At 37.0% G+C, this 71,940-nt stretch overlaps 5 protein-coding genes and 1 pseudogene across 10 annotated transcripts; 2 read left to right on the top strand and 4 right to left on the bottom strand.

Moving 5' to 3' along the window:
- Positions 1-20,053: 20,053 nt before the first annotated feature.
- Positions 20,054-20,899, bottom strand: LOC130966784 (uncharacterized). Its single transcript, XM_057891608.1, has one exon. The coding sequence runs from the start codon at positions 20,897-20,899 to the stop codon at positions 20,054-20,056; it is 846 nt and encodes a 281-aa protein (XP_057747591.1).
- An 8,791-nt stretch (positions 20,900-29,690) lies between these two features.
- LOC130966785 (protein EARLY-RESPONSIVE TO DEHYDRATION 7, chloroplastic-like) lies at positions 29,691-30,893 on the bottom strand (annotated as a pseudogene).
- A 285-nt stretch (positions 30,894-31,178) lies between these two features.
- LOC130968361 (protein BONZAI 1-like) lies at positions 31,179-36,363 on the top strand. Of its 6 annotated transcripts, none has more exons than XR_009081641.1 (18): positions 31,179-31,575; positions 31,671-31,718; positions 32,122-32,270; positions 32,365-32,413; positions 32,790-32,846; positions 33,209-33,394; positions 33,485-33,619; positions 33,777-33,838; positions 33,916-34,018; positions 34,100-34,214; positions 34,357-34,433; positions 34,519-34,656; positions 34,740-34,904; positions 35,167-35,280; positions 35,383-35,479; positions 35,563-35,658; positions 35,767-35,851; positions 35,927-36,363. XR_009081641.1 is itself a non-coding variant. In XM_057893585.1 (18 exons), the coding sequence occupies exons 1-16, from the start codon at positions 31,426-31,428 to the stop codon at positions 35,655-35,657; spliced, it is 1,740 nt and encodes a 579-aa protein (XP_057749568.1). In that variant the 5' UTR covers positions 31,179-31,425; the 3' UTR covers position 35,658; positions 35,767-35,809; positions 35,927-36,363. The 6 variants fall into 6 exon arrangements, 4 of the variants coding, with proteins under 4 accessions (XP_057749568.1, XP_057749566.1, XP_057749567.1 ...); XM_057893585.1 differs by having other exon boundaries at positions 35,767-35,809; XM_057893583.1 differs by having other exon boundaries at positions 35,767-36,363.
- Positions 36,364-39,183: 2,820 nt separating this feature from the next.
- LOC130968101 (ethylene-responsive transcription factor ERF114-like) lies at positions 39,184-41,602 on the top strand. Its single transcript, XM_057893183.1, has 2 exons — positions 39,184-39,825; positions 40,933-41,602. Exons 1-2 carry the CDS (start codon positions 39,777-39,779, stop codon positions 41,400-41,402), a joined length of 519 nt encoding a protein of 172 aa, XP_057749166.1. The 5' UTR covers positions 39,184-39,776; the 3' UTR covers positions 41,403-41,602.
- Positions 41,603-57,477: 15,875 nt separating this feature from the next.
- LOC130970452 (protein UNIFOLIATA-like) lies at positions 57,478-58,620 on the bottom strand. The gene is made up of 3 exons (XM_057896538.1): positions 58,269-58,620; positions 57,915-58,201; positions 57,478-57,840 (listed from the first exon to the last, which is right to left on the bottom strand). The coding sequence occupies exons 1-3, from the start codon at positions 58,618-58,620 to the stop codon at positions 57,478-57,480; spliced, it is 1,002 nt and encodes a 333-aa protein (XP_057752521.1).
- Positions 58,621-64,504: 5,884 nt separating this feature from the next.
- LOC130970161 (uncharacterized) lies at positions 64,505-68,756 on the bottom strand. Its single transcript, XM_057896155.1, has 6 exons — positions 68,315-68,756; positions 65,454-65,718; positions 65,317-65,353; positions 65,125-65,230; positions 64,934-65,044; positions 64,505-64,852 (listed from the first exon to the last, which is right to left on the bottom strand). Exons 1-6 carry the CDS (start codon positions 68,627-68,629, stop codon positions 64,736-64,738), a joined length of 951 nt encoding a protein of 316 aa, XP_057752138.1. The 5' UTR covers positions 68,630-68,756; the 3' UTR covers positions 64,505-64,735.
- Between the last annotated feature and the right edge of the window lie 3,184 nt (positions 68,757-71,940).

Raw genomic sequence — 71,940 nt, forward strand, 5'->3', positions numbered from 1 at the left:
TTATAATTAATATTCATTGATATTCTGGAATTTATAGTATATTCTCTTCTTTTTATCCTATTTGATTTTCAGTTGCTTGGGGACAAGCAACAATTTAAGTTTGGTGTTGTGATGAGCGGATAATTTATACGCTTTTTGGCATTGTTTTTAGGTAGTTTTTAGTAAGATCAAGCTACTTTTAGGGATGTTTTCATTAGTTTTTGTGTTAAATTCACATTTCTAGACTTTACTATGAGTTTGTGTGTTTTTCTGTAATTTCACGTAATTTCTGGCTGAAATTGAGGGACTTGAGCAAAACTCTGAAAAAAGGCTGACAAAAGGACTGCTGATGCTGTTGGAATCTGACCTCCCTGCACTCGAAATGGATTTTCTGGAGCTACAGAACTCCAATTGGCGCGCTCTCAACGGCGTTGGAAAGTAGACATCCAGAGCTTTCCAGCAATATATAATAGTCCATACTTTATTCGGAAATTGATGACGTAACTTGGCGTTAAACGCCAAGTACATGCTGCTGTCTGGAGTTAAACGCCAGAAAAACGTCATGATCCGGAGTTGAACGCCCAAAACACGTCATAACTCGGAGTTCAACTCCAAGAGGAGCCCCAGCTCGTGGATTGATCAAGCTCAGCCCAAGCATACACCAAGTGGGCCCCGGAAGTGGATTTATGCATCAATTACTTACTCATGTAAACCCTAGGAGCTAGTTTATTATAAATAGAACATTTAACTATTGTATTAGACATCTTTGGTCTCAGTTTTGTTTTATTCTTCATCCTAAGAGGCTATTGATCACGTTTTGGGGGCTGGCCATTCGGCCATGCCTGAACCTTTTACTTATGAATTTTCAACGGTGGAGTTTCTGCACACCATAGATTAAGGGTGTGGAGCTCTGCTGTACCTCAAGTATTAATGCAATTCTATTTTCTTTTATTCAAATCTTTCTCATTCTTATTCCAAGATATTCATTCGCACCCAAGAACATGATGAATGTGATGATTATGTGACGCTCATCAACATTCTCACCTATGAACGCGCGTGATTGACAACCACCTCCGTTCTACATGCAACCGAGCTTGAATGTGTATCTCTTAGATTCCCCAACAGAATCTTCGTGGTATAAGCTAGATAGATTGCGGCATTTATGAGGATCCGGAAAGTCTCACCTTGTCTGTGGTATTCCGAGTAGGATCCTGGGAATCCGAAAAGTCTAACCTTGTCTGTGGTATTCCGAGTAGGATTCCGGTAATGAATGACTGTGACGTGCTTCAGACTCGCAAGTGCTGGGCGTTAGTGACAGACGCAAAAGAATCAAGGGATTCTATTCCAGTAGGAGCGGGAACCAACCAGTGATTAGCCGTGCTGTGACAGAGCGCGTGAGCGTAGTTTTCACTGCGAGGATGGGATGTAGCCTTCGGCCAGTGTGATGCCTCCAGACGATTAGCCATGCGAGTGACAGCCGCAGAGGACCATTTTCCAGAGAGGATACAAAGTAGCCATCGTCGAACGGTGAACCCCTATACACAGCTTGCCATGGAAAGGAGTAAGAAGGATTGGGTTGAAGCAGTGGGAAAGCAGGCGTTCTTGAGCCATACAGTATCTCCATTCGCTTATCTGAAATTCCCACCAATGAATCTGCATAAGTATCCCTTTTATTATTTCTTTTTATTTATTTTCGAAACCATAAACCAATTTAATCTGCCTAACTGAGATTTACAAGGTGACCATAGCTTTCTTCATACCAACAATCTCTGTGGGATCGACCCTTACTCACGTAAGGTTTATTACTTGGACGACCCAGTACACTTGCTGGTTAGTTGAACGGAGTTGTGTTCACTCGTGCCAATTTCAAATTCCATAAAAGTACAAGGAGTACAACTTAAAGAATATGGATCACAATTTCGTCCACCAGTAAACTAGTAACCTAGGTTTACAGAAAATGAGTAAACTATGATAGATGATGCAGAAATCCACTTCTGGGGCCCACTTCGTGTGTGCTGGGGCTGAGACTTAAGCTTCTCACGTGCCTGGGGCTGTTTTGGGCGTTCAACACCAGGTTGTAACCTGTTTCTGGCGTTGAACTCCAACTTGTAACCTGTTTCTGGCGCTGGACGCCAGACAGCAGCATGATACTGGCGTTGAACACCAGTTTACGTCGTCTATCTTCGTGCAAAGTATGGACTATTATATATTGCTGGAAAGCCCTAGATGTCTACTTTCCAAAACCGTTGAGAGCGCGCCAATTGGACTCCTTTAGCTCCAGAAAATCCATTTCGAGTGCAGGGAGGTCAGGATCCAACAGCATCAACAGTCATTTTTCAGCCTAACTCAGATTCTTGCTCAGCTCCCTCAATTTCTGCCAGAAAATACCTGAAATCACAGAAAAACACACAAACTCATGGTAAAGTCCAGAAATATGATTTTTGCCTAAAAACTAATAATATTCTACTAAAAACCAATTAAAACATACTAAAATCTACATGAAATTACCCCCAAAAAGCGTATAAAATATCCGCTCATCAATGGGCTTGTCCTCTTTAATGAGGATGTCTTCCTCTATGACAATTCCAGCTGAATTTCATAGGGATCACCTTTTTCTTGGCCACAACTTCATAGAAGTGGTCTTGATGGACCTTTGAGATGAATCTTTCCATCTCCCATGACTCGGAGGTGGAAGCTTTCGCCTTCCCTTTCCTCTTTCTAGAGGTTTCTCCGGCCTTAGGTGCCATAAATGGTTATGGAAAAACAAAAAGCAATGCTTTTATCACACCAAACTTAAAAGGTTTGCTCGTCCCCGAGCAAAAGAAAAAAGAAAGAAGGGGAAGAACAAGAGAATGGAGGAGATGGAGGGAGGGAGAATGAGTCAAAATTGGTGGGGATCTTGTGGGGTCCACATATCCTGAGGGGTCAAGGACTTCTTATCCCTGTTCCATTTAGGCGTGCAAAAATGCCCTTAATATGCAATCCTGGCGTTTAACGCCAGACTGCTGCTTGTTTCTGGTGTTAAACGCCAGCTTTTATTCCTTAACGCCAGGTTGCAACCTGTTTTTGGCATTTAACGCCAGATTGTAGCCTGTTTCTGGCGTTTAACACCCAAAATGGTGCTAGACTGGGCGTTAAACGCCCATTCTGCTATCCTTACTGACGTTTAAACGCCAGTAAGTTTCTCCTCCAGGGTGTGCTGTTTTTAATGCTGCTTTTTTATTTTCCTTTGATTTTTGCAGTTATTTTTGTGACTCCACATGATCATCAACCTAAAGAAAACATTAAATAACAATGGAAAATGAAATGAGAAAGTGATTAACATAGATAAATAAGATTGGGTTGCCTCCCAATAAGCGCTTCTTTACTATCTTTAGCTGGACTTTTACTAAGCTTTAATCTAGTCTCAGTTTTAAGTATTCTTGCTCGACATTTCTTTCAAGATAATGCTTAACTCTCTGTCCATTAACAATGAACTTTTTGTCAGAGTCAATATCCTGAAGCTCTACATATCCATATGGTGACACACCTATAATCACATATGGTCCTTTCTACCGGAATTTTAGTTTCCCAGGGAATAGCCTGAGCCTAGAGTTAAACAGCAGAACCTTTTGTCCTGGCTCAAAGACTCTGGATGATAGGTTCTTATCATGCCATCTATTTGCTTTCTCCTTGTAAATTTTGGTATTTTCAAAAGCATTGAGTCTGAATTCCTCTAGCTCATTCAGCTGGAGCAATCTTTTCTCTCCAGCTAATTTGGCATCAAGGTTTAGGAATCTGGTTGTCCAATAGGCTTTATGCTCCAGTTCCACTGGCAGGTGACAGGCCTTCCCATACACAAGCTGGTATGGAGAGGTTCCTATAGGAGTCTTGAATGCTGTTCTGTATGCCCATAGAGCATCATCCAAGCTCTTTGCCCAATCCTTTCTATGGGCAATTACAGTCCATTCCAGGATTCTTTTTAGTTCTCTATTAAAGACTTCAGCTTGCCCATTGGTCTGTGGATGATATGGAGTTGCCACGTTGTGGCTAATTCCATATCGAACCATGGCAGTATAAAGCTGTTTATTGCAGAAATGAGTGCCTCCATCACTGATCAGTGCTTTAGGGATACCAAATCTGCTAAAGATATATTTCTAGAGGAACTTCAGTACTGTCTTAGTATCGTTAGTGGGTGTTGCAATTGCCTCCACCCATTTAGATACATAGTCTACTGCCACCAGAATGTAAGTGTTTGAGTATGATAGTGGGAAAGGACCCATGAAGTCAATACCCCATACATCAAACAACTCAATCTCTAGGATCCCTTGTTGAGGCATGGCGTAACCATGAGGCAGATTACTAGCTCGCTGGCAACTGTCACAGTTATGTACAAACTCTCGGGAGTCTCTATAGATTGTAGGCCAGTAGAAGCCACATTGGAGGACTTTGGTGGCTGTTCGCTCACCTCTGAAATGTCCTCCATATTGTGATCCATGGCAATGCCATAGGATCTTCTGCGCCTCTTCTCTAGGCACGCACCTACGGATTAGTCTGTTTGCATATCTCTTGAAGAGATATGGTTCATCCCACAAGTAGTACTTCGCATCAGAAAGTAGTTTTTTCTTTTGCTGCCTGCTGAACTCTTTGGGAATGAATCTTGCAGCTTTATAGTTTACGATGTCTGCAAACCATGGCACCTCCTGAATGGCAAAAAGTTGCTCATCTGGAAAGGTTTCAGAGATCTCAGTGAGGGGTAGAGACATCTCTTCTACTGGTTCTATCTAGGACAGGTGATCTGCTACTTGATTCTCTGTCCCTTTTGTGTCTCTTATTTCTATATCAAACTCTTGCAGAAGCAACACCCATCTTATGAGCCTGAGTTTTGAATCCTGCTTTGTAAGTAGATATTTAAGAGCAGCATGGTCAGTGTATACAATCACTTTTGATCCTACCAAATAAGATCTGAACTTGTCAATGGCATAAACCACTGCAAGCAATTCCTTTTCTGTGGTTGTGTAATTTTTTTGCGCGTCATTTAAAACACGGCTGGCGTAGTAAATGACGTGCAGAAGCTTGTCATGCCTCTGTCCCAATACTGCACCAATAGCATGGTCACTGGCATCACACATTAGTTCAAATGGTAATGTCCAGTCCGGTGCAGAAATGACAGGCGCTGTGACCAGCTTAGCCTTCAGAGTCTCAAAGGCCTGTAAACACTCTGTGTCAAAGATAAATGGTATATCAGCAGCTAGCAGGTTACTCAGAGGTTTTACAATTTTTGAAAATCCTTTATAAACCTCCTGTAGAATCTTGCATGTCCCAGAAAACTTTTGATTGCCTTAACATTGGTGGGTGGTGGTAATTTTTCGATTACCTCCACCTTAGCTTGATTCACCTCTATGCCTTTGTTTGAAATTTTATGCCCAAGGACAATTCCTTCAGTCACCATAAAGTGACATTTTTCCAGTTTAAAACCAGGTTAGTCTCCTGGCATCTTTTCATAACAAGTGCTAGATGGTCAAGATAGAAGCTGAATGAGTCTCCAAATACTGAGAAGTTATCCATGAAGACTTCCAGAAATTTTTCCACCATATCAGAGAAAATAGAGAGCATGCATCTCTGAAAGGTTGCTGGTGCATTACACAGACCAAATGGCATCCTTCTGTAGGCAAATACTCTAGATGGACATGTGAATGCTGTTTTCTCTTGATCCTGGGGATCTACTCCAATCTGGTTGTAGCCTGAGTAGCCATCCAAAAAGCAGTAATAGTCATGACCTGCTAGCCTTTCTAGCATTTGGTCTATGAATGGTAAAGGAAAATGATCCTTTCTGGTGGCTATATTGAGTCTTCTGTAGTCAATACACATACGCCACCCTGTAACTGTTCTTGTAGGAACCAGTTCATTTTTTTCATTATGAACCACTGTCATGACTCCTTTTTTGGGTACAACTTGGACAGGGCTCACCCAGGGACTATCAGAAATGGGATAAATAATCCCAGCCTCTAGTAATTTAGTGACCTCTTTCTGCACCACCTCCTTCATGGTTGGATTCAGCTGCCTTTGTGGTTAAACCACTGGTTTGGCATTATCCTCCAGTAGGATCTTGTGCATGCATCTGGCTGGACTAATGCCCTTGAGATCACTAATGGACCACCCAAGAGCTGTCTTGTGTGTTCTTAGCACCTGAATTAGTGCTTTCTCTTCCTGTGGCTCTAAGGTAGAGCTTATGATTACAGGAAAAGTTTCACCTTCTCCCAGAAAAACATATTTTAGGGATGGTGGTAGTGGTTTGAGCTCGGGTTTAGGAGGTTTCTCCTCTTCATGAGGAATTTTCAGAGGTTCTTTTATTTCCTCTGGTTCCTCCAGATCAGGCTGAACATCTTTAAAGATATCCTCTAGCTTTGATTTGAGACTCTCAGCCATACTGATCTCCTGTACCAAGGAGTCAATAATATCAACACGCATGCAGTCTTTTGATGTGTTTAGGTGCTTCATTGCTTCAATAGCATTCAGCCTAAACTCATCCTCATTGACTCTCAAGGTTACTTCTCCTTTTTGGACGTCAATGAGGGTTCATCCAGTTTCTAGGAAAGGTCTTCCTAGAATGAGAGTTGCACTCTTGTGCTCCTCTATTTCCAGCACTACAAAATCATTAGGAAAGGCGAATAGCCCAACTGTGACAATCATGTCTTCAATCACACCTGATGGGTATTTAATGGAGCCATCAGCAAGTTGAAGACATATCCTGGTTGGTTTGACCTCTTCAGTCAAGCCAAGCTTTTTGATAGTGGATGCAGAGATTAGGTTGATACTTGCCCCAAGATCACATAGGGTTGTCTTGGTACAGGTTCCCTCTAATGTGCATGGTATCATAAAGCTTCCAGGATCCTTAAGCTTCTCTAGTGAGCTCTTTAAAATGATTGCACTGCATTCTTCAGTGAGAAAAACTTTTTTAGTTTCTCTCCAATCCTTCTTATGACTTAAGATCTCTTTCATGAACTTAGCATAAGAGGGTATTTGCTCAAGTGCCTCTGCAAACAGAATCTTAATTTCAAGAGTCCTGAGATAGTCTGCAAAGCGGGCAAATTGTTTATCCTGTTCTACTTGGCAGAGTTTCTGAGGATAAGGTATTTTGAATTTGTATTCTTCAACCTTGGTTGCTGCAGGTTTATTTCCTACAGAGGTAGGTTGAGAAGCCTTTTTGAGGGAGTTGTTATCAGCACTTGCAAGTGTCTGACCCCTCATAGGCGTTTGAACGCCAGGATTGGGGGCTGGATTGGCGTTTAACACCAGATTTCCTCCCTTTTCTGGCATTTGAACGCCAGAACTAAACATGATTTGGGCATTTAACGCCAACTTTTCTCCCTTTTTGGCATTTGAACACTAGAACTGGGAGTCCACTGGGCGTTTAACGCCAGTTTTTCACCCTTTTCTGGTGTTTGAATGCCAGAATCATTCCTCTCTGAGCTCTTACTATCCTCAGAGGGATTTTGGGTAGCAGTCTGCTCATCCTCTATTATTTGTTCTTTTCTTGGCTTTTTGCTGCTTTGAGTTAAGGTATTCAATATTTTTCCACTCCTTAATTGAACTGCTTGGCACTCTTCTGTTATCTGTTTTGATAACTGCTATCATGTGTGGTCAAGTTGTGCTTCCATGTTCCTGTTAGCGTCCTTAGTGTCTTGTAACATCTCTTTAAATTCTGCCAACTGTTCTGTCAAATAACATAAATGCTGATTGACTTCAGCAACTTGTTCTAGAGGACTAAGTTCAGTGGACACTGCCTTAGCATCTTCTTTTATGGAGGACTCACTACTTAAGTACAGATGATAATTTCTAGCAACTGTATTAATGAGCTCTTAAGCCTCTTCAATTATTTTTCTCATGTGTATAGATCCACCAGTTGAGTGGTCTAGAGATATCTGAGCTTTTGCTGTAAGCCCGTAGTAGAAGATGTCTAACTACACCCATTCTGAAAATATTTCAGAGGGGCATTTCCTTAGCATCTCTATGTACCTCTCCCAGGCATTGTAAAGGGATTCATTATCCTCTTGTTTAAAGCCTTAGATGTCCAGCCTTAGCTGTGTCATCCTCTTAGGAAGGAAATACTGATTCAGAAATTTGTTTGACAACTGTTTCCATGTTCTTATGCTAGCTTTAGGTTGGTTATTGAACCACCTCTTAGCTTGGTCTTTTACAGCAAATGAAAACAGTAATAATCTGTAGACATTCTGATCTACTTCCTTATCATGTACTATGTCACCAATTTGTAAGAACTGTGCCAGAAACTCAGTAGGTTCTTCCTGTGGAAGATCGGAATACTGGCAATTTTGCTACACCATAATAATGAGTTAAGGATTTAACTCAGAACTACTAACTCCGATGGAGGGTATACAGATACTACTCCCATATGAAGCAGTAGTGGGATTAGCATATGACCCCAAAGTCCTTCTGGACTGTTTATTTCCACTTAGGTCCATGATGGAGAAAGAGAGATGATATGGATTTATTTTATTATATTTATTTAATTTTTTTTCGAAAAATAAAATAAAATAAAATAAAAACTAAATTAAATAAAAAAAGATTTGAAAATATTTTATGAGGATTTTCGAAAATGTGAGGAGAGAGAAAGTGGTTAGGATATTTTTGAAAAAGATATGATTTTTAAAAATCTTAAAAGGATATTATTTGAAAAATTTTGACCAAGTCAACCCAAGGGATTTGAAAATTATGAGAAATTAAAGGAAAAGATATCTTTTTTATTTTTGAATTTTATTATGAAAGAGAAAAACACACAAAAGACATAAGACTTAAAATTTTTAGATCCAATGCTCATTGTTTTCGAAAATTTTGGAGGAAAAATACCAAGGCACACCAAACTTAAAAATTTTAAGATCAAAACACAAAGAAGACTCAAGAACACCTTGAAGACTCACAAGAACAACAAGAACAAAAGAAAGAACACCAAACTTAAAATTTTTAGAAAACCAAAATGAAATTTTCGAAAACTAAAGAAAAATTAACAAGAGAACACCAAACTTAAAATTTGGCACAAGATTTAATCAAAGAAAAATTATTTTTGAAAAATTTTTAAAAGGAAGATACCCAATTACCAAGAACACAAGCACAATGCTCTAGCCAACTGAGCTATAAATTTAACGTGTTTTCTTAAAAGGTATTTTTAATATATATAAATTTTTTTTTGAAAACTGAAAATTTGAAAATACACAAGAAGAACAAGAAAAGACACCAAACAAGATAAACTAAAGATCAAACAAGAAAAATAGCAAGAATTATGAACACAAACTCAAAAATTTAAAGGAAAATAAAAACATGCAATTGACACCAAACTTAAGATATGAAACTAAACTCAAATAAAAGACTCAAAGAAAAATTAAAAACTAATGAAGAAAAATAATATTTTTGAAAGATTTTTAAAAGGAATAACAAAAGATGCAATCCTAGTGACTCTAAACCAAAAAGACAAATTTTTCCTAATCTAAGTAACAAGATAAACCGTCAGTTGTTCAAACTCGAACAATCCCCGGCAATGGCGCCAAAAACTTGGTGCACAAAAATTACACTCACACTATGTAATTCCACTCAACTAACCAGCAAGTGCACTGGGTCGTCCAAGTAATACCTTACGTGAGTAAGGGTCGATCCCACGGACATTGTCGGCTTGAAGCAAGCTATGGTTATCTTATTATTCTTAGTCAGGATATCAATAGGGTTCTTTAGTTTCAATTGTAAAAAGTGAAAGAGCATGAAATGAATATTTGTTACGCAGTAATGGAGAATGGGTTAGAGTTTTGGAGATGCTTTGTCCTTTGAATTTTTGCTTTCCTACTGTCTTCTTCTTCACGCACGCAAGTCTCCTTCCATGGCAAGCTGTATGTTGATGGATCACTGTTGTCAATGGTTACCAACTGTCCTTTCAGTGAAAAGGATCCATGTACATGGCTAATTATCTGTTGGTTCTCACTAATGTTGGAATAGGATCCATTGATCCTTTTGCGTCTGTCACCACGCCCAGCATTCATGAGTTTGAAGCTCGTTATAGTCATCCCTTCCCGGATCCTACTCGGAATGCCACAGACAAGGTTTAGACTTTCTGGATCTCAGGAATGCTACCAATTGATTCTAGCTTATACCACAAAGACTCTGATCTCACGGATTTGAATGCTCTGTTGTCAGGAGAGGCAGTCAAACTCGTGAACCAGAAACCCAAGATATAAACGTTCAATCTAAGGTAGAACGGAAGTGGTCGTCAGGAACGCGTTCATAGGTTGAAAATGGTGATGATTGTCATGGATCATCACATTTATTAAGTTGAAGTGCGAACGAACATCTTGGAATAGAAACAAGCGAGATTAAATAGAAAATAGAAATACTTGCATTAATTCATTGAGACGCTGCAGAGCTCCTCACCCCCAACCATGGGGTTTAGAGACTCATGCCGTCAAGGATACAAGTTTAGATGTAAAAATGTCATGAGGTACAAAATAAATCTCTAAAAGTAGTTTTTATACTCAACTAGTAACCTAGCTTTACAGAAAATGAGTAAACTAAGATAGATAGTGCAGAAATCCACTTCTGGGGCCCACTTGGTGTGTGCTGGGGCTGAGCATTGACGCTTTCATGTGCATAGGCTATTCTTGGAGTTAAACGCCAGTTTGTAACCTATTTTTGGCGTTTAACTCTGGTTTGTAACTTGTTTCTGGCGTTTAACGCCAGAATAGGACAGAATTCTGGCGTTGAACGCCGGTTTGCGCGTCTAAACTTGGGCAAAGTATAAACTATTATATATTGATGGAAAGCCCTAGATGTTTACTTTCCAACGCAATTGAGAGTGCACCATTTGAATACCTGTAGCTCCAAAAATTCCATTTTGAGTGCAGGGAGGTCAGAATCCAACAGCATTAGCAGTCCTTCTTCAGCCTCTGAATCAGATTTTTGCTCAAGTCCCTCAATTTCAGCCAGAAAATACCTGAAATCATAGAAAAACACACAAACTCATAGTAAAGTCCAGAAATGTGAATTTTGCTTAAAAACTAATAAAAATATACTAAAAACTAATTAAATCATACTAAAAACTATCTAAAAATAATGCCAAAAAGTGTATAAATTATCCGCTCATCAAAGAGAAGATGAGAGGTTAAAATTTCTGTATTTTGGAAGTGGAAGGGAAAATGGATGAAAGAAGACTGAGGAAGGAGAAGAATTTGAAGGGTAATCATGAAAATTAAATGTTAAAAAGAGTGTGTCTATGTCTCAAGTTTAGTGTTCCACCCCTCCTTGTTATACACAAATTTTGTGTCTTTGTATGCCTTTGTGTCTTCCCGTGTCTATCAAAATTTTGTGTCTTGCTAACCAAATGAAGAACGTGTGCTTCCATGTCTTTGTTTTGGGTAGACACACCCACTAACCAAACGCACGCTCTTTGTATACACAAAACGCTTCCCTCACCCTCACTCCTATTCCACTTCCCTCTTTTTTTATCTCTGCTATTTTTAGTTTCTTAAATTGGAGAGTTTTAAGGACTTTTTTATTTAAATTAAATAAATATAGTATTTACCAAAATACAAAAACGTCGAAGAAATTATGAAAATACATCCTGAGTCACATCTCGGGTACTGTAGGTCATTGTCCAAAATGACCACATCTCGGGTGCACTAACTCCTTGCTATGATAGGGTGTCTGCAGACCATATCTCGAATCCAACTGTTATATGAACATAAGTATATCTCGAATACACTGCACCCAAGATACCCGCGTTTTCTAATTCGGGTCAGTGCACCCGAGATAAGGGGAAAGATCCAGGGTATTATCAAACTTGTCCTCTATTTGTTTACCCATTTTGGTGTATGCTTTTTTATGAAAATATTGAAATGTTGTACATGAAAAATGGGTCCGTAACTTTGAAAGTAACTAGTTATACAGAAAGTATGCTTCATTACACATTAAACACGTTTAATAACAAACATTACATCAAAGTGACAACGTTCGAACAAAAGGCCTAAACCCTAAACTACATGCGTCGTCATGGATCCGAGTGGGGCGCATTGGGACACCTAGGGGTGTTCAAAACCAATTCAAACCAAACAAAACCGACGAACCAAACCAAAAAAACCAAAAACCGAAATAACCAAAAAATTATGTTTTGCAGTTTTTTGTTCGGTTCGGTTCGGTTTTCGATTTTAGTTGAGAAAATCTGAACCAAACCAAACCGAACCGGTATATAAATAAAACATTTAAATTACCCTAACCCTAATGAGCCTACCCAAAACACTAAAGCCCATTCATTCACCCTCACCTCAGTGCTGCAGACTTCAATACCTTCCTTGCCCTACTCTGAACTCTCAACCCCTCTTCTTCCACTCTCCTCTACCATCCTCCAGAGTCCAGACTGCAGCAGCCACGAAGGAGCCTTTCTCCCCCTTATCCCATCCTTCTCCCTCTCCCTTTCTCGTACCTGCTCTCTCTCTGTCGTCTCCCACGTAGTGAAACAGCAGCAGTAGTACAGCACGCACCAGCAGCCCCCGGCTCGTTGTGTCGACGTCCACGTATCAATAGCCCCGTGTTGCCCATCGTGCAGCACAGTTCAACTGCCGTGTCTCCGTCACACAGATTTATTCTTGATTTTCTTTCTGAGTTTTCATTCTCTATCTGCGATTTTTTCCTTTTCTATTTTTGTTATAATTTTCTTCTTGGTTGTTGATTAGTGTTTTTTATTTTAATTTTTTTTTCTTGGTTCACTACTATTATTAATTTTTTTAATTTATTCTTCATTTTAATTTATTTTCCAGTTCTTCTAGTCTCGTCTTCTCCGTCGCAGCATCTCTGTTGTCCTCTGTAATGGAGCCTAAGTCTCAGGTTTGTTTTTTTGTTCTGGTTATATTTCTTTAGTTCTGGTTTAGTATTCTTATTGATTCTAATTTGGGATGAACACTTGGTTGGCTTGTTCTTGATTCTATGGCTGAGTTGTTGATTCTGATTTTATTTTTTAATTCTAAATTTTTTGTTCTATTTTATTTAGGGTAATTATTGTTTAGGGTTGATTCTGAATTTCTTGTTTATTCAATGTTAATGCAAGAAAGGAGAAAGTGAAAGAGGAAGAATTTGTGGAATTAGTGCACCACATGAAATTTTTTGGAATCAGTTTGGTTGTATTTCTGATTTAGTTTGATTCTATTTCTGATTCAGTCTCTTGCCTTTTTTTTTTTTTTGCTTCTTGATTTTTCTGAGTGAGGTTGATTATTGTTCCATCTTCTGCTTCTGCTATTTTTACAAAATTGTTGATGATTTTAATTTGTTGTGTTTCTACTACTTTGTTAATGATTTGAGTCAAGTTGATTACTTGTTAGTGACTTTGTGATTTCTATTTTGACATTTTTTTTAATTCCGGTTTAAGGTTGCTGCCTTGTACTGCAATGATTCTACAATTTTAATAAAGTGAACCAATGATTTTGTTTGTAAACTGTGTTTATTTGCTGAAACTTGTTATGATGTAAACTGTGTTTATTTGCTGAAACTTGTTATGATCTAATTTTGAAAATAATGCAAAAATTAAGGCATGAGCCTTGTTCCCCTAATTTGAATATTGAGAATCGAGAATACCTAACATTTAGAGACACATGTTTAGTTTAGTTAAGCATTCATACTACTGTTTAACATTCATTTTTTTCTGAATATACAATCCCATTTGGTATTAATTGTTATAACTCAATTTCTGATTTTAGGTTCTTTGTTTGCTGAAAAATGTTTTGCGATTTTGCTAGGGAACATCAAAATATGGCTGCTTTGCTGTACAAATTAATGGAAGCAACTTTTTTTCTTTTTATTGTATTAAACTTTTCATGTTTTTTGATTGTTGTATTATAATTTCTTTTGTTGTTGAACTTCTTGTATCAAGATTTTTGTTAGTTATTATGTTGTATGACTGTATTTATGACCTTGTGAAATTAAACTTGTTATTTTGCTGCATATGTTTTTGTTGAAAATAATATATCAAACAGAGTTTTAGTACATGAAAATAACTAGAACTGAATACATTTTTTGAATTGAAAAACCGAATACACCGAACCAAACCAAACCGATTTAATTGGTTTGGTTTGGTTCAGATGGTCTCAGTAAAAAGATCGAACCAAGCCGAACCGAACTACTAATATAAAATTGGATCGGATGGTTTTTTCTTAAAAAACCGAACCAAACCGCACTGTAAACACCCCTAGGGACACCCACATCTAGTGTGGCCCTCTCCGCGGTAGAATCCACATCTCTTCTCCGCACGCTCAATGGCATCTATCTCATTTCGGATCCGAGTCGATACCGGCCTTTCCGATGCCTTCTTCCTCATGGCTAAGTTGGGCTTCAGGCGTGCATCGTACCATGGAGGCTACATCTTTTCATCTGGTATCGGCAAAAACTCTCTCGTATACCCTGAATACAGAGGCCATCATGTACACAGGGTCCACGAAATGACCCCACTCAATACTCGCAGCTGCACATGCCGCCAGGGCGTGACGACATGGGTAATGCAATGACTAGAACAGGCCTGAGTCGCATGTACGCTCGGTCAGACGAACCCGATATGAAGTCTGTGACCAACCATCCACCGGCTCCAACTCTTCCACACTAAAACGAATGCCCTACGATCACAATGGGTGGCTCGCATCAACGATAGGCACTCTTTGTTCTTATCTATAACTGCCATCGACCGCTGTGAGTAGATTTGTCCACCCTGTAACTGAGCATGTGCTTCACGTCCTCTGCGCACGAACAGCTGTTGCAACCTCTCATAGTTGCCTGAACAATTGTTGGCACTGGAAGATTCCTCATTCTCTTTAGCACGGCATTTATACACTCCGATAGGTTCGTCGTCATGTGACCATACCGACGACCTTTGTCACAATGTTGTAACCACAAATCCTTTCTGAAATAAAGAGCCCAATCACCATCTCTCGGGATAGTGTACCCAAAGTATCCAAGTACTAGTTGCACCCCTCCTTACTTGGACTGTACGTAACATTTATAATGTACCTCTTACCCTCAGTCGACTTAAACCTGGAATTGAAGTTTGAAGCCATGTGCCGGATGCAGTAAGCATGATATGCTGACGAAGGATACCATCCACTGTGAGGTGCATTGAGAGCGGGGCGAATGGCCTGTGATCTATCTGATATGATCATAAACTATCTCAAATTTGAGAGGAAAAACGACCATGACTCCGTTGTCTCAGATTCCATTAATGAAAAAGCTATAGGAAGGATATTGTTGTTGCCATCTTGAGCCATAGCAATTAAAAGCACGCCCCCATACTTGCCGTACAAATGTGTTCCGTCCACCGATACAAACGGCTTGCAAAACTTAAATGCTTTAGTACATGGAAGAAATGCCCATAAAACCTTATCAAACTGACTCCACTCTCCGTCAACCATATTTCCGTTGTAAAAAAGAACAGCAATGCATTCGTGGATTATACCTTGGAGGCACTATTACAAAGCTTGTAAAGGCGTCAGAATTCTATTCTATGACTCTTCGCAATCGCCATATATCTTGGTAATCGCCTTTTGCTTTGCCCTCCACACCTTCTGATATAAGGGCTTAAAATGGTAACTCTGATGGACAACACTTTGCAACACTGAGATAGACACTGATCGATCAGTCTTTATCATAGGTAACACGACCTTGCAGGTCAACCCATTATCCAATTGAGCATGGTTCTGAGACATGGTTGGTGCTAGACAGGTATGTGGTCTATCGAACCGATGTACCTCCTTGCAAATTTTGCTCCAATGTCAACAACATGCTAAAAAAACTAACGTATAGAACCTAATGCATCCACAATATAACGTAAAATATACCAGTAATTCAAGTTTTGTTGTAATTCAAGGATGAGGTGAATCTTTTATATGCCTAATCCGCTTAAAGATTGGGTAATATCTTGCTTTCTATTTTTCAACTGAGAAAACGTATAATTATACCTTGTTAGATACCACTGGAAAGCACCATACACTCGAGAGAAATGCAGTAGCTCACATGTGGCCCCAATATTCAAGCTAGGCCCTTTAAGGCGTACAACGTCAATGGATTTAAGTTTAGAACCCTGTCGAGAGAGGATGGGATGAGAACCTAGAATAACGGGATTTATGTCACTTATGATACTAGAAGTTATGCAAGCGCTCGTGACAGTAATGTTATTGTTGGTGGTGTCTCGTATTATGAAAGATTGGTAGATATCATTAAGCTGAATTACAGTGGTCAATTTATCGTAGTCTTGTTTAGGTACCTCTGGGCAGACACCAAGTCTGATAGAGGCATAAAGCAAGACATTTTGGGACACACATGTGTCAACTTTAGTAATACGATTCACACTGGTGATCGTGAAGATGACGAGTCGTACATTCTTACATCCGAGGCTCGTCTTGTAAACTATGTGGAAGATGAAGTTGATAAGGAATGGAGTGTAGTTGTCCATGTGAAGCCAAGAGATTTGTTTGACATGGGTGAATACAATGAACACTGTGAAGTCAAACTTTCTCTCCAATAAAGTTTGACTGATTTGTCTGAATGTGACGTTGAAGGTATGTCGTTGACAAGGGATGGCGATTTAGAAGAACCCACGACTAAGGCCATTGATACTGCAGAAGAGGCTGCTGAGTTATAGATGTATTTGGTTACCAATGTAGGACATGTATACTATTACTCCCATTTTTAAATATCACTCCACAGTCCACTCATGATTTTTATCATTATATATACAATATCCATTCTGTGTGTTTTCCTTCTCTAATATTTAGACCAATTTGGGACTTACCAAACATATGGTAAAATAATAAATGATATTTTACAAGATAAAAGAAAGTAAAATGGGTAAAGGTAGGACTGTGGAAATGATGGTAACTGGTAAGGGTGGGGTGCACCGATCGAACTCATTCATGAATATAGATAGAAAGATAATAATCATATCCATGTCATGTTGTTGTACTTTTGCGGTTTCAACAAAAAGACATGTCACCCTTGCTTGCAAAGTTGCATCACTGTTTCTTGGTTGATGGTCCTTCCCTTCCACACATGCATCAATGGGCATAGCGCCATAGCGTACTACTCTTCTCCTTCAATTCTGTTTCATTTGCCCATTGATGGGGCATGGGACTTTTGCTGTGGAATCAAATTGACTAGTTAGAGGAAATTTAATTATCAGAGACTATTACGCTCTTATTTGCATGTTTGAGATTATTTACAATAAAAAAATCAATACACTCGAAGGTCAAAGCTGAAAATCACTTTTGTCTGGAAAGCCAAAAAAGTCTAATAAGCTACATGTCTTTGCATAATTTCTATGGAGAAGTCGTGTATACCACGTAATATAATTTTAAGAGCATAATATTTTTGGAGAAGTGGGAGACATTGATCATTAGACATTGATCACCCTCATACTATGCAACAAAATAGATATAGTTTTGAGTGCCAAACAAATCCACAATGAAGTTTAATTTGTTATTTTTTGTAAGAGCCCGTTTAGGAAGTAGCAGAAGCTACTTTTTCTTTTTACTTTTGAATTATGAAAAGTCACAATATGCGTGTTTGGCACCATTTTAAAAAAAGCTTATAACTTTTTGAAAGGTTAATTCACATCATTATGAAGAAGTAGAAATATATGACTTCTCCTTCTCGATAATTCATTCTATCACTTTTGTAAAAAAATTGACTTCAAAACAAAAAAATTTACTTTAATTTTTGGCTCTATGAAAAATATTTTTTGTTTCTGCTAGAAATACTGATCCTCCATCACCATTTTCACGCAAGGTTCCATCTGCTAGAAGTACTGGCCTTCTACCACTATTTTTATGCAATGTTCCATCTGCTGGAAGTATTGACCATCCACTTATTGCATATATTCCTTCTATATATTCCTTTTAGGTATTTTTTACTATTTTATCACTCTATTTTTATTATTAAATTTGTATTTAACATTGTAAATGGTATGAAATCTCAGTTTTAATTTTATTTTTTCACATGTGATTTTATTTTTATATAGCTTGCTATTATTTTTATAGTTAGAGCAAGTTTTGACCCCAATAAAGGAGGAGGAAGTTCTAATAGGAGTAAAAAAAATAAAAAATAAAAAATAACAACAAAATATACATTGACACACATTTCACATTTGTTTTTTTTTTAATACAAAACTCAACACAATAAGGTAGAGTAAAAATAACAAGAATAAAAAATTGTTCATAATCTCTATTCCTTTGTCATATCTGGCATTGCCATCAACAACTAAAAGAATCTGCACAACTCCACTCTCTATAGCTTTTAAATGAATGTTGAACAACATCAGTAACTTCGGATGCCTTATTCTGAAAGGTCCTTTGATTTCTTTCCCACCAGATATTCCAAACAATAGCAAAAAAATCTATCAACCACTTCTTCCTATGATTCTTTCTCATTGTTATTCTTGTCCAACTTTCGAAATGTTCCTTTATCGTACCTGGGATAGTCTATGAACAGCCACCATCACAAGCCCAAGCACACCACAGCTGTCACGAAAACTCACAAGCAACAAACAAATGGTATACACTCTCTATGTCCTTACCACATAGCACACACAAATTGTCACTAGATTCAATTAACCAAACCTACTCAACCTATCTTTAGTATTCACTCTACCAATTAATACAAACCAAGTAAAAACTTCAACTCAAGGTGAAACCAGCCCCTTCCAAATAGATTTAGTGAAACTATAGCTTGATATATCCTCCGGTGACCTTTCTTCCTACAATACCTACACAAATGAGTTTGTAGTAAACAGTCCATTTTTATCAAATTTTCATACAACTGTATCTTCTCTTCCTCTTGTCAATTTGGCCACTTTTAAAACACTATGTAGTTGGTTTAGTAACTCTAATTCCTATTGATATAGATTCCTTCTCCATTGGAAGTTTTGCACCCACTCTAACCCATCCCAAAATCCACATTCCCATATAGTGAACTCTTTTTGGTTTGAAACCGAGAAAAGTCTTAGAAAGGAAGACTTTAGAACACCACAATGTAACCAATTATCTTCCCAAAATCTAATCATCCTCCCATCCCCTAATTCCATATACAGACCATTAATCATATTCTCTTTTACATGTTGCTCCTTTATTTGTATTTGACAAATATCCTTCTAAGGACGACCTCTAGTGGGGAGCGTTTGAGTGCATAGCATCCGATTTAGATCCAGGTTATTACACGAGCACACCACTTTTTTTCCAAAGCAGACAATCTTCCTTAGAAAATCTCCACCACCATTTAAACAGAAGCGCCATATTCCGAACCACTACATCACCCACCCCCAAACCTTTTAGCTTCTTAGGTGCCTGTACTACTTCCCATTTAACTTGAGCAACCCAAGGTTTACCATCATCCTTTACCCAAAGAAATCTTCTCTGTAAAGTAATTAACTTTTCTGCAACCACCTTCGACATCTTATACAAGCTAAGATAATAAACTGGCAAGCTATTAAGAACATATTTTATAAGAACCAATTTACCAGTTTTATTTAACACCGATTTCCATAGGCTAAGCTTCTCTTCAACCTTATCAATCATTGGTTTCCATGTTTTCACAAGCCGTAGATTCGCCCCTAGATTGATACCAAGGTACTTCACAGGTAGTATTGCCGCCTTGCACCCCAAAACACCGCACATCTGTTGTACCTAGTTTGGCTCACAATTAACTGGGATCAAGCTAGACTTCTCAAAGTTGATACTTAACCTAGACATCAATTCAAAGCATCAGAGGAGCCTCCTATAGTTTCGCACAGTTTCTTCTTCAGGGGGTAGAATAATATAGTGTCATCCGCGAATTGAAGATGAGACAACTCTATACTATCCCTCCCTACCAGTAATGGAAAAATGCGCTCATTCCGAATAGCCTCTCCTATCATCCTGTGCAAAATATCAACAATAAGAACAAAGAGAAATGGAGACAAAGGATCTCCTTGCCTCAAACCCTTTTCCATCCTAAATGACTTGGTTGGTGACCCATTAATCAGTAGTGACATTGATGCAGTAACTACACATTCCCTAATCCACTCCCTCCATCTCTAACCAAACTCCATCTTAGCTAAAACAATATTTACAAAGTTCCACTTAACTCTGTCATAAACTTTTTGGAAATCTAGCTTAATGATGGCAAAAGCTTTCTTTCTCAACTTTAGCCACTGAACAGTGTCACATGCTATCAAAATCCCATCATGTATTTTCCTACCTTTCACAAAAGCACTATGCGTCTTCCCGACCAATCTTAGCATTACCCTTCTCAACCTCCTACACAACACTTTAGATATCACCTTATATACATCGCCAACCATACTAATCAGCCGCAAGTCTTTAATCTCCTTTGCTCCAACAAATTTCAGTGCCAAAGCCACCCAGGTAACATTTGAATCATTTGGTAGCTTAGCTATCTCAAAAAAACTCATCACAGCTGCAGTGAACTCACCCCTAATTTCTTCCCAACACTTCTTGATGAAATTCATATTGTAACCATCATTGCTCGGTGCCTTAGTTGACTTGCAATCCCAAACTGCCTCCTTCATTTCTTCACTTGATGGCAACACTTTCAGAGATATAGACTCCTCCTCACTGATCTGACTAACCAGTCCATCATGAAAACCAATTCTAGGAGAAACTTCTTGATGGTATAAGCTCTTATAAAAATCTCTAATTGCAATCTTGATCCTTGCTTGATTTTTTACCACCCTACCATTTATTACTAGTGCATCAATTCTGTTATTTTTGCGTCTAGCTGAAGCAATGCTATGAAAATATCTAGTGTTCTTGTCCATCTCTTTTGCATGTTGAGATCGTGACATTTGTTTCCAATGTATCTCCTTCCTGATATACCATCTCTCGCAACATCTCAGTAACGCCTTTTTTCTTACTTTCATAGTCCCATCATATACTCCATCACTAACTTTGTCATCAACCTTTTTTATTTCATCCTCAAACTGCTTTATCTTCTTATCAATATTACCAAATTTCTCCTTGTGCCACCTACTGAGCGGACCCGTCAAGGCCTTCAACTTATCAATAAATTGAGCATCCTCTAAACCCCCTCATTCTTCTTTCACCATTTGCAAGAACCCACCATGAGTAAACCATGAATCAAGGCTTCTAAATGGTCTTGGACCTCCACACATCCTTGTATCTTCCACTATCATAGGACAATAATCAGACAAGCCCCTAGGTCCTCCTTTCAATCGAGTCTCCGGGAACACCTCCAACCACTCTGTGGTAACCATAACTCTGTCAATACGGCTACAAGATTGACCTCTGAACCCTGTAAACTTGCAATCATTGAGCGGTAAGTCCACTAACTCCATATCTTGTACCCAACTTCTAAACTCTATAGCAGATGCCAACAAACTAGTAGCTCCTTTCCTTTTCTCCACTTGTAAAATCTCATTGAAATCTCCCATGTAACAAAATGGCACTTGACTTAAACCAGCAATATAGCTCAATTCTTCCCATACAGCAAGCTTATCTTCTCTTACATGAGCTCTATATACCATACAAAATGCACATTTAAAATTATTCCGCAGCAACGTCCCCTCAATACATAACCACCTATCACCTTTATAGCAATTATCTCTCCTAAAAATATTTTCATCCCACATCAATAACAAACCTCCAGATGCTCTATCAGAACCAACAAATTCCCAACCCGCTCCATCATTCTCCCAAATTCTTATCACATCAAATTTCGTCACCACCTCTTTTTTAGTCTCAATTAAACCCATCAAATTCAATCTATATTTACTTTTAAAATTTTTCACCATAGACAACTTTCCTACACCCCCTAACCCCCTAACATTCCAAGAACTAAAAATTATTTAAATTCTTTTTACACACATGTTTTCGATTTTTTGGCCTGCACCTCCTTGCTTTTTTCTCTTGCTTTGCCTGTCTCCTCTTTAGTGCCAGTGCTTCGTTTTGCTCTTGTAAAATTGCCATGATATTATCTTCTTCATCAAGTTGGACTGTTCCTGACTCAACTGCTAGTTTCTATGTTTTTCTATTTTCTTTCATATTGTCCTCCCAAGACGTTTGCTTTTTTTCTATTCCAGTGTCACTGTTGACATCTAAATCAGAGTCATCCAAATCTTTTTCTGCATCTTCCGCACCGTCAGTGTCTCTAACAGCATTTAGGCCCCACACGCTTTCACCATCACAATCATCACCAACATCATTCACTTCATGGTCCACTCCACACTCAATAGCCTCATTAACTTCATTTTCATACTCATTCCTCTGCAGCAACTTCACTCTCCTTCCGTTGTCCCCCTTCATCATCAAATTCTCCCCACATTTTTTACCACCATCAATATCTATGAAAGACTCCATTTTAATACCTTCTAGTTCTTTTCTTCTTACTCTTTTAGTCTCTGTGTTATCTTTCTTCATAAGAATGTCATACCCGCGCCCGTCGACACCTTTCAACGGCATCGCAAGTTGACCTCGATCCTTAATTAGCGTCATTCCTTACTCCATGAGTCTCGCCCTTCCTGTTTGTTACTCTTGTATATCCATCATCATCGGGATTGTCCTTATTAGCATCGTGGATCACTTTGTCATGGTCTTTCGAACCCGCACATACAACATCACCTTCATTGGGTTCGTTCCACACCTTTTTGCATTTGGTTGGAGCTACATCAGATTCACATTCAGCCTCCTCATGAACCTGACCTATCACATCACGTGGTCCTCCTTTAACTTGGGTTTTAGAAGTTCCAATCAGCCCATTCCTCTTTTGACCTCTTTTTGTTTGGCTCAAAGTCATACTACTCACCCTTATACTCTTGTGACATAACACATTGGACCAAAAATCCTTCCTTACACTCATATCATCATTATTGCTATTTAACATGTATTGATTTACATTACTCCTATTATTATTATATTATTATTATTATTATTATTATTATTATTATTATTATTATTATTATTATTATTATTATTATTATTCTCATAACACCATGATATCGTACGATCTGAAATCACATCATTATTTAAATTTGAAGATTCCACCAAATCAGCTCCTCTTTTAACTCCCTTCGATGCACAATTTTTCCTTCCCAAATTTAAAATCTCTTATCCCCATTCATTTAAATCTTTTTTTGAAATTACCATTGTACCCTTTTTTCATTTTCCCTGTGCGTCTTTAGCACCACTTCTACCGTCGCATCTAACTCTCTCAACGGTAACTTCCACACTGACATTATATTCTTTCTAATTACATTATCTAACACATCTAAACAGCCCTTTGAATCTCAGTTACATCCTTCTCCACATCCCATCATCATGAAACACTCTGATCCATATGCCTCCCTACTGATTTCTTTAACGAAAACGGAAAAGCCACTTTCCCATTTGTTTTTTATTTTCACCTATCATATCATAGCAAACACTAACTACACAATAATTTCTTTAGCATTGCCATCAAGATGATTGTGAATTAGAATTTTATTACTATTCACCACATATAAGAACACTGTTATGGGTGAATGTGAAGTAGAAGAACCAGTTTCTAATGATATTAAGTGGGGAAGTATCGAATGCTGAAAGCGCTAGAAAAATAGAACTAATAAAAGAACAAATAAAGAATCAATTGCCTAATGGATTGTAATCTTAGTGATTAGGTTATGTAAAATTAATATTCAATATTGAAAAGTATTTGTTATAATTATTATTTTAATATTCATTTTCTTATGTAAAAAAATTGTATTTTTTTAGGTATTTGTCCAAACGCTACAACTTTAAAATAAGTACTTTTATAATTAAAAATTCAAACAATAAATAACTTATTTATAAACTACCATTAAAAGTCTTTATACTTTAAACTTTTTTTTCAAAACAACTTATTTAACATTTTATTTCAAAAGCTCTTTAAAATAAGACCATTACTTTTATTTTGTTGTGATAAGGATGAAAGACGAAGTGGATGACCATCATTAATACGGGTGTTTGATTTCAATGCTGAATGGCTCAATTCCTCATAGCAAACATAAATTAATAAAGTTGAAATTGTAAGCTTCACATGCCTATAAATAGTGAAGCAATCTGAGAAACTATACATAATTAATAAAATCTTCTCTCTCCCTTATACGGACACACTCTTTTCTCTCTTTATATTTCTTTATTTTATATTTGTTATCTCTTCCTTATTTATTTATTTAGTTATTTTATAACACATTATCAGCACAAAACTCTAACGAAATTTTAGGAAGACTCTAGGTAACAAATTTTTATTATGTCGAATCTCTTTCATCTTGAATATAATACTTTTGATATATCTGAAAATAATTATTTATCATGGATACTAGATGTTAAAATCCATCTTGATTCAATGGATCTTGGAGATACCATTAAGGCTGAAAATAATACATCCCAAAAGGATATAGCCAAAGGCATAATTTTTCTTCGTCGTCATCTTGACGTATGATTGAAAAATGAATATTCCACATTAAAAGATCATGCAGATCTGTGAAAAATGAATATTCCACATTAAAAGATCATGCAGATCTGTGGAAAGACCTTGAAGAAAGGTACAATCATGTGATACTTCCTTAATCCCTATATGTTAGGGAAAACTTTCTCGACCTTCCATGCCTCGAATGCGCTCCTGCAGTAGCAATCGAGAAAAAGGATTTAAAAAATATTTTGAGCTAATTTCTTGCCTTCTTGTTGCTGAGCACAACAATGAGTTACTCTTAAAAGAATCATGAAGCGCGTCCAGCTGGCGCCGCCCCATTTCCTGAAGTAAATGCGGCAAACTACCCCAAAAGAGGTAAATGGCAAGGTTTTAGTAACAAGAAAAATTATGGAAGAAAAAGGAATTATGTTCAAAAGAGAGGATCTCACTAGAAGTGGGATAAAGAAAGAAATAATGGACAAAGAAAATCAATTGAGGATAAATGCTTCTGTTGTGGTGGAAAGGGCAATTGGTCACGTACCTGTCGTATCCCAAGGCACCTAGTTGGTCTTTATCAAGCATCCTTGAAAAAGAATGACAAAGGAAAGGAAACAAAGTTTGTTTCAAATTATGGAAATTCCACCACTCATTATGATGTATCTAATTTCTTTAAGGATTCTGAAGGAAATATTGGCTATTTGATCAATGATGAAATAGTTTGATATATGTATGTGTTTGTTAAGTATTCATGTGAATAATTTTACTATGCACGTATTTTTATTCATTTTATTATTATTATTATTTGTTTTTGAAGAAAAATGGCAAGGACATATTCTGAAGATATTTGCCTTGCGGATAGTGCAAGTTTGCACACTATTCTTAAAAGTAATATATATTTTACTCATCTTGTGCCAAAAGAAGAATGTGTTAATACTATTATTGGCTCAGGCAATATGATAGAAGGCTCCGGAAGAGCTATAATTTTGTTTCCTGGAGGAACAAAATTCATAATAAATGATGCACTATTGTCTACCAAGTCTCGAAAAAACTTATTGAGCTTTAAAGATATTCGCCAAAATGGATATCATATTGAGACTATGAATGAGGAAAATCATGAGTACTTATGTATCACAACTCATGATTCAAATAAGAAAGTTATATTAGAAAAATTACCCTCACTTTCATTTGGGTTATATTATACCAAGATTAGTGCAATTGAATCACATGCCATTGTAAACCAGAAGTTTACTAGTCCAAATGATTTCATAACTTGGCACGACCAATTGGGTCATCCGGGAACAACTATGATGAGAAGAATTATTGAAAACTCACATGGACATTCACTAAAGAACCAGAAGATTCTTAAAACTAGTGAATTTTATTGTGATGCATGTTCTCAGGGAAAGCTAATTTTAAGGTCATCACCAGTAAAGATTGGATTTGAGTCCCCTAAATTCCTAGAAAGGATTCAAGGTGATATATGTGGACATAATCATCCACCATGTGGATCTTTTAGATATTTTATAGTCCTGATAGACGCATCTTCGAGATGGTCACATGTGTGCTTATTATCTTCTCGCAACCTGGCGTTTGCGAGATTACTGGCTCAAATTATTCGATTAAAAGCACAATTTCCAGAAAATTCAATTAAAGCAATTCGTCTTGATAATGCTGGTGAATTTACTTCCCAAGATTTTGATGCTTATTGTATGGCTAATGGAATAAGTGTTGAACATCCAGTAGCTTATGTTCACACACAAAATGGGTTAGCAGAATCACTTATTAAACGCCTTCAATTGATTGCTAGACCCTTGCTTATGAGAACAAACCTCCCAACCTCGGTTTGGGGGCATACTATTTTACATGCTGCAACACTTATTCGTTTGAGGCCAACGAGTTACCATCAGTTCTCTCCTATGCAATTAGCTTTTGGCCAGCAGCCAAATATCTCCCATTTAAGAATATTTGGATGTGCGATATATGTTCCCATTGCACCACCTAATCGTACCAAAATGGGACCCAAAAGAAAGTTCAGAATATATGTTGGATATGATTCTCCCTCTATAGTGAGGTATCTTGAGATACAAACTGGAGATGTATTTAAAGTCCGGTTTGCGAATTGTCATTTTGATAAATCAAAATTTCCAACATTAGGGGGAGAGAATAAGCTTCCTGAAAAGGAACTTAATTGGAATGCATTATCGTTGATGCATTTAGATCCTCGATCAGGGCAATGTGAACTAGAAGTTCAAAAGATTATACATTTGCAAAGAATAGCAAATGAATTGCCTGATGCATTTTTCGATACAAAGAGGATAACCAAATCTTATATACCAGCGGAAAATGTCCCAATTCGAATTGATGTCCCAGTAGGACAAGTAGCCACTAAAGCAAATTCACGCCAGAAGCGTGGCAGGGTGAAAAATGCTCCAATTCGAATTGATGTCCCAGTAGGACAAATATCCACTGAAGTAAATACACGCCAGAAGCGTGGCAGGCCTGTCGGTTCTAAAGACAAAAATCCTCGAAAGAGAAAAGAGGTAAATATTATTCCTATTAAAAAAGACATAGCAGAGACACCTGCAGTTGTCCAAAATTCTAATATAGTTTTAACGCCAGAAGACATACAGGTACCTGAAATTTGTGAAAATGATGAGATCTCGATAAATTTTGTCTTTACAGGAGAGAAATGGGACCGAAATAAGACAATTGTCAATGAGATATTTGCATATAATGTTGCATTAAATATCATGCATGAAAGTAAGGATCTTGAGCCAAGATTAGTCGAAGAATGTCGACAAAGGAATGATTGGCCAAAATGGAAAAAAGCCATGAAGGCTGAATTAGACTCACTTGCAAAACGTGAAGTCTTTGGACCTGTAGTCCGTACACCTGAAGATGTAAAATCTGTTGGATACCGATGGGTATTTGTGAGAAAATGAAATGAAAAAAATGAAGTTGTGCGCTACAAAGCCCGACTTGTGGCACAAGGTTTTTCACAAAGGCCCGGTATAGATTATGAAGAAACGTATTCCCCTGTAGTGGATGCGATAACATTGCGTTATTTGGTCAGTTTATCTGCATATCATAAACTGCATATGCATTTAATGGATGTGGTAATAGCCTATTTGTACGGCTCATTAGATCGGGATATCTATATGAAAGTCCCTGAAGGACTAAAGATATCAAAACCATCCAGTGAATATTCGCAAGGGTTATACTCAGTTAAATTGCAAAGATCTTTATATGGTCTAAAGCAATCTGGATGAATGTGGTATAATCGTCTTACTGAGTATTTGGCCAAAAACAGATTCAAGAATGATGATATTTGCCCCTGTGTTTTCATAAAGAAAACTGCATCTGGATTCATTATTATTGATATGTACGTTGATGATTTAAATATCATTGGAACTCCTGAAGAGATTTCAACAATTAAAAAAACTCTAAAGGAAGAGTTTGAGATGAAAGATCTTGGAAAGACTAAATTTTGTCTCGGCCTACAGATTGAGCATACAAAAAATGGGATCTTTATTCATCAAACAACATACACAGAAAAGATCTTGAAAAGATTTTATATGGATAAGTCACATCCATTAAGTACCCCAATGATTGTAAGATCTTTAGATGTGGAAAAGGATCAATTCCGTCCTAAAGAAGAGAATGAAGATATCCTTAGTCCTGAAGTACCATATCTTAGTGCCATTGGAGCGCTAATGTATCTTGCTAATAATACGCGACCTGACATATCATTCGCGGTGAATTTACTAGCAAGATATAGTTCCTTTCCAACTAGAAGACATTGGAGTGGAATCAAACAAATTTTTCGATATCTTCATGGAACGGTTGATATGGGATTGTTTTATCCCTATGGATCCAAGTCACAACTAGTTGGCTATGAAGATGCCGAATACTTATTTGATCCACATAAATGGAGATCTCAAACAGGATACCTGCTCACATATAGTGGTACAGCTATATCATGGAGGTCCACGAAACAGATGATAGCAGCAACCTCCTCTAATCATGCTGAAATACTGGCGTTTCATGAAGCTAGTCATGAGTATTTTTGGCTGAGGAGTCTGATTCAATATATTCTGTCATCATGTGGACTGATTGATCATAAGATAGCTCCAACTGTCCTGTTTGAAGATAATACAGCATGCATTGCTCAACTTAAAGGCAGATACATCAAAGATGATAGAATAAAGCATATTTCTCTCAAATTCTTCTTCACTCATGATCTTCAAAATCAATGGACAATTGATGTCCAACAGATCCGCTCAAGTGATAATCTGGCAGATTTATCTACAAAGTCACTCCCAAAATCTTATTTTGAAAGATTGGTACATCAGATTGGGATGCACCGATTTCGAGATATAAAATAATGTCGGCAAGAGGGAGAGAATGTACTCTTTTTTTCTTGGTCAGGGTTTTTTCCCATAGGGTTTTTCTTGACAAGGTTTTTAATGAGACAGTCCCCATCACTGAAGGATATTGTACTCTTTTTCCTTCACTAAAGTTTTTTCCCACTGGATTTTTCTTTAGTAAGGTTTTAACGAGGCAATAATCCTAAATGGCCATCCAATGGGGAGTGTTGTGATAAGGATGAAAGATGAAGTGGATGACCATCATTAATACGGGTGTTTGATTTCAATGCTGAATGGCTCAACTCCTCATAGCAAACATAAATTAATAAAGTTGAAATTGTAAGCTTCACATGCCTATAAATAGTGAAGCAATCTGAGAAACTATACATAATTAATAAAATCTTCTCTCTTCTTTATATGGACACATTCTTCTCTCTCTTTATATTTCTTTATTTTATATTTGTTATCTCTTCCTTATTTATTTATTTAGTTATTTTATAACATATTTCAACATTTTTTTAACTTTTTTTTAGGTATTATAATATCAAACGCCGGCTATGTATTCTATATTTCATTCAATTAAGCTCCATCTTAATGTTACATATTTAGTTGCACGAGTTAATAGTCATTTTCGTCCCTGAAAGATACCTCGATCTCCATTTTCATCCCCGAAAGTCAAAATTAATCAAAAGCATCCTCGAAAGATACCTGAGTTGATCACATTCGTCCTTCCGTCATCTCCGCAGCTGAGATGGCAAACGTCCGCTTACGTGGCTTGTTAACTGCCAAGGTGGCAAAGAACCAAAACGACGTCGTTTTGGTAGAATACGCTACTGACGTTGAAACGTCGCCGTTTTATCTTCAGAAGAAGGATACAAACATTGCAATGCCTTACCTGTCTCATATCAACCATCGCTCTATCTTTCGCAGAGGGCTAACTTGAGCCTGCGAATGAGGGCTTATCCTCTTCTTCATAACCTTGTTCCCCATTTCAACCTCTCCACAGTCACATTCCCACACCAAAGAATCCCCTTGATCACGTGCCCGGAACCCGCCGCAATCATCCTCGCCGCGGTTCCACTATAATCCTTCACATTTGGGGCCAGCGTGGTCCAATACGCAGCGCTCCGCTCCTCCAACATCTCCTTCTTCTTCGCCGAATCCAAATCCATTGGCAAAGTCTCCTTCGCCAATGAACCATCTAGAACCTCCCCTTTTTTCTTCGAACTCTCAAAAACCTTTTGCACCGAGAAATTGCTACAGCTCTGCAAAACCGCGTCCAGCTCCCTCAGCAATCCCTCTTGCCCCTTCGACGCAATCATCAACCCATAGCTCAGCAGATCGGAACTGCTCTTATCTTTCCCGCGGCTACGCTGATCTTCTTCGTCGGAATCGGAATCGGATTCGGAGCCCTTGGGGGTTCGGAAGGAGAAAAATTAGTGAGAGTCGTCGACCTTGACGGCAGTTTCGTCCTTGGCGAGGGGCCATTGGATCTCGTCGGCAACGCAGGCGTAAACGGCGACGACGCTGTCACCCTGCCGGAGGCGGATGATGGAGAAGTCGCCGGAAGCGAGCTCAACGCTGAAGTGGGTGTTGATGAGGTTGAGGATGGCGCCGGGGATCCTGATGAGGACCTCTTCGGTAGCGGCCGGTGGAGTAGACGGTGAATGAACACTGCCATCGCTGCTTCCGGTGTCATTTCGGAAAAATAGGGTTTGGACAAGGTCGCTGAGGTCATCAACATCAAGGGAAGGGTAGAGAGAACTCTGTTGTTGATGATTAGGTTTTTGGAAGGACGAATTGGCTTCGGGGTTGGAATCGATTACTTTTGGGTAGAGGGAGTTTCTGGGTTTAGGTTTTTAGGAGAAGGAATCCATTAATGAACAATTGTTTGGAGATTGGAAACTTACCACTTCAGTAACACTCTCATCTAGGTGTGGATATTCACAGAATAAGTCAAAAATCATGAAAAAAGTTTGAATCCCTCTCCTGAAGACAAAACGGCGACGTTTCAATGCCAGTAGCACATTCTACCAAAACGATGTCGTTTTGGTTCTCTGCCACCTTGGCAGTTAACGGGCCACGTAAGCGGACGTTTGCCATCTCAGCTGCGAAGATGACGGAAAGACAAACGTGATCAAGTCAAGTACCTTTCAAGGACGCTTTTGATTAATTTTGACTTTCGAAAACAAAAATGGAGATCGAAGTATCTTTCAGGGACTAAAATGACTATTAACTCTTAGTTGCACGGACAACTCTCTAGATCTTCATCATATTTCAAAAGAGCAAAGAGAGCGACAAAAAGATAGGAATCAGTGGAAATGAAAATATGAAGTCTTTTACTAATAATTTGAAGTCTTCGCTTGTGAAAATTCTTATTCTTTTCCAAGGAAGGTAAAACAGACATAAATAACAAAACCGCGTTCTGGTACCCCCACAGCTTTATATAATGTAAAGTCCAAAGCGAGCACTGCCACTGAGGAGTGAGGAAGGGTTCTGGAAATAACGGAGGAAGAAGCTAACAAAGTTCATAGATATTTATTTGATTGGCAACTAACAAAGTAGATAAACAAGGAACAGCAACAGGATTAGGATTATTCCATTCATTCATTGTTCAATTCAATTTCAGTCTCCGATGGGTAACTGCTTCTCCGACGTCCCCGGCGGCCGCGCTGCCATCGGGGGAACTGCCCGAGGCCTTCTCAACGCCATCGACGCTCCCAACGACGCTGTCGACAACTTCCTCAGGTCCCGCGGCTACCACGGCCTCTTCTCTCAGATCGAGGTATCTCCCTCTCTTTCCCTTCTTTACCTTCCACCACTCCTACTCTTACCTAACTAACTTCTCTTATGGTAACGTTTTTGTCGTTTTGCTGGCAGCTGTCGTTTTCTGCTTCCGGCTTGCGTGATCGAGATTTTCTCTCTAAGGTTCGTCGTTTCGAGCATCCATCGTCGTTTATATCTTTGTTCTGTTATTTCTTTCAGCTTCAGTTTCATGTAGTTCAGTTGATGAATGTCAATTTCAGTGTTCCAAGACCAGAATTATCTCTTGTTTTCTGTAACGAGCTCGTGTTTTTTTTTTTTTTAAAAAAAAGAAAAACAAACAAACAAACCACGAAATTATTGCAAATCCATAATTCATTTTAGGCAATTGTGCAGGACTATTTGATTATGGTGACGTTGCATTGAAACTATATATATTTTATAATGAAAATGAGGCCAGGCCATTGTTATTTCATTCTGGTTTTGGATTGTTATCGTTTCCTGCAAAATTGTTGTGATGGTAAATACGGTCACCATTGGCTGTTTGTGTGGCTGTTATTTGCTGTAGAGTGATCCAATGATGGTTCTTTATACAAGAGGGAAACATGGAGCACTTGAGGAAATCGGCCGTACTGAAGTGGTTCTGAATTCTTTGGATCCTAAGTGGATTACTAAACACTTAATCATGTATCATTTCGAGGTTGTTCAGTTTTTAGTGTAAGTTAAATGCTTATATTTATACTTCTAACAAGGCACACTAGCATTTTGTTTTTTCACTAGGAATCATTCTGTAAAATATTTTTTATCACAGGTTCCGAGTGTACGACGTTGATACTCAGTTTCACAATTTCGATGTGAAGGTATAGTGTCTACCTTGGAGACTCTTGATGTCACCCTTTTTCCTTTAACTTTAAGTTCAAGTGGCTATTTAATAAAGATAATTTTACATGTTATATTCTAAAGTGTAACCCTTTCTTAATAGGATTGTGAATTTTACTGTTTTGTGACTTCTTTATGATTCTATGTACACAACGGAACCTGCTTAAGTTTTTTCTTTATTGGTTGACATTCTGCACAATATCTTCATAAGGTTGTGAAACAATATATTCCTAGTTATTTCCAAAACTATACATTAATTTGCTATGTGGAACTTTTTACTTTCTCTTTCATTAGATGTGATAACAAGTTGATAAAGCATAAAAGTCCATATTTCTAAGTTTTGATTGACTTATGCAGATGCTTAGGCTAGAAGAGCAACAATTTCTAGGTGAGGCAACTTGTGCATTATCGGAGGTAATGTGGAAATCTTTCAGGCTATTATGGCTGTTCAAGTTTTTGTGGTCTGATATCTGACAAGTAAATAAAAATTTCATTATACTCTCAGTTAAGCTGTATCTTCATGGCTTCTCACTATCTCACATTTATTACTTTTTTCCCCAAATCCCAATATATGCTGTTTGAAAGTGCTTACCATCTCAGTCTTTGAGTTAATAGCTTACTAGGTAACTGCCAAGCATATTGAAAGTTTTTCAGAAAAGACAAGCATTTCATAATGCATACTCAAATTATGATGCACTAGCGCCTTATTCATTTCTGAAAATAAATTATCTTCCCAAGAACTCTTCCCATCAACAGTGACAGTATGGCATCTGCAGATAATTATAAAGTCTGATCGATCATTGGCATTAGAGCTACGTAGAGAAGATCCTATCAGATCTATGCATTCCCAAAATTGCGGGAAGCTCTTGGTGCATGCAGAGGAATGTGTTGGCTCAAAGACTACAGTAGAGATGATATTTAGGTGCTCAGATTTGGAAAATAGGGATCTCTTCTCAAAAAGTGTATGTCTTAGTTTTTCCTTTTCTTGCTAGGTGTTATATGGAAAGCCAGTTATTGTATAAAATAAGACATGGTTTTGTTTTGTCTTGTAGGATCCTTTTTTGATAATATCAAAACTTGTGGAAGGTGGTACCCATATTCCAATTTGTAAAACAGAAGTTATAAAGAATGATCTCAGCCCACAGTGGAAGCCAGTGTTCTTAAACATTCAACAAGTAGGAGGCAAGGTACAAGGATCACCCTCTTAATTTATTCTTTCTGTAAAACTATAAAAGTATGGAAATATGGCCATGTTTTATGAGATTATATATGGAATAATATGTTGAACTTCATGATTTAGACACAGTGGAAGCTCTCTCATTTTTAAGTTTTTATTATATACAGGACAATCCTTTGATACTAGAGTGTTATAACTTCAATACCAATGGCAAACATGATTTGATAGGGTAATTGGCGGTTACTTTTTAATTTCCTTTGTCTATCAATATACTTTCTACGCTGAAATGCTTCTTTGTTTTATCAGAAAAGTGCAAAAGTCTTTGGCAGAGTTGGAGAAGCTTCATGCTAGTGGTCAAGGAGAAACTTTATTTTTGCCTACTGGCGGTGGTCATAATTCTCATAACAAGGTTTTATTATAAAGTTTATTTGTGTCATGAATCCTTCTTTCTTTCTCTAATAAGTATAAAACATATTTTTCTATAATACAGGTATTAAAGAGCCGGGTATATCTGGACAAATTTTCTGAAAGTGTCCAATATAGTTTTCTTGATTACTTGTCTGCGGGTTTTGAATTGAACTTCATGGTGGCCATTGATTTTACAGGTACAGCTCATATCCTCAAATGAAGTGTACCTTATTATTTTCTAGATTTCTGTAGTTGTCAACATGAGGGGCCTTAGATATACCTGGATGACAAAGGTTTATGCATTCTTAATCAAATATAACTAACCTCCTGGTTTATCAGCTTCAAATGGGAATCCACGCCTTCCAGATTCTTTGCATTATATTGATCCTTCAGGACGGCCAAATGCATACCAGAAGGTGAGAACTGAGAAATGATCTTTAGTTTGAATCATTTGTTTTTCCAGCGATCCTTGTCTTGAACTTGTCACAACTTTATTTCTAGGCAATTGTTGAGGTTGGAGAGGTGCTACAGTTTTATGATTCAGACAAACGATTTCCTACATGGGGATTTGGTGCCCGACCAATTGATGGTCCTGTTTCCCATTGTTTTAACCTCAATGGAAGCAGTCACTATTGTGAGGTAGATATGCTACACCTGTTCTTGCTTTTGTTTTCACTTATCATAAAATAGTTCATCAGTGATTGAAGTTGTGTGTTTAACAGGTGGAAGGGATCCAAGGAATTATGATGGCATACACAAGTGCCCTGCTTAATGTTTCTCTTGCGGGACCAACTCTTTTTGGACCTGTCATAAGCAATGCTGCACTTATTGCCAGCCAATCTGTAGCAACTGGTGCAAGAAAGTATTTTGTTTTGTTAATAATCACAGTAAGAAATAAGAATTAGAACTTTTTTATTTCTCTCTAGAACTATGTAGCTGCAATTTACTCCTCCTGTACTCTTTTTTCTTCTGTCTCTTTCCGACATGCGCTGTGATTCAGCCATATAATCATAGCAGAGCTAATCACTATATATCTGTGTTGCATATGAGAAAAAAAATTTCTTTGTCGTGACTTCTAAGCCTGTGATGATTTTTTTGCATCATCTTGCTTTTCCACTGCTGATGCTGACATTTAATTGACATCACTAGGATGGAGTGGTGACAGATCTCCAAGAAACAAAAGATGCCCTTGTTAAAGCCTCTGACCTACCATTATCAATCCTTATCGTTGGAGTTGGAGGAGCTGATTTCAAAGAAATGGAGGTATGAGAACATGTCGGCTTTTTATACATAACTGTTCCTCATGGGAACTGTGTGATCAGTATACCACAACTGGTTTTTTAGTTTTGCTACTCCTTTGAATAGATTTTAGATGCTGACAAGGGAGAGAGACTCGAAAGTTCATTCGGACGTGTTGCTTCACGTGATATAGTCCAGTTTGTTCCATTTCGAGATGTTCAAAGTAGGTATCAGTTTGCATATTATGATGTAACACCATCCTATTGCCTTCTAACTCACAAAGTCTTTGCAATCTTCCCATTGCAGGTGGAGAAATTTCGGTAGTTCAAGCACTTCTAGCAGAATTACCTACTCAATTTTTATCGTACATGAGAAACAGGAATATCCAACCGACTCTCTAAGGCATGTAAAGAGGAACCATTTTCAAACTACATAGTAAAATGCTCTATCCATTGATCGTTGTGCCATTTCAAGGCCCTCACAGTATATTAAATTGAAATTTGGCTAAAGGGTGCAAACTCGCGCTTTGTGCTGAATGCTCATTTAATTGAAGGTCAAGAAGGGTTCGCTAGCCAACTGCATTTATCTAAGATTGGTATCTGTCTGAGCGAGCTTTATGGGTAGGATTTCCTTTCCTTCTTGTACTCATGATTTGTGGGTTTTGTGGCAGGTTCGTTCAGAACTACAAATTGGAGTTTGTTTTCTTCAAGCTCTGGGGAAAATTTTAGTCGTTCAGTGAACGTTGAAATCCAATAAGTGAAAATATTTGTGAATTGATACTTTGATGCAAGTTAGATCATTTGTGGATGTCTTTAGATGGAAATTGATTATATCCATGAAGTTAGTAAAGGTTACTAGTTTTTTTTTATCATCAATTCATCTCTGAAAAGTAAAAACTACACCTTGTAGATATGTTGGAAGACGAAGAAAACCTGTTTTGTGTTGGTTTCTTGCGTCTGTCCGTTTTTTAGTTTTAGTGTTTTACTTTTACTGTAATTAGAGTCCTTTAACCTAAATTTTGTTAGTACATGTTTTCGATGCCAAGCTGATTCATTTAAAAAAAAAAAATGTAGCCATTATGAAATTATCGAATGGTGATTCTGTTTACATATCCAAAAGGGACACCGTTGCTCAAAGAATCAAAGGTGGAATGGATTTCCACCCGGAGAAATTTTTATTCAACTTTTTAAAGCAAAAAAGTTAGTTACTTCTCCACGTGATTGAGTTCTACCTTGGTTGAAACAAACAAGCTCCTCATCACTCATCAGTATGGATTCAAGTATACTGTATACAACTATAGTCAAAAGTCAAACATAGAGCTTAGCTCAGAGAGGTCAACATCCTCATCTGCCCCTCAAAAGAAAATAAATATGGGGTGGTATCGTAGTTTAAATGGATAAGTATTGTTTTGGTCCTCATGTTGAGGGTCGGAATCGAATTCGTCCTGGTGTATATTTTGATTTAAAATCATCCTTAAAGTCGTATTTGAATTTAAAATCGTCCTTTTAATTTTTTTGGATCAAAATACTCTCACCACTACTAACACAATTACCTCCTCCACCACCAACACCACCACCAACACCAACCCCAACCACAACCACAACCACCACCACCAACCACCACCACCACCAAGAAAGCAGGAAACAACACCAAACAAAAATAGAAACAATACCAAACAGAAACAGAAAGCAAGAAAGCATAAACAAGGCGTGAGGCGGACTCCAACGGCAGTGGCTCGCCGTCCTCCTCCCCCTCTCCCCTTTCCCCCCAGCTCGCGTCATTTTCTTCCACTTTCCCTCCTCCCTCTCTTCGCTGCCGGCGCCGTCCTCCCTCCCCCCTTCCCCTTCCCGCCGGCAGAAACAGATGCAGCAGAAGAAGCAGATGCAGCAGAAGAAGAAGCAGAAAAAGCAGATGCAAAATCACCGGCGCTTGGCCACCCATCCCCGTTGGCGGCGTCCCCTCTCCACCCCCCTTCCCCTTCCCCTTTCCCCTCTCCCTCCCCTCCCCCCTTCGCATTTCCTTTCGGCCCCCACCCCCCAAAAAATGTTCTTCTTCTTTTTTTTTAATTTTATAATTTTTTTTATTAAAGTAGGGGTATTTTAGGAATAAAATTATTTTTTTTTAAAAGGACGATTTTAATACAAAAAAAACACGTTAAGAATGATTTTAAATCAAAATATACACTAGGGATGGATTCGATTCCGACCCTCAAGGTGAGAGACCAAAACAATACTTATTCCTAGTTTAAACTTTAATTTAAATACACCTTATTTAGTTATCCCGTGTTTCTTTGCGCAAAGATCGTTTAACTTCTAAACACTAATTAAAAAATGCTAAGAATCGGGTTTCCGACCAATTAAACATACGATTACTGCATCAAGAACTAACTGTTAAAAAATTAAGTAAAGGGGAGGCCCAATGTATTATTTATATCTAGCAACTGAGGATTGGGATTGGGAACATAACTCGGTATGGATTGTCACTTTTTCTCCGCTTCCAGGTCATACCGATTTTTCGAAAATAAAATTGTTTTAGGCCAAAATAAAATAAAATAAAATGCTAAAAAATTATTAAAATTTATTATTTTTTATCATAATTTAATTATTAATTCAATTTTTTTAATCTAATAATTTAATAACATATTTTATTAAGTTTATTTCATTCTTTTAAATATTGATAATTAACTGATAGTCAAAAATAATAAATTATGATGATCCACTAATAGTCTAATATTCATTTAAAATAAAATTGTTTAGTAATTTAGGTTATAATTCTTTATTTGCTTAATTTTTATATCAAAAGAGTTAATTAGAAAAAGAATCTTCTAACTAGTTATACTATCTATCAAAATACCTGAATATCTGCTGAGAGAATAGTCACTAAATTTGACTATAAATATTTAGTCATTGACCATGAACTTAAATAAACAACCAAATATTACAATGGACCATTCTTTTCATGCAAAATAATTCTAAAACTTGAATTTAAGACCTCTTCATTAGAATGTAAGATAATTATTATTTTGACTAACATTATATTAGAAAATTAAAGTAGATGACAATATACATGTTATCTATAAAGATAATCATGACCGTATCCTTAATATAAGTAGTATGAGAATTAGAGTTTGATAACTACGAATTTGTTTGAATAATTTAGTTATGTATTTGTTTTCACATATTCCAAACAAAAAGGTTTATTGTAATTTAATTTTCCTTTTCCTTTTTTTTTTCCCGACTTTGTTTAGATGATTTCAATAAACAAGGGAGTAAAGCAGAGGAATGTCCTCCTCGGTTGGGAGGAGACATGACTTTTTAATAATAAAAAGAATTTAATTTGATCTAAATATAAAATAGTTTTATACATGCGTCTAATATCAGTAAAAATAATTATTTTTTATATTGATCGTGTGAATAGATATCCAAAAAGCGAATATAATTACACAATTATATAAAATGCTATTGCATTAAAATTAAATTCTAATAAAAAAAATCTTAAAAATATAAATTTAAGATATTTTTGTCATAAAAATTATTTTATTAGATTATAAAATCAACTATACTAGATATATATTAAAATTAACTACTAAAATCAGTTATTAAAATATAAAATACATATTAAAATATAAACTATATATTAAAAATAAATTAAACACTACATATAAATACATAATAATTAATTTTAATAGTTGTTAATGAGTTATAACTTATATGACATAATCTTTTTATATTCATCTAAAAAAATACAAATTTAAATCTACCTATCTTTTAAAAAAAAACTAATTTTAATGGTTAAGTTTAGCATTCAAACACTACTTTTGTCATTAAAATATGAAGGCATGCGACATGCGTAAAGTGATATCATCATATCCAAAATTCTTGCATTGCCGCTCTTTTAAAAAAGCGTATATATAGATAGATTGGTAAATAATTTACTCAAGAAATGAGTATATTTTGTACGAATTTAAAATTGAAACTGATATTTTAATTAAAAGAAATAACAAAAGAACTGGGAACAAGAGGACTTTCTAGGGCCCTTTATTCTTTTCTACTTCACTCCATAAAAGTCATAGAAGCAAAACCCTAATTTCTTCTTCTCCACGATCTCCAACATATGGCATCCACATAGTAGTGTTGTTAGATTGAATAGTCATCTCTTATCTCTGAATAATTATCTCACTCACCTCATGATGATTTATCAACAACGATGGAATGGCATGTACTCGTAAAACACATAGAATCTTCCATCATTACAAAACGCAGAAGTTAACAAGCTAAGCTTCACCGCGTTTTCACGTAACTAAGCTCAGTTTCATTCTAAAAGTGGATCGAAAACATGGAAAGAGGCCATTTCCCTTTGAAGAAAAAGAAGAAGAAGAGAAAGAGGAGAAGGAGCACGTGTTCCCGATTTACTCTGAACGTTCCCAGCAAGACACGTCGGCGGTGGTATCAGCTCTTGTTCAAGTCATTGGTGGCAATCCACCGCATCATCATCAACGAATCTCTCACTCCTCCACTTCTATGGACAACAATCAACAATCTCAACCACCATCTATAATGCAAGATCAAGGTATAATGATCTAATTTCAGCACTTAGGGTTTATTATTTAGTTTTATGTCTTCATTTCTTCTCCCTTGTGTTCGCGTTGTTCTTTAACCTCGCTTCTCTCTGATCTTGTTGGGTCAAACCTGAAATTGATTTATAACTAACTAATGCGGTCTTTTAGAGAGCTTCTAAATCTCTCTATCAAAATCGATTTTGATTTATAAAGAAGATTATCATCCTCTAAGAAATTTATATGTGGTGTGACCTTCACAACATAAGTGGGTCTTTAATTAGGTTTTACTGTTTAAATAATAATAGGTTGGTTTGTTTTCAAGGTCTTATGTCTTTCACTTTATATATACACCAAATTTCTCTCTTCCTTTTAGCTAGACCTTTCATTTTGGAGACGAAAAAATAGAAGGAAAAAAAAGTAAGAGAAAGAAAGCCTCTCCTTTTCTTATATCTATCTCCTACTAACTGATGTTAACTATTAATTAAATGTTTCCAGCCCGATATATATTTTAAACAATACAAAACTTAAAAAATTGTGTTGCTTAGATTAGTAACCTTGGTTCATCCAGGCTAATTTTTTTTTTTATAAAAAAGTAGTGTAATATTTGTCGTTTTTTTTTTAAAGAGGAAAAGAATGTTTAATTTTACTTGTATATCTGAATCATTGTATGATTTCTACATACACCGTACTTATTAATTATTTATTGGGGACAAAAGAGAGTGTAAAAAAAAAAGGAGTTGGGGAGGTGAGATCGGCTGAAGTTTTTATAGTGGTAGGTGTAAAAGAGATTATGATGGTGTAGACACAAAGGAGCTATATATTGAGTTCGTCTGTGTCGCATCAAAATATATATTGCATTTTTTTAAGAAAAAGTTTATATTGCTTCTTTTGTACTCAAAACGAAGGATAAATAATCAAAAATGTTTTTGAATTATTAAATAGTTTATTAATTGATCATTTTAAATTAAATGCATAAATAATTTGCTAACTATAAATATCATTTATTAATTGATAATTTAGAGATTTTTTTGATAGTTTATTCCAAGAAAGAAAGAAGGTCAAACTTCCTCTTGGCTCTTAATATAATAATACATATATAAATATGTATGTGTATATAGCAATGGTAAGAAGACACTACAGAGGGGTTAGGCACCGGCCATGGGGTAAATGGGCCGCGGAGATTCGAGATCCGAAGAAGGCAGCAAGGGTTTGGCTTGGAACTTTTGAAACTGCCGAAGAAGCTGCACTTGCTTACGACGAAGCCGCTCTTAGATTCAAAGGAAGCAAAGCTAAGCTCAACTTTCCAGAAAGGGTTCATCTCACTCGTGAATTCGGTTACCTCACTAACCGTTCTCCAGAACTGGAAATTGGCAATAACAATGGTCAACAAGTACCTAGTACTACTCATGCTTCAGCTTCACAATTTTCTGGCAGTAGTGAGAGTAACAACAGTTTCAATTATGCTTTGCCTCATTTGTATGGGAACCATAAAAATATGTTTGTTTCTTCCTATTCCTCTTCGTGTTCATCTTCTGGATTTTCTATGCAATTTGGAGGTTCTTCTTCTAAGTCTCCTCCTAGGAATTAATTGGACAGTGATGACTTGGATGGTACGCCCAAGGTTTTCTCTTTTTGTCGTTAATTTTTATCGTCAACTATATATGCATTCATTTCTTAAGATTTTCATTATAGTATTTATATATGGGGCACACTATATGTTAATGAAATGTTTGTTTGAAGAGCCGTGTAACCTATTCCTACAAAAAGAAGTCAGGATGAAGCATGCCACTAAATGATATGGTTTAATAATTAAAATTTTTAATAAGATGTGTATCTGATCTAGATTCAAGTAATGCTAGAGATTTATTATATATTTTCAAAAGTGCTATAAATATATTAAAATTATTTATCATATATTTGTATATAAATATATGTGTTATTTAATTTATTTTTAATTTATATTTTATAATTCAGTATATATTTTATATTAGTGACTAATTTTAATGTACATCTAATCTTATTCATATACATATTTTTTTATTTTATATTTATATATCGAGTTAACAATTTTTTTAATTAAATTGAATGTAAAACTCATAGAAAATAAATTTATTTTCACATCTTACTTAAAAATAAAACAATTTTTGTTGATTCAATATAAAAAAAATGAATGAGTACATGACATTTTATATAATTCTCTAACAACTAAAATATAAACATATATATATTAAATATTTTAATCAAATATGCTAAATTAGATAATAATTTTTAAGTATCATTTTTACACCAACAAAATTGAGTGTAGTGGCAATTTTATTAGGTGAATGCTATCCAACCCCCTTTAAAATAACATGTAAGTTACCCTTCATTATGTGTCACATTGTAATTGGTCCTTATCTTAACCATAGTTGGGTTATTTTATAATTTATTATTCTTAAAATATCAAAGCCCCACTCCCGTTAATTGAAGCACATTCCACTCCTCCATTCTTTATTTATCACTTCATCACCTAGATTTGGTCATTCCAAACACCATCGCGTTCGTGACAAGAAGCGCTAACGTCATCGCCATGCCCTCCCACACAACCTCTCTTCCCAGTGTAGTATAGCCAATGCCTCTTTTTGGCGTGAATCACTGCTTAGCCACATAATTAATGGTTAATTTGGTTATTAAATTTTTTATTAAAAAAATATATCTTTATTTAATTACGTGATGGAACATATATTTATATGTAAAATATAATATAATAAAATAAATATATTCAAAGTATTTAAAAGTATAATTAAAATCATAAACATATAAATATAATAATAAAATTTGTACTCCAAAAAAATAAACATATTTTTTATCATACATATATTATTTAAAAATAAATATATTATTAAAATTAATAACAGAAATTTAAAATGATAAAATTCAACTTTTTTACCGTATTTTTTATAGTATTTTTATTTTTTAATTTTTAATTTATTAGTACTTTATTATTTAATTAATAATTAAACAAATTATTTTTATGAAAAATTATTTTTTATATTATATTAGAGAAGGGACCGATATAACAGTTTAAAAAATAAATTGTATAAATATTTAAGAGATAAATATGAAATACATAGCTAAGTAATGTTTAGTTTGGTTATTAAATTTTTTTATTAAAATAAATCTTTATTTAATTACATGATAGAACATATATTCATATGTAAAATATAATATAATAACTTTATTTAGAGTACTTAAAAGAATAATTAAAATCAGAAAAAATATATTTTTTATTGTACATAAATTATTTTAAAAAATAATAAATTTTTAAAATTAATAACACAAGTTTAAAATGATAAAATCTAACTTTCTTACAAGTATTTTTTATAGTATTTTTATTCTTTTAATTTTTAATTTATTCGTACTTTATTATTTAATTAATGATTGTTACGGTGGGTAACCGGAGATAAATGCAACGGATGACGTTTGATGGCCCAAGCGTATGAAGGAGGAGAACCCTGGACGTATATGCAACTCGGGAGGCTCCGTCCGACTTGCGCGCGTGAGTGAATGGGGGGTGGTACCTGCAAAGACACTCCGATGCTTAAGTTAGCAAGGGTGTGAGCAGGTCTAGAGAGTATTGGGCTTAGAAATACCTGATTGGTGTCAGTGTACTTATAGTGGTGAGCCAATAACCACCGTTGGTGTAGTGCCGTATCTTTAGGGTATTAACCGTCCCATTATCTTGGGGAGGTTAAGATATGGCTTTATGAAGTGGTTAGAGAGATTTTCGGGGCGGTTACTCATTTGAATGAGTGTTTATCTGCCAGCTAACCTCATAACCGACTTCTTCATACTAAGTCGTGGTTGGCACCGACTTCTTAAGTGGAAGTCGGTGCTTCGCTAGGCTTAACCTACTGGATCAGGCCTTTTGGTTGGACCTGGGCCCTTAGCATTGGGCCAGGGTATGAACAGTGCCCCTACTTGAGCCCAAGATCCTTTTAAGGCTTGGGTGCAAGTATTCAACTCGGGTTTGTAGCCGACTTTCACGGGTTTTGAAACCGACGTGATTTTCGCGACCTTTTGTTTCTGACAGTTACGTCAATTCAAGCGTCGTGTCTGTTGAGGGATCATTTAGGGATTGAGGGCTTTGGTAACGGTGCAATCTCATTAATGACTGCCTCGTTTTTACCATTATGCCCCTTAGCCTATTTATAAATACTTTTCCTCTCTTTCGTTTTTCCGTTTCTGCAATCTTTCAAACTTCTCCTTTCCCTGCTTGTGCTGCATTCTTGTGCTTGAAGATTTCCGCTCTCTCCAACCTTCATTTCTTGGATAAAGGTTAGTTTGGTTTCTTTCATATCATGCCTTGTGTTTGCATGTTTTGTATTGTGAGTGGGTAGGTTGGCCTGTAGATTCTTGGTTTTGTATCCTTCTCCTTTAGGGACCGTGTTTTTGATTTTTCTTTTTCTTTTTTCCTTTTGTAGGTTTCTGCCACTTTTCTTTATATAAAAAATGGCTTCCGTAGATGTTCTTTCTCAGTGGGTTGACGTTACGGTCCTTGGGGAGGAACCGTTGGTCGATGCTGAGTTCATCACTCATCTTCGTACTCATCACAGGCTCTGTACTTCGGAGGAGGATGAGCCAAAATATGAACTAATAATCCCGGGTCCTGAAGACCGGGTCTGTTTTGGGAGAGAAAATGAGGCGGCCCCTCATTTTTTCTTTATGTATGAGTGTATGATCACCCGTTTGGGTGTTTTTCTTCCTTTTTCAGATTTCGAGATATCTGTTTTGCATCACTGTAGAGTTGCCCCTACTCAACTTCACCCCAATTCTTGGGATTTTTTGAAGATCTATCAGTTTATAAGCCACGCTCTGGACTTTCCGACCTCTCTAAGGATTTTCTTCTTTCTCTTCCATATGACTAAGCCCTTTAGTGGGCTAAACAACAAACAACAATGGGTATCCTTCTGATGTCATATGGAAGAACACTGGCACTCCTTCTGATCACCTCTCCTCCTCCTCCTCCTCCTCCTCCTCCTAAGAACACTGGCACTCCCTCTCAACCCATTGTCATCTCTTCCTCAAGTTTGTCTCGACCACCCCCTTCTGCCCAAATTCTCTCTGAGCCAGAGAAGAAGAAGCGCAAGACTTCTGAGTCTGGCTCTTCTTCTTTTGATGGTGGGGTTAAGGCGGATGCTATGGCATTCGTCCGAAAGAACATCTATCCTTTTATCAGTATGGATGATGTTTCTGTTCGAAACCACCTCACCACCATGGCTGAGGAGAGTTTCAGGGTAGCAGGTGTTTGTGGCAAACTTTTGGACATTTTCGAGAAGGCTCCCCTCAGCTCTTTGGGGGCATCCTCGAGGGTTGAGGAGTTGGAGGGGAGGCTTCTTATTTATGAAAAACATGAGAAGGAGTTGAAGGAGGAGAGAGATAAGTTGAGGAAAGAGAGGGATCACATGAAGGAGGAGGAGGGTAAGCTGCGGGCCCAATGTTCTTTGGAGGCGAATCTGAGGAAGACGGCGCAAGATAGCTACCACAGCTTATTTCAAGATATTGTGGCCGTGAGGAAGGACTTACTGAATTCTCGGAACGCATACGCCGAGTTGGAAGACTCAATTGCCGATGGCGCCGAGGAGTCTTGGAGAATTTTCCTGGAACAAGTCAGAGTTATAGCTCCCGACTTGGACCTTTCTCCTTTACACCCTGATAAAGTTGTCATCGATGGTGCCATCGTGTATCCTCCTGCTCCCGAGGTTGTTTCCGAGTCAGATTTGAAGACTCGGGGGCAGAGGATTATTGAGTCTCCTCCTCATTCTAAAGATGCTCCGACTTCTTCCTCCGTTCCTCCGACTGGTCCTGGTGGTGCCCCTCCTGAATCTGGTGGTGATTCCTCTACTCCCTTGAAGAAATGACTCTTATTTTTTTTTTTTTTTGTGGCTATATGGGGGCTCGGCCTGTGAGTCCCCCCTTTTTTAAACTTATTCATTGTTGTTGGTTTGTGTGAACAATTTTTGGCCTTTTAAGGCCGTAAACAAAATATTCTGCTCGGTGCCCTTTATTGGATAAGGGCTTTTTAAACAAAGGTGAATGCCCCCTTTTTTGGATAAGGGTTTTAAGTTACCTTTTGCGTGTATGCTTTTCTGATTTTCCTGAATTCCCCTTAGCTTTTTCTTGAAAACCTTTCTTTTTGGATTGTTTATTTTTCGTTGAGGACTTTCGAGGCGTCCTTGAAACTTCTCCTTAGGTTTTCCTATCTCTTTTTGTTATTCCTCATACTCAACTTTTGTTTTAGCGAGTTCTCATGACTTAGGTTATTTTTGCGATGCGTTTTTCTTCTACTCGGTTTTACACTCCGATCTATGGATCGGGGTGTTTCCAAGTTTTCATACTCGGATCTCGTTCCGACTTATGAGTCGGGTTGGTTCCCGAGTTTTTACGATCAACTCCTATAACCTCTTTACACCGACTTGTACCTCGTCGTTTTATCCTGACGACCATCTAGGTCGATTCATGGGATTTTCACGTTTTGTCGAGCTTAAGTCGGCGCGTTTCGTAGAAAGACTTAGAAAAATAAAGGAGGATATTGTAAGAGATATTATAAATGAAAAAGATCTTTATTGATTGGGGAGGTACCTTCTTTCGCTACTAAGGGTTTTGATAGTCTGTTCCCTTAGTCTCTACTATGATGCCTCGTTAAAAACCCTTCTCCAGAAAAAACCCTTTTGGGAAAAAATCATGAAGTTGGGAAAAGAGTACATCAGGGAGTAGAGTTCGCTTTTAACTATAATACCTTTTTAAATTACAAGCATGCCACGACCTTGGTAGCTCAGTGCCATTCAGGTCGGTTATTTTATAATAACCTTTCCCTAACACTTCCTTGATTTTGTATGGCCCCTTCCAATTTGCGGCGAGCTTTCCTTTCCCTAATTTGTTGACTCCAATGTCGTTTCTGATTAGTACCAAGTCATCTGTAGCAAATGTTCTTCGAATGACTTTCTTGTTGTACCTTGTAGTCATCCTTTGCTTTAGCGCAGCTTCTCTTATCTCGGCACTTTCTCGGACTTCGGGGAGCAAGTCGAGCTCCTCTTTGTGTCCTCGTATATTACCGACCTCGTCGTGGAGAATTACCATTGGGCTTTGCTCATTGATTTCTATTGGAATCATGGCTTCTACGCCATAGACTAGTCGGAAGGGTGTTTCTCCTGTGGCAGATTGGGGAGTTGTCCTATAAGCCCATAATACTTGAGGGAGCTCTTCAGCCCAAGCTCCCTTTGCTTCTTGTAGCCTTTTCTTTAATCCTGCCAGTATGACTTTGTTAGCTGCCTCGGCTTGCCCATTGGCTTGTGGGTGTTCCACCGAGGTGAACTGGTGCTTGATTTTCAGACTGGCTACTAGATTTCTGAAGGTGGCGTCGGTGAATTGGGTTCCATTGTCTGTGGTGATGGAATAAGGTATTCCATACCTTGTGATGATGTTTTTGTAGAGGAACCTACGACTTCTTTGAGCGGTGATAGAGGCTAATGGTTCTGCTTCTATCCACTTTGTGAAGTAATCTATTCCCACGATCAAGTACTTGACTTGCCCTGGTGCTTGGGGAAAAGGACCTAACAAATCCATTCCCCATTTTGCGAAAGGCCAGGGGGAAGTGATACTGATGAGCTCTTCTGGTGGAGCTACGTGGAAATTTGCGTGTATCTGGCATGGTTGGCATTTTTCACAAAGTCTGTGGCATCTTTCTGCAAGGTCGGCCAATAGAATCCTGCTCGGATTACTTTCCTGGCCAGCGACCTTGCTCCGAGATGGTTTCTGCAGATCCCACTATGTACTTCCTCCAACACCTCGGTGGTTCTTGAGGTCGGTACGCACTTCAGCAATGGTGTTGATATCCCTCTTCTGTAAAGGACATTTCTCACCAAAGTATAATGTTGTGCTTCCCGTCGTATCTTTTTAGCTTCTTTCTCCTCTTTGGGGAGGATGTCGAATTTCAGGTATTCGACTAAGGGATTCATCCATCCGAGGTTTAGGCCGGTTACCTCAAGTACTTCTTGTTCATCCTCTGTTTTTGATACCGAGGGCTCTTGAAGGGTTTCTTGGATCAGGCTTCTATTGTTCCCTCCGGGTTTGGTGCTTGCTAACTTGGATAGGGCGTCAGCTCTGCTATTTAGATCCCGAGTTATATGTTTGACCTCGGTTTCTGCGAAACGCCCAAGGTGCTCCAAGGTTTTTTCCAAGTACCTCTTCATATTGGGGTCCTTTGCCTGATACTCTCCGCTTATTTGGGAGGTGACCACCTGTGAGTCGCTGTATACCATCACCTTTGTAGCGCCAACTTCTTCTGCTAATTTTAATCCGGCGATCAAGGCTTCATATTCTGCCTGATTGTTCGAAGCCGGAAATTCAAATTTTAAGGAAACCTCTATCTGGGTTCCTTTTCCATCTACCAATATTATTCCTGCGCCGCTCCCTGTCTTGTTGGAGGATCCGTCTACATAGAGTTCCCATGTAGTCGGCTTTTCCTCTTATTCACCTGCATATTCTGCAACGAAGTCGGCGAGGCATTGGGCTTTAATTGCTGTCCGAGTTTCATATCTCAGATCGAACTCGGAGAGCTCTATTGCCCATTGAACCATTCTCCCTGCAACATCCGTCTTTTGGAGGATTTGCTTCATGGGTTGGTTCGTACGGACTCTTATTGTGTGAGCCTGAAAGTAAGGTCGTAGCCTTCGTGAGGCTATTACTAAGGCGTAGGCAAACTTCTCTAGTTTGTGGTACCTTAGTTCAGGGCCTTGTATGACCTTACTGGTAAAGTAAACCGGGTGTTGCCCGACCTTGTCTTCTCTGATCAGAGCTGATGAGACAGCCCTGTTTGCCACGGATAGGTATAGGACAAGGTCTTTTCCCGGTACTGGTCGTGTTAAGATAGGAGGTTGACTTAGGAACCTTTTGAACTCTTAGAATGCCTCCTCGCATTCCGAAGTCCATTCAAATTGGCATCCCTTCCTCAATAAAGAAAATAGAGGAAGGGATTTCAGTGCCGATCCCGCCAAAAATCTGGAGAGGGCTGCAAGTCGGCCATTGAGCTGTTGAACCTCTCTCAAACAAGTCGGGCTCTTCATTTCTAGGATGGCTCTGCATTTGTCGGGATTGGCCTCAATCCCTCTTTGTGTTAGCATGAAGCCTAGAAATTTCCCCGCTTCTACTGCGAAGGCGCATTTTGCGGGATTTAGTCTCATCCCATGCAACCTTATAGTGTTGAAGACTTGTGAGAGATCGGTTAAGAGGTCGTTTTCTTGCTTGGTTTTTACTAACATGTCGTCGACGTATACCTCCATTAGGCTCCCTAGATGGGGGGAAAACACTTTGTTCATCAGCCTTTGATACGTGGCTCCTGCATTCTTTAGTCTGAATGGCATGACCACGTAGCAATAGTTGGCTTTTGGTGTGATGAACGATGTTTTCTCCTGGTCGGGTTCATGCATCGGGATTTGGTTATATCCCGAGTAGGCATCCATGAATGACAGGTATTGGTACCCCGAGCTGGAGTCCACCAGGGTATCAATACTCGGTAGAGGATAAGGGTCCTTAGGACATGCCTTATTCAAGTCGGTATAGTCGACGCACATTCTCCATTTACCATTCTGTTTCTTGACTAGCACTACATTGGCTAGCCACGTTGGGTATTTGACCTCTCTAATAAAGCCGGCTTCCAAGAGCGCCTGTACTTGTTCTTCTACTATTGAGGCTCGTTCTGGGCCGAGCTTGCGTCTTCTTTGCTGTACAGGTCGGGACCCTGGGAAAACCGAGAGCTTGTGGGACATGAGCTCGGGATCAATCCCGGGCATGTCGGAAGCCTTCCATGCGAAGAGGTCGGAATTAGCTCTTAGGAGTTCTCCCAACCTTTGTTTTAGGATTTCCCCTAGATTGGCTCCTATGTAAGTGTTTTTTCCTTCCTCCTCACCGACTTGTATCTCCTCGGTTTTTCCTCCCGGTTGGGGTCGCAGCTCCTCTCTGGTTCTTGTGTCGCCTAACTCAATGGTGTGGACTTCTTTGCCTTTTCCTCTCAGATTTAGGCTTTCGTTGTAGCACTTTCTTGCCAATTTTTGATCTCCCCTCACCGTTGCTATTCCTCCCGGGGTTGGGAATTTCATGCAAAGGTGGGGAGTAGATACCACTGCTCCCAGGTGATTAAGAGTAGTCCTGCCGATTAAGGCATTGTAGGCTGACCCTTCATCGATGACTATGAAGTCTATGCTCAGAGTCCTTGATTTTTCCCCTTTTCCAAAAGTGGTGTGAAGGGGTAAAAATCCTAGTGGTTTTATCGGCGTGTCCCCTAATCCATATAAGGTGTCGGGGTAGGCTCTCAACTCTTTTTCATCTAACCCTAGCTTGTCGAAGGCGGGCTTAAAAAGGATGTCCGCCGAGCTTCCTTGGTCTACTAGGGTTCTGTGGAGATGGGCATTGGCTAGGATCATAGTTATCACCACGGGATCATCATGCCCAGGAATTATCCCTTGCCCATCTTCTTTCGTGAACGAGATAGTGGGGAAGTCGGGTGTCTCTTCCTCGACTTGGTAGACTCTTTTGAGATGTCTTTTGCGAGAGGATTTAGTGAGGCCCCCTCCCGCAAATCCTCCCGAGATCATATGAATATGTCTCTCTGGAGCCTGCGGTGGTGGATCTCTTCTATCCATATCATCTCGCTTTCTTTTCCCGTGAGTGTCCGACCTTTCCATGAGATATCTATCAAGCCGACCTTCTCTGGCCAGCTTTTCTATCACATTTTTGAGGTCGTAACAGTCGTTGGTGGAGTGACCATATATTTTATGGTACTCACAGTAGTCGCTGCGGCTTCCCCCTTTTTTGTTTTTAATAGGTCTAGGGGGTGGCAGCCTTTCAGTGTGGCAAATCTCTCTGTATACATCCACTATAGAGGTTTTGAGAGGAGTATAAGAGTGATATTTTCTGGGCCTTTCGAGACCGAGTTCTTCCTTCTTCTTGACTTCCCTTTCCCTTTCTTTAGATGAGGGAGGGGGTCCAGGTCGCCAGCTTAGGTCTCTTAATTTTGCATTCTCTTCCATGTTGATGTACTTTTCGGCCCTTTCTTGTACATCGTTTAGAGAAACGGGGTGCCTTTTAGATATGGACTGTGAGAAGGGACCTTCTCTGAGCCCGTTGACTAGCCCCATTATGACTGCCTCTGTGGGCAGGTCTTGGATCTCCAAACATGCCTTATTGAACCTTTCCATATAGGCTCGCAAAGACTCTCCGACCTCCTGTTTTACTCCCAGGAGGCTCGGTGCATGTTTTACCTTATCTTTCTGAATTGAAAACCTCATCAAAAACTTCCTTGAGAGGTCTTCAAAGCTGGTGATTGATCTTGGTGGGAGGCTATCGAACCACTTCATTGCCGCTTTCGATAAAGTGGTCGGGAACGCTCTGCATCTCGTAGCGTCGGAGGCATCAGCTAAATACATCCGACTTTTGAAGTTGCTTAGATGATGCTTTGGGTCTGTGGTCCCATCATAGAGGTCCATATCGGGGCTTTTAAAGTTTCTTGGAACTTTTGCCCTCATTATGTCCTCGCTGAAGGGATCCTCTCCACCCGGGAATTGATCTTCTTGGTCGTCGCGGGAGTTGTGACCCTTGAGGGAGGATTCTAGCTGTAAGAGTTTTCTTTCTAACTCTTTTCGCTGTTCCATCTCCTCTTTGAGGTATCTTTCAGTTTCTTTTTGCTTCTCCCGTTCTTACTCCAATTGTTCTAAGCGACTGTGGACTAACCCCATTAATTCAGTTATGTGGGATGGTCCACCTTTTCCCGATTCTCGCTCGTCTGAGGGGTTAGCCTTCGGGTTTTTTACCCCGGAGGTGCCCTCTCTATTCTGATCATTAACTTCCTGGTGGAGAGTTACATCCGCATTGTTGTTACCTGCGTTCAGATTCTCTTCTTCGGAATCCGTTTCCGCATGTACTTCCTCGTGGGATCTATCCGCCATCGATGGATGATCTCTCGGGTCCCCGGCAACGGCGCCAATGTTACGGTGGGTAACCAGAGATAAATGCAACGGATGACGTTTGATGGCCCAAGCGTATGAAGGAGGAGAACCCTGGACGTATATACAACTCGGGAGGCTCCGTCCGACTTGCGCGCGTGAGTGAATGGGGGGTGGTACCTGCAAAGACACTCCGATGCTTAAGTTAGCAAGGGTGTGAGCAGGTCTAGAGAGTATTGGGCTTAGAAATACCTGATTGGTGTCAGTGTACTTATAGTGGTGAGCCAATAACCACCGTTGGTGTAGTGCCGTATCTTTAGGGTATTAACCATCCCATTATCTTGGGGAGGTTAAGATATGGCTTTATGAAGTGGTTAGAGAGATTTTCGGGGCGGTTACTCATTTGAATGAGTGTTTATCTGCCAGCTAACCTCATAACCGACTTCTTCATACTAAGTCGTGGTTGGCACCGACTTCTTAAGTGGAAGTCGGTGCTTCGCTAGGCTTAACCTACTGGATCAGGCCTTTTGGTTGGACCTGGACCCTTAGCATTGGGCCAGGGTATGAACAATGATTAAATAAATTATCTTCATGATAAATTATTTTTTGTATTATCTTAAAGAAGAGACCAATATAACAGTCTAAAAAATAATGTAAAAATGATTTTTAAATAAAAAATAGATAATATTAAAATTTTTAAATACAAAAGTAAATTATATAGATAAATATTTAGGAGATAAATATGAAATACATGCCTAAAATAAATAAAACAGACAAAAATAATTCTCTATTTCTCAATAGTACTCCTATTTTGTCTGTTTTATTTATTTTAGGTATGTATTTCATATTTATCTCTTAAATATTTATACAATTTATTTTTTAAACTGCTATATTAGTCTCTTTTCTAATATAATACAAAAAATAATTTTTCATAAAAATAATTTGTTTAATTTTTAATTAAATAATAAAATAATAATAAATTAAAAATTTAAAAAATAAAAATACCATAAAAAATACGGTAAAAAAGTTAAATTTTATTATTTTAAATTTCTGTTATTAATTTTAATAATATATTTATTTTTTAAATAATATATGTATGATAAAAAAAGTATGTTTTATTTGTTTGGATTACAAATTTTATTATTATATTTGTATGTTCATAATTTTAATTATACTTTTAAATACTTTGAATAGATTTATTTTATTATATTATATTTTACATATAAATATATGTTCCGTCACGTAATTAAATAAAGATATGTTTTTTTAATAAAAAAATTTAATAACCAAATTAACCATTAATTAATTGTGTGGATAAGCAGTGATTCACGCCAAAAAGAGGCACGGACTATACTATACTGGGAAGAGAGGTTGTGTGGGAGGGCATGGCGATAACGTTAGCGCTTCTTGTCACGAACGCGACGGTGCTTGGAAGGACCAAATCTAGGTGATGAAGTGATAAACAAAGAATGGAGGAGTGGAATGTGCCTCAATTAACGGGAGTGGAGCTTTGATATTTTAAGAATAATAAATTATAAAATAACCCAACTATGGTTAAGATAAGGACCAATTATAATGTGACACATAATAAAGAGTAACTTACATGTTATTTTAGAGGGGATTGGGTAGCATTCACCATTTTATTATATCCAACCCTACGTTTTCTCCTAACCTAAGTCCGTCTTTCACCATTATTCCCCATGCAACTCTTCATGATTATATGTAAAGAAACTCTAGTGTACCAAATTTCCATCATCAAAACCAATATATAAATATATACTAACTTGTGAGGTAGAAACATTTTATAAGAGAAAGAATTGAGAGTACCTTATAAAAGCTTGCTTCAAGTTCCAAAGTTTGGAAGCGGACTAAGAAAAAGAAATGGCAACAACAGATGAGGAGTATAGTTAATCGGCCATGAAAGTGGATGAAAACAGGTAAAGGTAATTAAGGAGAATATATTATAGCTTCTACATTGGTGTCTTAAAAGCAACAAACAACATATATGTTATTACAATTACACGGCAATAATATAATAAGGGTGCATGTATGTATGAAAGCTGGAGGTTTGAACACAAGCGATAATTCTGACCCCAAAACCACGTCTTAATAATCTTTGGCTTTCCTTGCTTGCGACTGTGGCTACCTTTGGATATTTTAAGATGAAAAGTTGAACCGCAATTGAAAAAATCGAGTTATATTGATTATTTATCGAAATAAATTTTTTTAAAAAAATACTTTTATCTATTTGATTGCTGATTAATACACAAACTCTATTTAACTATTTTATATGAAAATAAAAATAATAATTAAATATGTCTAAAATTTTAATGTAATTGGCATAAATATAAAAATATTTTAAAAATTTATTTTTATTAAAAATATCAATAAAATTTTTTTATTCTCAAAATATTATTAAATATATTTTTTAAATAATAAAAAAATTAATATAATATATATGATAAATAAAACAAAAAAAATATTTTTTTTTTACAAATTTATAGATATACAAATATTTATATGAAATTCATAATTCTATTAGTATATATAGCAGGTGGATCCAATAACCTTACAAATCGGATCAATATTTATAATTTTTAGATCGAATTTGTATAAACATGGTAGATATGCGTGGATGTTAACCTCTAGACATTAGGTGCGTCAGCGTGCAATATCGGCGGGTGGGTTAAATTTTGATCACTTCCGTGCGCATTTGATTAATTTGTGACTAACGTAATCTGTCCAAACTCGAAACGTTATATAGCACCCAGGTTGTAGAGAAAAGGTTAGTTGACTCAACAAACTTCGAATGAATGCAGTTTTATTTATTTGGTTGTAATTTATTTGAATAATATAATCTCGTTATGGAATATGGATGGAGTCTCCTGTCCCTGTATGTTTGAGTGTTTGACTGTGGAATGAGTCGTTTCTGCATGTGTCCGTATCATTCTGAGAGCGATAATGTGGATGTTCATTCAAGTCAACGCGTCAAATTTAGAACCCAGACTGTGACCATTGACCAGTGACCCCATTAACAATGAATTGGCAAATTAAAGAGGCCACAATAATAGTTACGGTAAAAAAAAATTCTTTTTAAAATTAATTTTTAAAAGAGAACTTTTTTTAAAATATAGAACTTATATTTGATAATCAAAATTTAAAATAATTTTTAATAAATATAAACAATAATAATTATATCTGATAAAATAATTTTAAAATTTAAAATAATTATAATAAATATAAATATTAAAAATTAATCATGAACGAATAAAATTTGGTATTAATAATTTATTTAAGGATAAATCAAAACTAGGGGTGTACGTGGCTTGGTCCGGTCCGAAGATTCGGTCCAACCCTAAACACTTTATGAGCTAATTTAGTGTGATTTCATCGGGTTTAGAATCGGGTAAAGATCTCAAAAATAGATTCAGTCATTATTTCGGGTTGGGTCCGGGTCATAGTTTGGGTCACCCGAACTCGGCCAGTGACCCGGTCATCATACACAGTTAATATTTTGTGTTATTAGTGATGGAAGATGGCTATTCTTATGTGGAATTTAAATATTGTAAACCTTAATATTTTGTGTTATTAGTCATTATAAGATTATAAGTTATGTTTTATGTTTAAAATATATAAGACTTTAGACTAATGCATAATATTGTGTTATTTGTATTGATTTAAATATTTGGTGTTATTAGATAATATTAGTATTGATTATGGTTATGCTTTAATTTTAGAGAATGGTTGATTCTTATTATATTTTTTTTAAGTAAATTTTACTATGTGAATTGTAAAATAATGATTGGAGATTAAGTGATTTTTACATGCTAAAGACCCGGTTTTTATTCCCTTTTTATCCGGTTTTCACCCGACGTGAAGGTATGTAAGTTCTATCGGGTTTATGATCGAATTAGAGTCTAAAAATTAGGCTCTATATTTTGGGTCGAGTTTGGGTTAAGCCAAATTCGGTGTGGCCCGACCTATATACACGCATAATCTAAACATTGATTACTATATAAAATAATATTAAAATTTTTAATTTTAAGAAGTACAAACTAATTTTTTATGTATTTTCACAAGTAACTTTAATTGTTTTTAAAACTACAACCATAAATATATTATTTTTAAGGTATATTTATTCAAAAAATATCGGTATCGGTCTTTCCAAAACATCTTTACTAAATCAGACTTTTTTTTTGGTCAGGACTAAATCATACTTAAAAATGGTGATGCGTGTCATTTAAAAGACAAGTTACAAACAGCTAGCTTATACGAAGAGATACGCGAAAAAAATGCGTTATTTAAGCCGTTTATATTGAATTATTTATAGGTGAAAACTTATGTGTAAAGTTGTTAGTTTAAATTATTAAATGATAATTTAATCAAAATATCAAATTATTTAATAATTTTTAATTAATAACTTCATATAAAAATAGAATTTTCAGTTTATTTATAACGTAAATGCCGATTGAACGTTACACATCACAATGGGAAATGATGAATTCTTACCTTCTCTTTCTGTGATTCTTGTCCAGCGAAATGATGCATGAATTTTAATAGCAGGGGTTACGAACGAAATTTGACCCTAAAACCTAAAAGTAGGAGAGTAATTAAGCTAATTATTTTTTAAATGATAGATAAAGTTGTCTAATACACTAATGAAATTAAAATAAAAAAATTTCATAAGTGTGATGACATATCAATTTGTATATAAAAAAATTATGATTCATGATTTTATAAATTATAACTTTTTAAAATTAAAAAATTAAAATTGTGATTCACAATTTCTAGTTATCTTCTTTAGATTTTAGAAAAACTCATGCAAATGTAGCAAGTATTTAACAAAAAGAAGTACAAGACAAAGTCAATGGCCCCCAATCTAGCTGGTTGACTTTGGTTTTGTTTAGATGCACTAAGTCGCGAGATTTGTTTGGGCCTATTATTTGAGGGATGTTTGTCTCTGTTCCTCTAATGTCAAACCTTGCGGCCATTATTCACACAGTCTCACTTTCAAAAGTCAATACCTTGCCCAATTTTTCAACTTCGTCATCAATCATCATCATCATATCATCTTAGATTACTTGAAGATGTATTCATTTAAATTTATATACGAATAAGATGTTGTTCTGAGTTATTATAAATTATAATAGTGAAGTATGGGAATAACTCCTTAACAAAAGTGTGCGTATGTGTTTTTCTTTTGTTTGTTGCTTTTTTTGTTGGGTCACGATGGAGTATGTTAAACTAATCCTAATAAGATACTGTCAAGCCTTTAAGTTTAAGGCCCTTTGGGTATTTCAAGAAGACTGTTTTTGGATTTTTGCTTCTCGTATGAAACTCATTCAAGATAGTATTGGACTGGACAAGCTAAAGTATTGGGGCTTTGAGCATAGATATTAAGGGCAAGGCCTTGGTTGAAGTGGCAAATGGTTTGCGTTGCAACATGTGTGTGAGTAGGGTAAAAATCTAAAAACGAAAAAAGAACCCCTCCCTCTGGCCCTATACTGTGTGCATGATAAATATTTACACGTTTAATTTACTTAGCAAGAAAAGTAAGGCGCCTTGAATAGATGAGATGGGAAACAAAAAGAGAAGAACAAGTACAAGTACAAGTGATGGGATTAATTAAGGGCATTACATAATAGATGAGTAGTAGTAGAAGAAGCGATAATTAAGTTTGCATAGCTAGAAGAGAAGATGATGATGGGTGGAGGTAGAAGTGGAAGTGGAAGCTGAATTGTTCCTGTGGGCGTGACAAAGCTGGCGAAGCTTCGTGGGAACGTACCAGATGGAAAGGCGAGGATGAGAGTTAAAGATGGCATCAATGTCGTGGTGGTGGAGGGCAGCAATGGCAACGAGAGGGTTGTAGCAGGCCTGCCTCCATGCCCCAACGTTCTGGCCTGTCTCCTTGAACTGCCTTCTGAGCTTATTGGAGGTGTCTTTGTCGAGGCAGTGAAGTGCGTAACAGTGAACGTAGTGTCTCATCTTTGGCTTGTTTATGCAGTGAGCTCCTGCCTTCTTGGCGAACCTAAACACTTCGTTTGTCACCTGCACAGTACATACCTCTCAAATTAGAAGCCGAGACAAAGAGTATCTAGGTAGGTAGGTAGGCAGGTAGGTACCTTGGTAGGGCATTTTTGACCGTGTTCCTTGGCAATGTGCTGGACCTGGATCAAGAAATCACGGCATTGCTCGTACAGATGGAATAGGTAATCCAGGCCGTTCTTCTTGCCACGTGCCACTTCCCCAGGCTCTGTCACTATGAAAGGGTGCTCTCTCTGTCTCTCCTCCTCCTCCTCTTCTTCTTCCTCCTCATCACTCATCATCTTGCTTCTGCTTCTCATCCTCTTCCTGACGTCCCACGTGCTCCCCACCGCCTCTTTATGTTGTTGCACCCCTGCCTCCTCAAACAAATTAAACCTATCATCTCAAGAACAGTGGTCTAATGTTAAGAGAAATGAAGGGAGAGGGATGTGGACCTTCTTGAGAGAGAGAATCAATTCGAAGTTGATGATGGTCTTGGATGCGTCTACGCTCAGCTCGGACGGCAGCTTTGATGCCATAGCGCTCGCCAACCAGCAGATCCCAACGGAAGATCTGGGAAAGGCTGTTCATCATGTGCTCCAGCTCCTCCTCTTTCATGTCCACCAGCGTCCTCGCCGTGAACCCTAGCTCTGCCACCTTCGCCGCCGTGTAGTACCTCACCCCGTACGCATGGAACAGCTCCTCCAGCCCCCCGGTCCCCTCCATCAGTGAGGAAGAACAAGTTGGGAGGATGGTGCGCGGATCCCACTTGAACAGGGTGGACGTGAATGCGTCAGGGTCCATCTTTCTATCTCCCAACACAACATACATATTTATAACTCCTCTTAATCACTAAATTATTATTTCAACCTCCTCTTGATGACAACCAAAACAGTAATATTTGCCAAAATGAGTTGCATTATAATATTATTTACACATCAGTCTCTGTAATAGTAAAAAAGATCTTTGTTTCCTGTGTTTCGTTTCTGAGACTAATTGGTGTTGTCAGCAGCATAGCAGGTTTCTTAATGCTTAAATGACGAGGCCTTCGTTCCTTTCCTTTCCTAAAACCCCATTTCATTTTCCCTATGAAACTAAACAATACTACACTATAGCTAGCTAGCTAGTCCCAAACAAACTGAACCACCTACCTCTTTCTCCTCTCTAAATTATTACTAGATGTGTTACTAATAATCTTCCGTTAAACGTGCAATGACAATGAGTTCCTTCAAAACGAGAATGAGGTAGTTCCAAGTAGTTCACTTGCCATTTGCCAATTGCCATGCCCTGATAAAATTAAAAGTGTACGCCGGTTGCAGAGGAAAAGACAAGCGAACCAATAGAGTAGCTAGGCTAGAGACGAAGTAGGGTGGCAGAGAATCCATTAAGCCTTCATTGCTTTACGTACGGCGGTGTTACAAAATCAGAGAAAATCTCACTGACCTTGTAACCTTTTCTGCCTTTAATTAATATTTAAGAGGATTGCTAGTGGCCGCAAGTTTTGTGCTTTATAGTAATCAATTAGATGTCATTAATGTTTTTAATGGTGTAAGATTTCATCCAATGATGTAGAATTACTTACTTCTTTTTTTATGATTAAGTGCTGGTCAAATTTTAATAAAAATGCTAATTTCCTAGACTTTCTTAATATTTAATTAGATGGATAAAGGGGTTTGCTCATTGACCAAGAGAAGCTAAATGCAATTATCCAAAATCAAAATCAAAATAGAAACAATAATTCATATAAAGTCACCACAATAAAAACTTTAACTATAGTCGGATTTATTTTGATAATTTATTTATCGTCGGATTTATTGTCAGAATATATTTAATGGTATAAATGGTGTCGAAAAATATTTATCGACGGATTATTTCGTCTGACGTTAATTATTGACAGATTTTATTTGAAAATAAATGGTTGGTTACCGTCGAATTTTTTTTTACGATAACTTTGGCGTCATATTATATTTTGTGGCGTTTATTTACTATCGAATTATTCCGCCGATAAATCTAACGGTATTCAATTTTTTTTCACATTTAGCGCAATTAATAGGCAAATTATTTTTTTATAAAATTAGTGCACAAATTCTAAATACCAGAAATCAACTAATGATTTTATTAAATATCAATTGTCTGAATATAATAAAAGTCAAAGAAGTAAAATACAGAGAAATAGACAAAAAATAAATTAAATCCCTAAACCTTACGGGTCCTGGTAATCGTCGTCGTCGTCTACCCTGCTGAGGTGGCGGACTAAGTCCTGATGTCAGTGCCCCACCAGTAACGCCGTTGCCTCTAGTGCGCATCTGCTCATTGTCCACCGCCATCTAGTCTTGCAAACGTTCTAGCTGCTCCAGCTTCTCTATCAACGCTGCCCTAATGGTAATAGTGTCTCCCACGCGTGCAAAAAATTTGTTGTACCTCTCCTCATGCTACTGAGCTTGTTGGTGATGTTTCTGTGTGAGCTTTTGCACCTCCTCTCTCAAATCAACAACTTCTTTAGAATCAGCAGGGCTGGTGGCAGAGGCAGATAAAATCGCCAATGTGGAGGTGCGGAGGCCGCTGGCGAAGAACGACCCCAACCCATAGACGCGATTCTTGTAGGGCTTAGAGGCGGTCTCGCACCAAACCCTATCAGGATCTACGACTGACGCATCAAAGCCGGGGTCGTCCCCACTAGGCTAAGATTGCTGGGTCGCGGCCTCTAATTGTCCTTATGTGTAGTTCTTCTGTATAACACACGTTTGTGATTAGGATGATAGTTAATTGACTTTAAACCAAATATATTTCAAACTTAGAATTAAATGAAACTCACATAATGAACCGCTGACCGCTTATCAGCAAATCTCTCCTTGTTGGCGTTCAACATATGGGTACACTTGAAGGTCTTCGCCAATGTCGTCTCACGCTCCAATGACTTAGACTACACATATTGAAACCAACTAATAAAATAAATCAAGTAATAATTAACAAAGATTAACAACCTACATACTAGCCTGCTCTTCGTCTTCATGAAAGTCGCCGACCCACTAGTATATACTTCGACGACCTCGGTGATGCCCCGTTAGTTCTGTTCATCAGACGGTGACGCTTGAACCTCTCATCAGTACTAAAATGGACGTCCAGTTCCTTTTTAATATCTGGACGAAGCCAAATCGTGAGGTGGTCGCACCCCTCACGAATGTCCTGCACCATCTTCTGAAGTCGCCTAGCTATCCGGTGGTCATAGATCTTGCTGATCAAGAGATCATGTTCCCTATCTCATATAAATTTCTCAGTAATTCAACAATATTAGTTAGTCAAAATAAAATACAGTTAAAATACAGTTCATTCAGCAACATTAGGTTCTTATCGCCCATTTCTAAGACCATCGTCTCTGGTCTCAGCAAGGATTTTCGTGTAGCTCGGTCATGGGTTGTTGTACATGGACTTAGGGTCCGTTTGGAAGCTTTAGAAGTAACTTTTTTTAACTTTTGACTTATGAAAGTAGTAGTATTAATGTTTGGTGCAATTTTCAAAACCAAATTGCAACTTTCTAAGAAGCTATTTAGGAGCTTATAGAAAAGTTAAAAAAATGACTTCTCACATAATACTTATACTTTTCATCACATTTCTATAAAATAAGCACTTTTAGAGTTAAAAATCCAAATTCAAAATAACTTATTTATAAATTACTTTTAACAGAGTTATTTATTGTTTAAGTTATTTTATCAAAAGGAGCTTAATTAAGTTGGTTACCCAAACTGGGCCTTAATCATATTAGAGATCTCTTGTGTACATGCATTGTTGTTTAATTCAAACCTATTAATAAAAAAAATTAAGATTAGCAAACACATAAAGACACATAAAACTTAACCAATTCAAAATAAATTACAGATAACAGCATTAAATAGTACTCACGCCTACATACCATCAGGTCAAATTCTCATCCGTATGACGGACGGTGGTAGAGGCCAAGGGCATCTGATTAGGACGCATTAAAGGAATCACCCATTGCGGTTTCTGTCACTAGAATCAGAGGGGGCATAACAGAAGGAGCCACATAGTTGGAGTTCGAGACCATAATGAAATGCTAGTCCGGTGGACCCGCTTGTGACGTCACAGGGGTCGACGAGATAGTCGGGGTAGAGGGCGATGGCTGAGAAGTCTCTGGAGTACTGGTGAAAATCTCCCTCTACCACGACCACGAGACTGAGTTGTGACACCTCTGCTACCTGTCATCATATATGCAAAGAGAATACCAATTAACACTAATCAACATATATACAATACAAATTCTTTAATATTTATATTCTTTCAAAACAATTGACATAACCTCCTCTAAAATTGGATATATATCCACTTTTACAGTTTCCACAAATCCAACCAACCTCAATCCACAACATCATTCAAAACTTAATTAAATTCATAATATTTCCAGCAGAATATATTAACTTGTTTTTACTATTGTATACATTTATAAGGATCATATATATTAATATTTAAATCTCAAAGAATGTCATTATATATAACGTTAATCATTATAAATTTATTTGAAAATATAGAGAATTAAATTAACTTTCACCAAGATTTAAAAAATAAGTGTTAATTGTTGCCTTAAAATAAATGATTTATTCAATAACTATACACATGAATCATAATAATTCTAAAAATAATGTACTTACATTGATATAGTAAATGTGTATAACCTAATTCTTTGAATCTAACATATTTTAATAACTTAAATCTTCTAGCTAAAACTAAAAATTAAATCTAACTCGAATATAATACTAATTATCAACTAAAACACAAATTGGAGACATATAATCGAGCACTTGGCGTGCAAAAGCATCAAACAACAAGAAATATCACAATCAACTATTTTTTCGACATCAATTTACATAAATCAGTATCAATGACATAACAGTCAACAACACATTGTAAAAATTCAGCAGAAAATCAATCAATCAAGTCCAGACAAATTCAAATTCAAATTCAAAAAACATAACAACATGTTGAATTATATATAAACTAACAGCAATCTAATCAGAAAAATCATAATTCTTATCTCAATAATCTAACCAACAGAAATATGATAATCAATTCCACTTACTAACTAAAAATTAACATATAACTAAACCCTAAAAACAGAGAAAAAGAGTCATCATGGAACCTTAGCTTCGAACAGGGCAAGAATAACTTAGGGGAGGGAGATGCAGTGGCTGCGACAACCACTGCTGGTGAAACGCCGCGGCAGTGTTGGAGGAAGCTCTGACGAACAGAGAGGGAGAGAAGGTTTTGTGACTGACGTTGGGTTGCGAAGGGGAGAGAATGAAAAAAGGGGCTGGTTTCGGTGAGGGGGAGAGGAAAGGGTGAAAGGACCGTAGGCGGCAGCAGCGCGCTGACGGAGCGGTGAGAAGAGGGTTAGAGAGAAAGAGAGTGGGAGAAGAGAGAGTAGAGAGAGGGGATTCAAAATAAAGGGGGAGAGATTTGCGATTTGAATTTTAGGAATAGTTAATGTCAGATTTACTGGTAAATAAATCTGACAGTTATTAATCCGCGCCAAATTTTGTATTTTCTCTCTAATTATTACTAGCGACTTTATCGTCAGAACAACAAATTTATTGGTAAAAATTTAATACGATAAAATAGTTTCCATTTCTTCCTGTAAATCTGTCGATAAATTCGAAGATAACACGTGTTGCAAAATTTGCCGGTGAATTTGCTTGTAATCGACGCTTTTCTTGTTATGAGTGTAGTTAAATTTGTTAAACATTTCTAAATTACAGAGGCTATTGTACACTTTTTTATTTTTCATATTGGAAAGAAGATGGAGTATCACATGAGTATGAGAGTACATGGTGCTTTACGTAAGTGTGATGGTTTGGAAATCGCTGGGTCCGATTTCATGACTTGTAAAATTTTTTCTCATCCAGCAAAGAAATCGCTGGGTCCGATTTCTTTGGACCCAAAAAAATTTGAATGTAAAGCATGAAATCGGTGGGTCCGATTTCCATGCACTGCCTTCCATAAACCACAAATCGGACGGTCCGATTTGTGTCCCCTTTCAACTGCAATAAATCGGACCGTCCGATTTCTTCCCTTCACCTGAACGCCGTCACAACTATGTAAAACTCCTCCAAGTTCCATAACCCAGCATTACACCAAACTTGGTCTCATATCAAAAAAAATTAGCCGCTATTGTAATGGTCTTTAAAGTTTGGTGTTTAATTTGTCAAAAAAGTAAAAAATTAATATTTAATTTAAAAATATAAAATAAATAATTTCTAAATACCTAATATATATTTAAATGAAAATGAGGGAGTGGGGGAATAGCAAAGAGTATAGTGGAGACAAAATAGAGAAAAGGTAAGAGTTGTACAGTTGTACTTGCTGTTACCAGGAAGTCCTCTGTATTGTAGTCTCAAGTCTCAACCCAACAATCATAATCTCTTCTCTCCTCTTCCCTTCTATCCACCTCCATGCTACCATTATTGCCGTACCAAATCTTAATTTTATTACTACAATCTAGTACTGCTTAATTCAATAATCATAAGAAAACTAGTAAAACCAAATCTCGCTCATCTTCCCGTTTTTAACTCTCCCGTACCCCCCTTATTACTCCTTGGGCTCGTATAAAAATGTTTATAGTGTTTGGGCTCGATACACCAAGAAAGTGACAAACAGTGGCCAGATCCATGAAAGGAAATGACTTTAACCAGCATTGTTTCCCATTGAATATATATGAATTTGATGACAGACAATATTTGTATTACAAATTGAATCTGCTGAGATTGATTACTTTAATGACACCCCAATCTTTATTCATAAAACCTGCACCTACTGATACAGTGAGATAACATATAATAATGATGTAAAATATTTATTTTTTCCTTATTGCATGTGAAAGTCATCAATTTTATTATTGTTATTCAATAATTCAGCTATCTTGTATTGGGACTAATGGCAATTGGCCTCCATATATCTCTGGGAGCTGACTCTCCTCTATATCTTCTAGCAGTGTTGATTTCAGCTTCTTGTTCTCCACAAATACAATCTGCAATCAAACTCATTCTCTTAACATCCATCTCAAACGAAACACACTAACAGTAGTTTTATGTTTTAAATTAAATGTCACCTTTTTCCTGGTATTGTTGTCAATGAAGGGGTAAATGACTTTCCACACTTTCATAAATATGTAAGGTGCGTGCAGAATAAACAACTTGCCTAATCTTTCAGGGTAGTAATCCTGCGTTATTCATATTTAATTTGAACGTTCAAGCTTCCAATATCAACCATAAAATCATATGCATAGAACACAACACATACCTGCAAAATGCTTAGAGCGGTAATGTATCCACGCACGTCACTGTTAGAGTATCCCCATCCCTTAAGTTCTGCAATGCCCACAAATTTTTCTTGCCCAGCTGGCATACTATAATAATATATATATAGAGTGTTATATATCCGGCCATTCAATGAATCTAATTGTATTTGTAATAAAAGATTAAAAGCAATTACCTGGCACATAACTTGTCAAATGCATACACAACAAAACCTGTATTATATATTGTATTATAAATAAATAAGTTGGGAAAAATAAAATATTATTGAAACGAGTTATATATAGCTAGGTACTTAACAGTTAACAGACTTACGTTTGAATTCATCGAGACCACCCTGTTTGTTTTGGAAATGTCTGGCACCAAAGATAACAGCGATTGGTCGACCTCTGTTGTCATGTCCTTGGGCGAAGACCTTGTCCTGTGAGATTTCATTGGGAACCTCTGCCACAGAAAAGAAACCATTTGGAACAAAGGAGCGCCTCCATTTCAAGCACTTGAGGAGCATTGCACAAGCCTTGTCAACATCTGAATCACGAGCACGCAGAAATCTTCTCATCATCAAATCATCCACTTCATGCTGCACCATGCAACATATATAACAACCATCAAATTAATTTATTCTTTTCATCTTTCACACCACACCTAATTAACCTAGAAACTACAAGTAAGGCTAATAATTTTATATGGCCATCTACATTAGATTATTACATTTTTCAAATGCGTACGTATGGTTAAAGCTACAAATCGTTTTTATTATGAAAATGCATTTTTAAGTTACCATAATGCTAGAAAGAAAATAAAAAATTAGTTTAAATTTATTTTATTCTAATAATATTAATAAATGTTAAAACCAAAATTTAAAGTATTTTTGATTAATTTTTTTTATCAAATATTTCTATTCAAGTTATATGAAGGCATTATTTCTTCTTTAATAGCAGTTTTGACCATTGAGAGATTCCAATCACATTTAATGGTTAGTTTCAGATTGGACGGTCTCATAAATTCTGTTGGTTGTTATGACACATGTCAAAATCTTACTGGGCAGGTCCTGAGATGCACTACCCTAATGACGCTGCCGCTGTCCTTACTGCCGGGCTAGAACCTAGAAGCAAATAATAGCTGTTTTGTGTTTATATATTTTTTTTAAAATTTAATTTTAATATATTAACTGCGTAAAATATTTATACGCAATCACAATTATTTTTTTAGATGATTATTTATGTTGTCAATATAAATAATAATTATTTTTATTGATATAATATTGTGTAATTAAATATATACATACATTAAAATTAAATTATTTTTTATTATAAAAATAATTTATAAACAATAAAAAATGTATCCATTATACTATAAAAACTAATATATAAATATATGTATATAAAAAATACACAAATATTATTCCTATCCACAATTTCAAATCCAGAAAATTCTTGCAATGGAACTGAAGGAAAAACCACTTGTCTCTGATGGTTTTGAATGGACCGACAGACCAACTAATCTAAGGAGCATTTGATTGGTTGAAGCTGGCAAGCTAGTTAGAGAGGGAGAGATCAGTGTAGATAGAGTTGTCAAAATGGCAACTGCATACAAGTCAGTTTGGTTTGTTCGTAAAGTTAGACAAATAAAAAAAAATATGACTTTTTTTAGTGACTAAATTATGGCTTATTTATAAGCATATCATTTTGACTTACTTAGAATAACTTTGCAAAAATAATATATAAATTCTTTTTTAAATAATACATAAATGCTTTTTTATTATAATATTATTTTTTTAGTTAAATTTTTAGAATTAATTGATTTAATATAAAAATATATAATATATAATAACATTTTTGAGGAAATAAATCAAAATTATCAAATAATTTTATAATTAGTTTTCTGAAAATATAAAAATGTAAACACAAGCCAAACAAATCAATTTATTTAACTCATCAGTTTAAATGAATCGACATCTTCTTAACTCGGAAAAAAAAATAAGTGATTAGGGAAGGAATTGAAGTTGTAAATGGCGAGCATGTGTTTTATCCGAGGATCAGTGACATCAGAGCATGCAAGCGGGGAGCTTAAATAAACATAATTCTTTACTCATGAATATCAGAATATTAGTAACTCTTAAATAAACATAATTTTTTACTGTATCAAAATAAACTCTTCCAGAAACTAGAAAGGTTAACTATTAAAGTTACGATGAGCATCAATCACATCGCATTTAGCTTTTAGAAGGAAAATCTAGCGACAATGTCATGCAAATGATGGAAGCATTTATGTATGTATGTAGAGCATTCAATAGATGTGACAACAGTAGGGTAATAATACATTTTTTCCTTCTAATTATTAAATAAAAAATTAATTCAATTGATTAATGTTTGAAATCTTAAAAGCAACTAATTATTTTATTTAATATTTAGATATATGTTTAAAAATCTATTAGAAGAATAAATTATTCTTTATATTAGAAACCTCATTAAAAAAAAAATTATTCTACTACGTGTATACTAAAATCAGCTATTAAAGACAATTATCAGTATAAAATATATTTTAGAATATTAATACACATTAAAAATAAATTAAATCATACATGTATTTTATACATAAATATATTGATGACTAATTTTAGTATACAAATAATATTTTTATTGAAAAAATTGAAAAAAACATAAATTAAATTAGGTCCTTACTAAAATTGTTGTACAGGTATTTCTCATAAAATTTGTGGCCCACGAGTACAAACATTATCGATCATCTAATCTTCACATCTAAATATAATTTGAACATTGTCTAGTAAAAGAAAAAGGGGTAAAAAGCTATTAGTTTGATTTGAAAAATATTATTTAAATTAGCAAAATGGAATAGATTGAACTGTATTAAACAACTTAACTAGGAGAGTTTTATCCTCACTTTTATTATTAGATTCTATCCACTTACGTGTTTGTTGACCACTGAATTTCCACCATTCATATATGCTTAGAGAATAATGACAAAGGCACTGTGATATTACTGAAAGGAAAAATCAAACCATAATACAAGTGAACAAGATTTAGGCTTCTTTTTCTCCCAACTTGTCTGTTCAAACATATCAAACTAACTGGTCATGAATACTACTTCCGTATAAATTAAATAAAAACAATTAATTAGAAAATCAAGCAAGGAAAGTGCAAAGAATGGGTTACCATAGAAGAGGGATCGTGCGTTTCAATGAAGGCTCTCATAAGAGGGATTTTGGTGAGCTCAGCATGAGTAGTAGTGGCGTCCTTGTCCGTTGTTGTTGTTGTTGTTGTTGTTGTAGCATTTGCATAGGTATTCAAGTCGTGTTTGTCGGATTCAAGTGTTGTGGATCTCCAAAAAGCCATTCTTCTCTTTCTGTTTTGTTGTAAAGGATGCAAAGATATGATTTTGTAGGTAGCCCTTTCTACAAACTCTTCTAACTTTAGTTTGTGTGTTGTAGCAGCTTGGTAGATATAACATACATGCCACACACATAACATATATAAAGGGTGTTGAGCTACTCAATTAATGCTGCTTCCACTTCCATGAATATGGGGCTGAGGGTTCAACCACTCTCTAACATCCTTAATTTATTTTTTCTTTTATTTTTGCGGATATCCTATCAAAGCCATATTAATTTTGTATTCCTTATCATAACCTAAAATGTTTAATAGCAAGAAAGGTCTTAATCAGAGATCTTTGCTTCAGAAAATATGTTTTTCTTATTTTATTTTATTTTTTTCAATTGGCTTTGCCACTTGAACACTTAGAGTTTGGGATTTAAAGCATTTAAAAAGAAAAACAAAAAATAGTAGTTTCAAAAGTCTGCAACTTATAGATATTATTAAGAAGATTAATATACATGCAAATAAATATACTAATTAACATCATAAAAAATAATGTCTCATTATTTTATTATTAAATGTGAAAAAATCGGATATATATTTCGATGTTGAGCTGCTTTTAGTTTGGCATTTGACTTAAGTTCTAGCGCCTAATTTTGGAATTGACAACAAATGGGCAAATGAGCCACTAACATATTTAGGGATGATAGCCATTGATGCCTTGTCATATTTAGTAGTCTTTTTTAAAGTAATTTTTTTATAAATATTAATAGTTTTTTTGGATTTTTTATTTAAATAAATTAAATAAATTCAATAATTACGGAAATGATAAATTTTAAAAAAATTACAAAAACTTCTTGGCAATTGCTTATTTCATTTATACTGTAAACGAGATAATTTTGTACGTATGTCGTTTACAGTGTAAACGAGATAAGGCTGAAGAACGGCTATAAATATAAGTCGTTTATAACGTTTGACTGGGCCCAGTTTAACATTTTCAACCACTTTCTCCTCTCTTTTACCCCTTCTTGACCATATTAGCAAGAAATATTGCCATGGCGCGCGGAGCAGTGAACGATGTAAATATTAACAGGTTGAACGAGACTTCACATTATGTCGAGGCAGCAGATTTTGAGATTAGTTCTGTTGAGTTGAATTTTGTGCAAATCCCATATGATTTTTGTATGTAGCCATTGTTAGGATATTCATCCAGAACTAGCTAGGATATAGTTTGTAGCGCTAGGAATAGGTCACTGGTAGAAATTTGGAACTCTATCTATGTTATTTAACTTGTGTTAGGTTATTACGAAATAATTATTAGTTTAGAACTCTATTTTATTTCTTATAAGTTTGTCAAATCTGTAATTAGAGATTTATAATTTTTAATGTATTATAGTTTGGTTTTTCGAAAGTAAAGATTAATAAAATTAACATAATAATATTTGTCTTGGAAACATGTAATTAAAGATCTAAATATGTTCCTAATTATAAATATCTTCAATTTATAAAGAAACATTTATTTAAATTTAATATTTTTCTCTAGAGGCCTCGCCTTCTACTGTTCGGATGAGTGAGTCATACCCTTCCTCCACCCGACGCATCGTCCAGTATCTGGTTGAGGCTAGATTCGGTGACACGGTGCCCCTCAGGGATTTCATGTTTGACAATTTCCTGATTACGGCATTCGTAGAGTGATAGCGTCTAGAAACCCATACGTTTCATCTCCCGTGGGGTGAGGCTACTATCACCCTGCAGGACGTAGCGTACCACCTAAGTCTACGGGCACACGGGGACCCAGTTGGGGGGTTGCCTCCGTGACTTCGGTCGGTGGTACCACACGGAGACGTGGGCATTGGTGGAGTGACTGCTGGGTGCCACGCCTCCGATGGCTCCATAGCAGGCGGCTCAGAGGAAGGAGTCGTTCACGCTAAAGTTGGTTTGGCTGCGGGACCGTGTCAGGCAGATGCCCCCTACAAACGATCTAGAGGCTCTCCGACAGTATGCCAGGTGCTACGTTATGCTACTGATTGGAAGGTATTTGATGACGGATAAGTCGAACAACTTGGTCCACCTGCGTTGGCTCCCACTTCTTCAGGACTTTGGGCAGTTTCGGGATTTGTCATAGGGCTCAGTCGTGCTGGACTGGACGTACCAGTCCCTGTACTCGGCAGCACACAGAGGGGTCACCGACATCGCTGGCTGCACTCCACTGTTGATATCTTGGATATACCAGAGATTTTTTCAGTGGTGTCCACCAGACAAAGGGGTCTATATGTATCCTATGGCTGCAAGGTAAGCACTATTTATTTTAGTATTTGGTTATCATTTTGTATATTCTTACGACTCGCTGCATAACAAAATGCTTTTACTTTTGTTGTTGGTTTCAGGTTGGTTGGACTACAGCAGCAGAGTAGAGATCAGCATGAGTCTAGGGTCCTTTTATGGAGAGTATTGATCAATCATTTACAATTTGATGAGCTTAGTTCCACGTTTAATACCACCATTTTTTCATGTTAGTCGTTTATGTTACTTTCGTTTATGTCATGCTAAGTATTAGTTCTATTACGGTTGTCTCAGTTTGTATGGAGAGCATACGACGACCCTGATCTCCAACGTCTGTGCCCTCCCTGGTTTATTGAGGAGGATGAGTAGGGGACATGGATGTCCGTCGTCCTTCTCGTCTGCTTCAATATTGTGCAGTTTCACCATGTTGACCGGGTGAGGCGGTAGTTCAATTAAAAGCAACAGGTCCCTGTCACCCCGGTCAACCTTGACAGGTATCGCTTATGTCTTATTCATGTTGGCTTACTTGAGTTAAGATTTTAGTTATTATAATTATCACATGTTATTCATTCAATCACATCAGGGTTAGTTATTTCTTTTTTGCTTATCGTGACAGGTTCTTGATGTCTACTGGCTGGGGTGAGGATGTAATGTGGCTTGATAGACATGTTGAGTGGTACGAGGGCTAGCATAGGCGTTTTGATCCTGGTCGCAGGATCTCCATTCAGCATAGTTTGACACCAAGCCAACCCGTGAGTATTATGATTGGTGGCGTAGGGCTTACCGTGTTAGACACCTGTCAGGCGAGGAGGTTTTAGAGGATCCGAGGCTAGCCGAGTTACCCGCTGACGTACAGCACACTGCCAGCCAGGCGAGGGACGATCTCCACATTCCTCGGGGAGTATTAGATTGCCGTAGGTGTACGAGGGAGGTTCGCGACCATGTGTCTGATACAGTAAGCATGGAACGCCTTGGGGGAATGCCAACCTCTATCATCGGCATTGAGTGTAGCCTTAATGGCTTGCGATTTGTCGGAGATGACCAGCAGGCCTTCTTGTGGGGTGACATGGCGTCTCAGATTAGTAAGGAAGAACGACCATGACTTGGTACTCTCCAACTCCACAATGAAAAAAGCAATAGGTAGGATATTACTGTTGTCGTCTTGTGCCACAGCAATAAACAAC

Source organism: Arachis stenosperma, chromosome 3 (assembly GCF_014773155.1).
Source record: "Arachis stenosperma cultivar V10309 chromosome 3, arast.V10309.gnm1.PFL2, whole genome shotgun sequence".
NCBI lineage: Eukaryota > Viridiplantae > Streptophyta > Magnoliopsida > Fabales > Fabaceae > Arachis > Arachis stenosperma.

Coding starts and splice junctions, on each gene's coding strand:
- LOC130968101 (XM_057893183.1), top strand. CDS start 39,777: ATGGACAACAATCAACAATCTCAACCACCATCTATAATGCAAGATCAA. Junction 39,826..40,932: donor ATCTATAATGCAAGATCAAG/GTATAATGATCT, acceptor ATGTGTATATAG/CAATGGTAAGAAGACACTAC.
- LOC130968361 (XM_057893583.1), top strand. CDS start 31,426: ATGGGTAACTGCTTCTCCGACGTCCCCGGCGGCCGCGCTGCCATCGGG. Junction 34,434..34,518: donor GGCCAAATGCATACCAGAAG/GTGAGAACTGAG, acceptor CTTTATTTCTAG/GCAATTGTTGAGGTTGGAGA. Junction 35,281..35,382: donor CTGATTTCAAAGAAATGGAG/GTATGAGAACAT, acceptor TCCTTTGAATAG/ATTTTAGATGCTGACAAGGG.
- LOC130966784 (XM_057891608.1), bottom strand. CDS start 20,899: ATGAAAGTAAGAAAAAAGGCGTTACTGAGATGTTGCGAGAGATGGTAT.
- LOC130970161 (XM_057896155.1), bottom strand. CDS start 68,629: ATGTTATGTGTGTGGCATGTATGTTATATCTACCAAGCTGCTACAACA. Junction 65,719..68,314: donor CGCACGATCCCTCTTCTATG/GTAACCCATTCT, acceptor TGCATGGTGCAG/CATGAAGTGGATGATTTGAT. Junction 64,853..64,933: donor ACAACAATACCAGGAAAAAG/GTGACATTTAAT, acceptor GTTTGATTGCAG/ATTGTATTTGTGGAGAACAA.
- LOC130970452 (XM_057896538.1), bottom strand. CDS start 58,620: ATGGACCCTGACGCATTCACGTCCACCCTGTTCAAGTGGGATCCGCGC. Junction 58,202..58,268: donor TTCTCTCTCTCAAGAAGGTC/CACATCCCTCTC, acceptor GGTTTAATTTGT/TTGAGGAGGCAGGGGTGCAA. Junction 57,841..57,914: donor GTCAAAAATGCCCTACCAAG/GTACCTACCTGC, acceptor TGTACTGTGCAG/GTGACAAACGAAGTGTTTAG.